The sequence below is a fragment of the Populus trichocarpa genome, chromosome 15 (assembly GCF_000002775.5).
Source record: "Populus trichocarpa isolate Nisqually-1 chromosome 15, P.trichocarpa_v4.1, whole genome shotgun sequence".
Taxonomy (NCBI): Eukaryota; Viridiplantae; Streptophyta; class Magnoliopsida; order Malpighiales; family Salicaceae; genus Populus; species Populus trichocarpa.
The window spans coordinates 2,838,763-2,910,851 of NC_037299.2; the positions used below are offsets into that span (position 1 = coordinate 2,838,763).

At 31.8% G+C, this 72,089-nt stretch overlaps 4 protein-coding genes and 1 non-coding gene across 7 annotated transcripts; 3 read left to right on the forward strand and 2 right to left on the reverse strand.

The window, feature by feature from the left end:
- Positions 1 to 10,625: 10,625 nt before the first annotated feature.
- On the reverse strand, positions 10,626 to 14,631 carry LOC7453755 (NF-X1-type zinc finger protein NFXL1). 2 transcript variants are annotated; one of them, XM_024586901.2, is made up of 2 exons: positions 14,475 to 14,631; positions 10,626 to 14,379 (listed from the first exon to the last, which is right to left on the reverse strand). In XM_024586901.2, the coding sequence occupies exon 2, from the start codon at positions 14,317 to 14,319 to the stop codon at positions 10,996 to 10,998; it is 3,324 nt and encodes a 1,107-aa protein (XP_024442669.1). In that variant the 5' UTR covers positions 14,320 to 14,379; positions 14,475 to 14,631; the 3' UTR covers positions 10,626 to 10,995. The 2 variants fall into 2 exon arrangements, with proteins under 2 accessions (XP_024442669.1, XP_002321572.3); XM_002321536.4 differs by having other exon boundaries at positions 10,626 to 14,376; positions 14,475 to 14,611.
- A 97-nt stretch (positions 14,632 to 14,728) lies between these two features.
- On the forward strand, positions 14,729 to 21,018 carry LOC18105569 (long chain base biosynthesis protein 1). Of its 2 annotated transcripts, XM_052447497.1 has the most exons (14): positions 14,729 to 14,931; positions 15,183 to 15,409; positions 15,507 to 15,601; positions 16,311 to 16,402; positions 16,651 to 16,744; positions 16,855 to 16,927; positions 17,031 to 17,163; positions 17,672 to 17,846; positions 18,509 to 18,649; positions 18,722 to 18,817; positions 18,986 to 19,127; positions 20,160 to 20,287; positions 20,383 to 20,592; positions 20,693 to 21,018. In XM_052447497.1, exons 2-13 carry the CDS (start codon positions 15,295 to 15,297, stop codon positions 20,554 to 20,556), a joined length of 1,458 nt encoding a protein of 485 aa, XP_052303457.1. In that variant the 5' UTR covers positions 14,729 to 14,931; positions 15,183 to 15,294; the 3' UTR covers positions 20,557 to 20,592; positions 20,693 to 21,018. The 2 variants fall into 2 exon arrangements, with proteins under 2 accessions (XP_052303457.1, XP_006374209.2); XM_006374147.3 differs by having other exon boundaries at positions 20,383 to 21,018.
- Positions 21,019 to 25,177: 4,159 nt separating this feature from the next.
- LOC18105568 (glutamine synthetase nodule isozyme) lies at positions 25,178 to 27,993 on the forward strand. The gene is made up of 12 exons (XM_024586944.2): positions 25,178 to 25,377; positions 25,589 to 25,628; positions 25,714 to 25,817; positions 25,926 to 25,974; positions 26,070 to 26,176; positions 26,339 to 26,426; positions 26,670 to 26,798; positions 26,907 to 26,981; positions 27,097 to 27,150; positions 27,267 to 27,304; positions 27,398 to 27,557; positions 27,638 to 27,993. The coding sequence occupies exons 1-12, from the start codon at positions 25,304 to 25,306 to the stop codon at positions 27,788 to 27,790; spliced, it is 1,071 nt and encodes a 356-aa protein (XP_024442712.1). The 5' UTR covers positions 25,178 to 25,303; the 3' UTR covers positions 27,791 to 27,993.
- Positions 27,994 to 43,605: 15,612 nt separating this feature from the next.
- On the forward strand, positions 43,606 to 43,679 carry TRNAN-GUU (transfer RNA asparagine (anticodon GUU)). The gene has a single exon. It is a non-coding gene; the product is annotated as a tRNA-Asn (tRNA).
- Positions 43,680 to 52,255: 8,576 nt separating this feature from the next.
- LOC7462519 (pentatricopeptide repeat-containing protein At4g21065) lies at positions 52,256 to 53,853 on the reverse strand. The gene is made up of 2 exons (XM_024586799.1): positions 52,388 to 53,853; positions 52,256 to 52,298 (listed from the first exon to the last, which is right to left on the reverse strand). The coding sequence occupies exons 1-2, from the start codon at positions 53,851 to 53,853 to the stop codon at positions 52,256 to 52,258; spliced, it is 1,509 nt and encodes a 502-aa protein (XP_024442567.1).
- Positions 53,854 to 72,089: the final 18,236 nt, after the last annotated feature.

A 72,089-nucleotide genomic window follows, 5' to 3' on the forward strand; every position in this document is an offset into this window, starting at 1 on the left:
GAAGAAAAACTATTAGCTGTAGAAGAATTTTCTCTAAAGAAGAGTCAATCCTTAAAAAAAAAATCTAGTCAAAAAAAGATTTTGGGCCAAAACAATGAAAAGTGGGATTGTGAAGGCATTTTTTGCATGGATGCATGCAACAACTATGAAGCCTGTTCTCAAGAAGGGAGACGAGCAAATATAGAATCTCATATCCATTTTATTAGACTTGTATACGTGTTGTTCCATGTAATGATGTTGGTGAATGAGTTGATAAATGAAAATAACTAAGGTGCAATTGTTTCCATATGTTGCGGGTCATTGCAGGGTGTAAGCTGCTGTTTCTACAAGAACTATTTCTGCAAAAAATGAGCACAACTCCTTTTGACTTAATCTACACTAATGTATAGGCAGGGGCGGAAGTAGGGGGGATCAAGAGCCCAGCCCCCCTCAAGACATTTTAATTTTTTTCATTGCTTATTACAGTAATTAAGTGTTGAATTTACTCTTGATCTACGTGAAAAGAAAAAAAATATAAATGCATTACTTTGTGAAATAAAAAACAGAATGACCAATTTACCTTAATATAAATCCTACAGCCGATCAAACAGAGAAATAAAAACACCAATCACAAGCAAAATTTTTCTACCAAAACGATTGAAACAGAGTCACCAATTAATTTATCTTTCATCAAACAAAACAAGGTAATTTAAATTTAAAATCTATTTTTGTTTTGTTTTGAGAAGTTTGTTAATAATTTGATGAGCTTTTTTTATAATTCTACCATTATTGCTCCTTTTTTTTTTAGATCTGCTAGTTCTACCAATTGTTTTTTGAACTCTTGTTATATTGATTTTTTTTTCTAATTAATTAGATATATTTTATTGATTTGTTTTGATTATGCTTGAATTTTTTTTTATGTTTTGTTTTTAGCAGAGCCACCAAAATTATCAATTTTTTCTTACAATATATGTTTTGATTTTAGGTTGAACCATGAACAAAATAAGAAGAATTGATTCTTTTTTTGAAAAAAAATATTGATAACTCATAGCCTAGTGAACCAACTCCAATGTATAATGTTGAAGTTATGGTTGAGCAGCCCCAATGTGCTTCAGTTTACAAAGAACTTGCGTTGATTAGTGAGCAACCTCTTACTAGAATCGACATTGCTTATCAATTAGAGATCCAAGTAATCGTCCTCAAATTTGGGAATACTCGGTTAATCAACAAGATGAAATTCGAAAGGCATACATTAATCTGGGGCCATATCAACCTTTGATGTCTGAATATCCGATGACTGGTAAAAAACATCCTCGTCGATTTCAGTCTCATTGGTTCAAAAGTTATCCGTGGCTTGAATATTCAGGGAAAAATACTGTATTTTGTTTCCCTTGCTATTTATTTCCAAGTAAACCATTTGGAATGCCAGGATCAAACACGTTTACTGTTAAAGGATTTAATTGTTGGAAGAAAGTTAATGATGGGGAACAATGTGCTTTTTTTACTCATATGGGAAAAGTTCCAAATTCAGCTCATAGATTTACTACCAGGTGCTTGGAAAATTTGAAAAAACAGTCATGTCATATTGAGAAGGTAGTTAAGAGGCAAACTACTCCAGAAATTCTAAATAATCGATTGTGTATTAAAGCTTCAATGAGGATTGTTAAAACAAGACTTCGTAATCGGATGGAGGATGATTTTCTTGCAAATTATTTGATTGTCTATATAGAAAAAAATTGTTGAAAGATTCACAATTGATATGATAATCGATGATTTCTATTCTATGAAAGAATGATGAGCACAATTAAAATAAATATGTAAGAATCATTCTTTATTATTTTTTGTTTTATTTCAAAGTTTATCAAACATAAATAATGCTTCGCTTTAGCTAATGTTTCTTATATACTTTGTATGTTTATATTTGATAGGTATAAAGACCAACAACATTAAAGTGATAGAGGCGAAGAACCACTTTAAGCCTATTGGTTCCGTTCAGACAGAGCTCAACCAGAAATCTTTACATTATGAAGATGAAATTAACTTCATTGCTTTGACTCAATTTGGTATTGCTCCAAACCTTTTACCTTATACAAAGGTCATTATATGTTTGTAGTAAGTTATTTGAATAAAACTAAATTATGCAGGTTTTGTTTTACAACTCATGTACAATAAATTAAAATAAATATTATATCTTGTTATATTAATTTTGGCCCCCTCTAACATATAATTCTAGCTTCGTCCCTGTGTATAAGAACCTTCGCCCACTCCTAGCCTCAATGGTCACATATATATTATGTTATCTTTGTTGATCATTTTACTAAATATGTGTCGCTTTTTCCATTGCATCAAAAGTCAAATGTCAAAATAATATTTCATCATTTTTAGAAAATGATTGAAAATTGATTTGATGCAAAAATTAGAGGAGTATATACTATATTCTAACAATGGTGGCGAATTTCTTGTGCTTCGATCTTTCTTCGTCGATCATAGTATTAGTCACTATACTACAACACCTTTTTAGAAATGTTAGCTTTGATGAGTTTATCTATCCATTCCAACGAATCATGCAAGAGTCCTCCCCGAACTCTTTAACTTCAGAGACTCCTTGTCCTAGTCCATTGCTGCAAGTTGTTCCCAAGAACCATTCAGCATTCACACGGCCTTAAAGATACTCTTCACCCCTGCTTCTTCCACTCCTAGTGAAGATCGATCTCTTGCCTATACTCTAGGTGCTCACCCATTACAGTTACACCAGGTAACAGCTCCTCCCTCAGAACTTGAGACCCAACCAGCAGACTCTATTCCAAGACCTCAACTAGCTCCGCCTAGGACCATTATCACACGATCCATGCATAATCTTTTCAAGCCAAAATAAATTCACAATACCACCAAATACCCTTTATTTGAACCATCAGAGCCATCCTCTATCACTCAGGCACTTAAAGATCATTGATGACACAAAGCCATGTCAGAAGAGGTCACAACCCTACTTAATCATGGGACATGGGAGCTTGTTCCACAGCTCCAGGGCAAAACCTTGTAGGCTGCAAATTTGTGTTTCAAAATAAATAAAATCTAGATGGTTCCATTACTCGATATAAAGTTCGTCTTGTCGCAAAGGGATTTCATCAGCGCTAGGGAATTGAATATTCTTAAATGTTCAGTTGGATGGCAAAACCATCCACGATCAAACTCATTTTAACCATTGTGGTTATGCATGGCTGGTTTCTTCGTCAACTCAACATCATTAATGCGTTCCTGCATAGAACACTTGAGGGAACAATATCCATGCATCAACCCCCAAGATTTGTGGATCCTGTTAAACCATGGCATGTTTGCAGATTGAACAAAAGTATTTATGGCTTTAAGCAAGCGTCAAGGCAGTGGTACAAGGCTCTATGAGATACACTACTTGGCTTTGGTTTTATTCACCCTGGAACTGACAACTCATTGTTTATTTACAAATCTGATGATATATTATGCTACTGCCTAGTGTATATTGATGACATAATTGTTATAGGGAACTCAGATAGCTTTGTCGATGGCATTATCCAACAACTTAGATCCATATTCTTAATCAAAAACATGGGATCTTTGTATTTTTTGTGTGAATAGAAGTGATCCCAACACCACAAGGTTTGTTCTTGTCACAACACAAATACATTAGGGAGTTGTTCTCGCGAACTTCTATGGACAATGCTAAAGATAGTCACTCTCATGTCCACTATGACTAAGCTTCACATTCGTGATAACTCTACTCCTGCTGATAGAACTGTTGGGGTTTCCGGCTGCTGCCATTGCAGCTCTCTCTTTTTCTCCACTCTCTTGCACACACTCACGTTCTCTCTCTTTTTTTCTCTCAAATATAAGCCTCCTTTATAAGCATTTCATGGTCAACATGGAGGGGCCAATAGCCTTAAAGCATGCCACCATTTGTGGCATTAATGGAGCAACCACTTGCTTAGTGGTGGGGTATTGCCACTAAATGGCAATATCCTAACAATCACCCCATTTGCCATTTATGTGGGCAATTGTCCTCTTACTTCTTCAGCACAAGCTTGCATTCTGCAGGTCTTCCAAGCTTACCATTCTGAGAGCGTCTTCAACACAACATTCCTTCGAGCGTATCAACCATGCTCTGTCCGGAATGATTTTGCAAGCCTTACACCAAGGCTTATGACACCCCCTCAAACGAATATTCCCAAGTGCGACAGTCATTGAGTATTTCAATGTGATCACAAGCTCACCACTCTTCCAGGAGTCTACTCATCCAGGAGTTGCGCCTGCCCTCTGTTCCACCCTAGGAACCACGTCTTACTTCTCCGTGAGTCTCTCGCTCTTAGTCGTAAGAGTCCAGGTAGCTCTCCACCTTTCACCATGGGGGGCAGCCCATAAAGGTTGATCCATATCTATCTTCATACTCTAAGTATTACAATGCCATTACCGAGCTCACCACCTTGACAAGAGTCAACTCGTTCCCGGAACCTGCGCATGCCCTCTGCTTCTTCATAGCAGCCGCGTCTTAGTGCTCCACAAGTCATCCACTTATTGTCCAAGGCAAATGTCTTCTAGCTCATTGATCTTTAGCATGGGGGCAATATCCATGAAAGTCAATCCTGCATTTGTCTTCATACTCATCATAGCCACTTCATTGGCTATACACCTGTCCACTCATATCTAGCCATTACATTGGCTCTGGGGTTGTTCTGAACTGGGCTCATATCGTGGCCCACACACCTTCTCCTTAGGTGTCTCCGCTCGTCACCATACGGCGGTCTGAACTGGGGCTTCTATCAAAGCCCTCACACCTTCTCTAAGGTGTCTTCGCCCATTGTCATGGGGCGATCTGATCCGGGCTCCTATCATGGCCATCACACACCTTCCATCTAAGGTGTCTTCGCCCGTTGTCATGGGGCGGTCGCATCCTCCTTCAACTGAGATGCTTTAAAGTGGCTCCAAAATTCTCTACCACCATGTGCACTATGGGAGAGATTACTGCCACTGATTACATAGAAAGAGAAAGTTGCGGTATACTCCTCGCAATCCTCCACCTCGATTTCTATGTTTGGAGCTTCTGTGCCTTTCTGCTTGACAGCTCCACCTACGCCAACTCTCTTTGGTGTCTTCGCCTTTCATCATAGGCGGTCGTCTTTTATCACAGGCGTTTGCACCCCCTCAATTAGGTGCCTCTGCAACAGCTCTCTTTCCTTCCTTGCATGCGTTGGAAAGGTCTTCGCCTGTTGTCTTCATCAAGAGCATAAGAGACTTCTTGTTGTACAAACTTTAACAGTCTCTCCTCTGAGCTTCATCTGGGAACACTTCTTCTCCTTGCACCTGTTCTCTCATTACAGTACCTCGTTGGATCCTACGGGTACTCTGCACAATCTCCGTGTGCCCTCGTGCAATTTTTGTTCTCCAGATTTTTCCCTATTCCTTGCTTATGTTTGACAGCAGCTCATCTTGTCACAACACCTGTCCAAGTCAAAAATAGGGTGCCAATCTTTATCCCCTTGCTGTATTCCTCTTCCATTATCAGGGTCTTCATCAATTCTCCCATCGAGAAATCACAGTCACCGAATCTAACTTCTTTGGAGAAATCACCACTCCATCAGATCCTTGAACATACGGAACCCAACTGTTCCCTTGTGCCGTCGTCTTGCTAGTCTTCAACTGTTTCATTACAAACTGCTATATATACGAAAATAGTACCGTATGGATAATCCTTCCACTAAGCAAGTTCCCAGGAAAGATTGGAGGGGTCACACAGGTCCCGCTTAAAATCCAATCTCCTAGATAGAACTTCTCAGGCCATATCTATCCATCGTACTGTCTTTCCGTATATACAACCATTTGCTAGCTTTGTTGCGGCTTTCCTTTACAAGTGATCTGGAATATACTGGTTTAATACATCATTTCTCAACATCTGACGAGACTACCAGTGCTTAGATTCGTCAAGATTGGTCTTGGTCAATTTTCACTCTACACCTCTAATTGTCCACATAACCGGGTGTCTAGAGTGTCCCAATTTTGCCTTCCTTCAAGGCAGTTAAAATTCTCTCCACTTAGCAGTTCAGCACATATAATTGGGTAAACATGTGTGACATGCTCTTCTTCATCTCCATCGACCACCATGAAGACCATCAGATGCCTCCTGATCGGGCAATCTCTTTTGTTAATTCACCACCGCCATTTTTGGTCTCAAATCTCAATGATCGGACCATACCATTACATCCGGAACGATCAAATTAGCTCGAAACAAGTCTGAAATCGTCCAAATCGCACTTCAGACGGCTAAGATTTGATCAAAACAATTCTGACCTGATCAACGGCTCAGATTCAATCTCAGATCCGGTTGCACGTAGACTTTTCTGCACAGAATCTTCTCCCTCGGCTCGAGGCTCGGCTCAGCTCCAATTTGGCTCGGCTCACTCGGCTCGGCTCGCGATGACGTGGCAGGTGGGTCCCACTGGGCTGACGTGTCAGATGACTGGAAGATGACATGGCATGCCAGCTATGCATGCTGACGCCATGCTTACGTCATGATGATGTCATACTCATACGGGTTTGGCACGTGGGTCGGGTCAGCCCATCCGGGCGAAGAAGACGCGTGGCGCGCGTCTGTGCGCGTGGCCAGCCATCTTGTCGGAGAGTGACGGCGCGTACGGCCGTTTCCGACGTTCGATTTCGACACGGTTTTCAACAGTGGCTTCGTCTCTTCCTCCTCTACACATTGGTACGATGAAAACACAATTTTGACAACTTTCATTTTTGAGCAAAATCAAACACCCCTTTAAACCATGTGCTCTGATACCAATTGTTGGGGTTTCCGGCTGCTGCAATGGCAGCAAGGCTGCTGCCATTGCAGCTCTCTCTTTCTCTCCACTCTCTTGCACACACTCACGTTCTCTCTCTTTTTTTCTCTCAAATATAAGCCTCCTTTATAAGCATTTCATGGTCAACATGGAGGGGCCAATAGCCTTAAAGCATGCCACCATTTGTGGCATTAATGGAGCAACCACTTGCTTAGTGGTGGGGTATTGCCACTAAATGGCAATATCCTAACAAGAACTACATATCGAAAAACCATTGGCACGCTTCAATATCTAGGTCTCACCCATCCCGACATTGCCTTTGTAGTCATCAGACTATCCTAGTTTATACAACAGCCGACCATAATTCATTGGGCTGCAGCAAAGAAACTATTTAGGTATCTCAAGCACACAATGTTTCATGGCATTTTGCTGCAAAAGCATGATCAATTCCACCTCAAAACTTACAATGATGCAGATTGGGCATCCAATGCAAACACTCGGGTCTCCACAACTACCTTCATCACTTTCCTTGATCCTAATCCCATCTCATTATCTACTCGCAAGCAAAGGGATGTATCAAAATCATCTACAGAGGCTGAATTCTGCGCATTAGCAGCTTCAGAGACCATATAGCTATGCTCTCTTTTCAGCAAGCTTGGTTTGCATCTCAAACAACCACCACAATTGTTCATCATTTCAGTTTAAACCCTGTACAACACACGCGAATGAAGCACATTGAAATTAATCTCCTCTTTGTTCGGGATCTTGTCAAGAAGGGTACGATTTCTCTACATCACATTCATATCATTAATCAGCTAGTTAATCTTCTAGCCAAATCCCTACCGCAATAACGATTCCACTTGTTGTGGTCCAAGATTAGTGTTGCCGATGGCACCTCTATCTTTCTGGGGGCATGTAAGGGAAGCTGCTATTTTGGCAAGAAATCAGACAGGAAAGTTGTCATCACCAGCTATCAAGATGTAACGACATCCTTGATTATTAGTCTTTAATTAGGAAATTTATACAACTAGAATACATATGTATAGCTTAAGTTTAGCAGCAAATTAAGCTCCTCAAATCTATATTTATACACCTACTGTTTCAACAGTAAAGATTAGAATAACACAATCAAATTTTTTTTATTGAATTCCCTATACAAGGTACTCATGCCTAACAACTAGGAAAAGGTGGGGAGGTTAGACTTCTATTTGAAAGTTAATACCCAACAACTAGGCCGCCAATTATAGCTTCAAATCAAACCATTCCTAGCCCTTCAAGAACCGATCTCCCTTCACCCACAAAAACTGATCTCCCTTTACCTACAAAAAACCAATCTCCCTCTCTCTTTTAGCCATAATAATAGGCACAGTCCTCTTTCAATTTTAACTCAAAGCTAACTCGAAAATTCAAATACAAACTCACCCAAAACTAACCCAAAAGTTAACCCAAAGCCAACCCGAGAATTACAACATCATCGTGTGAATATATATATATATGTGTGTGTGTGTGTGTGTGTGTGTGTGCGGGGGGGGGGTACGGTCTCCAAATTAATAAAATAAAGTGTTTTTTCAACACTATATATGTACATTGATGGGTATATATAAAGAAAGTGTCATTGTTATATAGAGAGAGACTTTTTTTTTTGGAAGTAACTATACACTCTTTTAATCCTATCATAATTTCAAGTTAGAAGAGATAAATTTACTTGTTGTACCTAAATTGCAAAAGTAAATTAATTATGAGAGGATATTTATAGAAACTAAAATTTCAATAAGTTTGACCTGCGATCCAAAGATTTCTATGACTAAATAAACTAAATTTATTGGATTTAGATTCAAATTAAATTAAAAACTCAGTTCAAATGCATTTCATGATTCTTACTTTAATATCCTAATAACTAAAGGTATTTTAAGTAATCTTCATATCAATTTTTTTAAAATGTTCTATAGATGAATGACATTTGAGATAAATTGCATCTGGTCTGTCTATAAATAGACAATAAAACTACCAAATAAAAAACAAACATAAAAGACAAGTAGAGAAAAGACAATGAATAGAAGAAAAAAATAGAAACTAAAAACCAAGTACAAATACTTAAAAGTTCTCTCAAATAAATTCAAGTCCATTAAAGAAGCAAAGAATCAAAGTTTTTATCTTCATCAAATCAAATCATGGAAACAAAGGATCAATATCTTTTTTTTAATCAAATCAAATTAAGTTAAGATTTCATATGGTTAAGATGTCACATGGTTAAGAATTCACATGGTTAAAGTTTTTGAACTCATGTAAATACTTTTTATCTTTATCAAATCAAGTTAAAATCTCATAAGGTTAAAGCTTTCAAGCTCATGTGAATAACTTTTATTTTTATCAAATTAAATCAAGTTAAGACTTCACATAGTTAAAACTTTCAAGTTCGTGAGAATATCTTCTCATCCAAAATAAGATTTAGATCTGACGATTAATCAGAGGATTCATGCACGCAAAGAGCCCATGAGAGTTTCAACTTTTTCTTGTAATCAAATTTATTATTGTAATGTTAAATTATTTTTAATGTATTTTTTATACATGAAATTTTGTGTGTACATACGGAACTAAAGCTATTAGGCTTCGCTGCCTTGTTCTTAGCTTGCAAATATGAAGAGGAAACACCCCTTGAGGTTCGTATACCCATGGCATGTTTTGTTTTGTTGTTCCTACCATGTTCTTGTAAGAAGACAAGTCAGGTTCTGAGGCTAACTACTGGATGGAATTGATTTGCCGGTCGGTAGTGATATTTGGAAAGCATGGAGGAAGTTGCAGCTATATGACAGGACAAGCTAGAACGGAATTTGACAATCACCAACACCTTGTCATTTCATCCACCACTACCTCAAAACTTGTACTAAAGCTGACGCAAAGGTATCATGTGATTTAATCTTATTCAAGCTATGTTATTACAATGTTGTTAAACCTAATTGAATGATCTATCATTGTTTACTTTTCTGCATTAACAGATGAAAAACATGGTGTGTTTTCTCATTGAACTTGCTCTAATGCATCATGACACAATCAAGCACTCTCCATCAATGGTTGCTACCTCAACAGTTTATGTTGCACTCTGGACCTGACACCGGAAGCCTGATTGGAGCAAAACTTGGAACTTTACACAGGCTGTTCAAAGGAACAGCTAATGTGTGTAAAGGGCTAAGCAACATTTTCTATCTGTGAACAATTGATGGGTGATAACTTTTTTTGACTTCCATTCCTCTTTGACCAGGGATTGTGTTTGGCTAGTTGAGAAACTGCATAAGATGCCATGGAAAGACAAGCTGAAGGTAGTTCATGGGAAGTATTCGGTTCCCACTAGAGATAGAGTTTCCTTGCTTCTTCCTGTTGGTTCTGGGTACCAGCATTTTCATTTCAAATTGAATTTTTGCCTAAGGAAATAGTAGTGGTAACAAAATCTAAATTTCATTCTCATTTTTAAGTTATCTGTGTCTTTTTGGACCTCAGATGTATAGTGAAGAACATGTTTCCTAGTTGTTTTAGTAAGGCTAGAGTTCTTGAGAAAATTACTTTCCAGTTCTTGACAGGAAGTAGAATTTTATGATTAACCCCAACAATTTATGCGTAAATTGCCGTTCTTATGTATAGTGCAGCAACTTCACTTGTCACTCCTAGAATTAAATGATGATAAATACAAAGAGTATCATCATAAATAATGAGTTATTCAAGATTTGAATCCCAAACAAACAGAACAGAACCAAAGCATTAGCTGAATCTCAGGCATTGTTTTTGGGATCAAAACATTGAGAAGGAGAAGGCAGAGAAAGAAACGAAGAAACACTAATCTTGCCAAAACAGAGCAAATATCTCATTGGAATCAAAATTAGGGAGATGTCACTTCTGCTCTGTACACATAGTATGCCTTCCTCAAAAATCTGAAAAAACCCACCGACGAAGCAGCAATGATTCTTTCCCAGAATTTTCTTAGACAAAGTTCTATACTGCAAGTACTCTTACATGCAGTAGAGATGTATGCTCTTTCCCCAAATTAATGGGATTTTAAGTCACTCACCATCAAGTATCAATACTGATGGAAGATATAACTATTCATAACAGGGAAAAAAAAAACTCCTGCAAAAAATATAAAGTGAGGTGTAGACCAAAAGGTACTCGTCTCCTGTCAAAATTCAAAAAATCAATTACCCTAGAAGCATTCTCAATCATAAGCCTTCTCCCAATCATCCACCACCACAGATAAATCTTCTTCTCTTGAAACTCCTCCAGATTGCATTGCAGGCTGCCTTGATGCACTGGAAGTGCTTGCATTTGATTCCAAACCTGAACTGGAAAGGCTTCCTGCAACTTGTTTTGCGGGATCTTCCATCTTGACAGAGGCAGCAGATGAACTGTCAGCCTTCTCAGAGTCTAGGACACTCCATCGGTTAATCGAAGCCACAATTGGAGCTTCTTTCCCTTTCCATGCAGAAGCCTGAACATCTGCAGAACCACCATCAGACCACTCTTCACCACTCCATGAATATTTCTTACAACCAGTCTCCTGCACTACAGCTTTCTTCCACGAAGTTCCCTTCAAAGCTGCAACTGTTCCTTCCATTGCAGTCCCTGCCACTGCCCAGGCATTATTAGCTGGTGATGCCACAGATGCACCAGTATTTTGAGGAACCACAGATGCTCCATGATATAATGATCCATGATCCAGCCTTCTCATAGCAGTAGCTGCTCGAGCAGGATCATTGAATACAGCCAGTGCATTCTTATCATTCAACCAAACTAATTCACATTCCCCACCAAACCTAAGGACCAGTGAACTTATATCTGCCTCCCTCGGCAAATCTAGAAAAGATACAACAAGCCTGGGATCCATGTCTACAAGAACATCAAAAACTGGTGGATGGGAACTTAAAGTTGTCGTACCCTTAATCCCAATCACACGAGGTGGAGGTTTGGATTTGGATGTAGCATGAACTACAAAAAAACGCTTTGGTTCCCAACCAGCAGAATAAATTGCAAGCTTCCACCTCTCAGCAATCAGACTAACTGCATCCCTTTTATCCTTCAGCATAGGGCAAAAAACATGAATCTTAAGACCACTAGTGGTTCCTCTGCTCTTGCCAAGAACCAAATATTTGCACCTTTCCTCCACAGCAAGCACCCACTTTGGATCACGCCTGTACAGATCACCAATCAACTCTGTCACTGCAGAATTCTCACCAAAATGAAGAGCTTCCAGATTAGGAGGGGTGATATCAAAAGCATCAGCAAGAACCCTTTTCCTCTCCAACTTGGCACATTCATCATCACACATAAGCTTTCTTTGGCCAAGAGGAATCTTCTTTCCAGTTGATTCCACTGGTTGAAGAGATGCTGGCAACTTGTGGAGAATGGAAGCTTCTAAAACAGTGTCATTATAAGCACCATTGCTCCCCCCAGCATCACAAGGAACAGATGCTGTCATCCTGCCACAAGAGCAACTAATTGTGACAAGGAACTCACATCTGACATCAGGACAAGGAGCATGAGGATGACAAAGTGCAGTGCAAGTATGCCTGCAATCTCTCTTAGGGGCACCACATGTCTGCCCACAAGAAGCTCTCGTGCCAGTTTCGTTTCCAGATGAGGTATCACAAGGCAGTGAATGACAAGTTCTTCCACATGCATGCAGACCACATTGCCTTGTCTTACCACATAGTTTGTTGCATCTGATATCCCTTGACCCACAGGGTATGTTCCCGAGAATCACATGCCCACCAACACACTCCTTAGCTACAGGCACCAAACAAGATGGGCAGTCTCCGAAGTGACAGCTATGAGAAGCTGGATGGCCACAAGGCTGAGGGACTGAGCATGGGAGCTGACATGAAGGGGGAGGTGTACCACAAGGCAATGGAGGAGGGATGGAAGTTCTCCTACACGCACATGTCAAATCAGTGAAAATTGTTTCAAGACAAGGAGGACAATGGCCACTGTGACAAAGATCATCACAAGAATGCTGTCCACACCTTAACTTCTTCCCACAGGCCATTTGACAAAAGTGCGGATCCCAATCACCAGAGAACTGATTGTTAATGTTGGAAAGAGGGCAGCATCGCTCGCTACACCTGTGCCTTCCACAGTTCTTCTTTCGACCACAAGGCTTCTCACACAAGAATTTTTCATTCTCTGAAGTAATTTTGTAACACTCCACAATTTGAGAGGTTGATCCACAACGGCATTTTTGGGTTACAGAAACCAAACAAGGTGCGCAATCCCCAGAATGGCACACCCCTTTACATTGGTGCATCCCGCAAGGAAGTGATTTGCCGCATATTTGTGTACATGTTGGAATTGGATCCAAACAACTCTTTCTTTCCTCCTGCAAACTTGTTTTTCCACAATAGCAAGACCTGACCCTGGCAGGCATTAACTCACAATCGCCACAAAGACCTGGATGACAAGTTTCATCACACATATGGTTTCCACAACCCAGCATCTTTCCACATGTAGAATTGCAAGAAAAAACACCATCTTCAGCTTTCACTTCTCCCTTCACTGCCATGTCACCACACAGAACAACCTCCGTCTTTTTCTTGCAGAAACATGAAGCATTGACCAACACCTGACAAGAATCGCAGGGACCAACATGGCAAATCCGCTCACATCGATGACGCCAACATTCAAGAAGCTTATCACATGGGTGTCCACAGGTAACAACAGACATCCGATCAGCACATCTTGTTGTGATTATTTTCTTCCCACAAGGACACAGGCGTGGTGGAGCAAAGGCCTTGCAAGGAGGACATGGCCCAGGGTGACACTGCAAGACACAATTATGAGGGCAAAGATCCTCCTTACTCCCATCAGCACCAGGAGCCTCCTTCTCAAGTGGCTTTCCACAAGGTTCTCCACACGAATGAGGAGTCAAATACAAATCCGAAGGTGGATCCCTCCTCTTCCCACAAAAGCAAACATACCGAATATCATTCAACGTCGTAAGCTGCACAGATTGACATCCCGGACACCGCCAATTAAAACCTTGATTCTTCTCCGCAATCAAATCAACAGAAGTCGGGGCACGAGCCCATTTCTTGATACAATTCAAATGAAAAATCGAGAAACAACTCGAACAAGACCAAATAGGCACAGACCTCCGAACCATATCATAACAAATCATACACTCAACCGTACTCTTCACAAGCTTCTCCTGAATATCTTGTGCAAGCTGCGGCAAATTCGGGTCATTCAATTCCCGAGTCTTCTCACTCCTCTCTATCCCCTTCCTAGGCCGACCCACAAGACCTCTAGGTGCATTCACAGCCATACCACCTTTATTATACCTATGATGTGCTGTTCCTGACCACCCATGAGCAGCACCACCCCCACCATTTCCATTGCATCTAGAGTTGGAACTCGAAGGCGGTTTGGTGTTTGCATCAACCGCAGGACTAGAATTAGCTCCTCTCGGAACCCACTTCTGGGTGGGAAATCTAGACGACCTGTTGTTGTTGTTGTCTCTTCGATCATTTCGGGGTTGAAAGCTCATATTCTCTGACAACAACAACAACAACACTCCTCCTCCTCTGCTACTTCTACAATACTACTGCTATACCCACCACCAAGAAATAAAAAAAAAAATTGAAAATTAACGACCTGATCTTAATATATAATTAACTACAGATGATGAAGAGGAATACGTACCTGATGATGAAGAAAGATTGTTGAAAGGAAAGGAAATGGAGGATGGGTTTTCTACTTTTCTTGCTTCCGGTTAGTACTTAGGCATCATCAAACAGGGCATGTATGGGCCTAATTATTACGAAGTAATTGAGAGAGAGAGAGAGAGCTGAACCATCCTTCCATTGAAGGTTCTGAGCATTGGAACTGTCCACTCGTTGGCCCAATATTACTACATCATGGGCCAAATATTTTTCGGGGTTCTGATCTAAACATAATTGATGCTCATTGTCTTGAGAAAACTGCTCTTTCCTTCCTTCATTCTCTAACCAAGACAAGAGGACATGAATGATTTGCTTGAATACTGACTGAATCTCATCCAGCAAAATCCACACACATACATCTTCACAAAAAATAAAAAATAAAAGAACATAGAATTCACTCTCGTCTTGTCTTCTCATTACAACCTCAATCAATCAAGGTATGTTTTGTATAATAATTAGAACAGATCAAGAAAAAAACATCGTTTTCTCTCCACTTTTCTCCATTCTTTTTTCCATCTTTTGTTCTTGTTTATTTGGTATTTCTAAAATATAAACAAAACCCAGAATCTAAATTACCTAAAGATTTGTTCTTTTGAAGCTTTACTTCTAGAAGGCTTGAATCTTTTCCATGTAGGTATTGCTTAATTCTGCTCTTTTTTTGCTTCTGTCTTTCCATTGAAACCAACAGGGGATAGCAGCTATGCGTGTGTTGCATTGCATGATTGTTTTATACGAGTAATCATCAATATTGTGTATCTGGTTGATTGTTGAAAAGTATATGCAATCTGGGATTTGATGCAATGGATACAATGGCATCAAATGTTTTGCAATTAGTGAATGGTACTTTGGAGAGGGTGACATCTGCTTTGAATTTTCCATCTGCAAGAGCTGTTGTTTTTGGTGTTCAAATTGGAGGTAGATTTTGATCTCTTTTAAAACTGGTGATTGGTGATGGTTTGATTGTGTATCTCTGTAATTAACTTTTTATGTTTGCTTTTTTTTTTTGTTAAAGGGCATCTCTTTGTGGAGGTTCTTCTTTTAGTGGTCATTCTTTTTCTACTTTCCCAGAAAAGTTATAAACATCCTAAGCGACCGTTAACAAAGAAGGTTAGTGTGGCTTGACACTTTTTTGTTCTCTTTTCCTTTTTGTCTCTTTTTATACGTTAGTTGAAAGAAACTGCCTTCTTGCATTATGTGTTTTGTATTGTTTAGAAGTTTTCTAACTTGTCAGGATGATAAATCATGCATGTACTTAAAGATAGATGAATACATTTGAATGTTTGTACTGATGTTTTCTGACCTAGGGCATTGAGCATTGAGAGTTAGCTATATTTTAGTTGTTTTTCCTCTTCTTTTGGAGCCACGTGAAAATGCATGAGGATGGAATTTAAAAGAATTCTGGAAATCAAGTTTCGAAGTTTTTGTCCAAGTTTTAAAGAAAAGAGTTCCATCATCCTTTTATAATGCTGAAGACTTTTGTCTCTGCTATAATGTGGAGTATGAAAGTGTTATTAGATATCGATTCACCAATATACCTGTCCACAGTATCCTTGAGCATTGCTTGATAGCCCACTGGAACTTCTAAGTTCTATGTATCCTTTTAAACTTCTACATGTGGTGCTTCCATATGAATTTCTGTTATTTTTCCTTATGACTGATTCTTAGATTTATTGGTACATGGTATTTCATTTCAGATTAGATTTGTGCTTTTCACTGGTTTAGCTTGTGGATATGTGAATTATAGTTTGTTTGAGAACTCATTCTGAAGTGTGAAGCTGTTCCAGCATAATATTACCAAAAAGTGTGTTGTCTGTAGGAAATAGATGAGCTATGTGATGAATGGATTCCAGAATCCCTTATTCCTCGAATTACAGAGGAGATGCGATATGAGCCACCAGCATTGGAAAGGTGAACATACTTATCGTCTCAACACATTTGTTTGGCTCTTGTCAAAAGTATCCTTGTGCTTGCATGTATAAACCTACCCTCCTATTGTTGTATGGAAAAGCCATTAATTGCAGTTATTGAATTGATGATCCCTCGCATCCCCTCAAAGAAGTTGCTATTTTGATACTCCAACAATGACTTTGCTCAGAAGACATATCTGGATGATTCTTCTGAAGTAATCACAATTCATGAGCTACTTTTTATTGCAGTGCTGCAGGGCCACATGCCATAATCAATGGAAAAGATGTTGTAAACTTTGCTTCAGCGAATTATCTTGGTCTAACAGCGCATGAGAAGCTACTTGTGAGAAAATCTGTTCTGCTTAATTTTATTTTTCCATTTATGATAATGATTTTCCTTAGATTAGAAAATGAATGACCAAGTTTTTTATTAAAAAAAAAAAAATTCCTCAGGAGTCAAGTACCTCGGCCTTGGAAAAATATGGTGTTGGTTCCTGTGGTCCTCGTGGGTTCTATGGAACAATTGGTGAGACTCAATTTCAACTGTAATTTAAATGAAGCAGGATGAAGATTTGTTTCCAATTTTTTACCTTAAATGCTTACCTTCTGACAACTTTTCTTTTTCTTAGATGTTCACCTTGATTGTGAGGCCAGAATAGCCAAGTTTTTGGGAACTTCAGATTCAATTCTCTATTCATATGGACTTTCCACTATGTTCAGCACAATTCCATGTTTTTGCAAAAAGGGAGACATAATTGTTGTGTGAGTATGGTAATCCTAAGTGTTAAAGATTTGTTTTACCTGTGTGGCTATATGATAGAAATCAGCTAAAAGTGTTTTAAAAAATACATAAATCCTTCATTTTTTATTTCATTCAATATGTTCAGTCCCTTCCCTTGAAATTTAGTGATGTTAGTTTGATTATCATTTTAAAATGATTATAACACACCTTTGACTATTGCTTGGTATCCCATATAAATCTAAGATTTTATCAACGTATGCTGAGCCTAAATTATGCTCACCAATGGTACCTATATGATAATAGATGACCAAATAAGATTTCCCAGTCTTCTCATCCTTGACTGTGTATTTTTCACTGATTTGTAATATGCATATCTGGTCACTCAAGTTGTCTGTGGCATAGTTATCCAGATATTTTACAATTTTCAGTTCATTTGTGAAACCTTTTATTTTAAAATTGTTCTGGGGAAGTGTAATATATCACTAAATAAAACTGGTACTTATTGTCTTTATTATCATTTTCCCTTAGGGATGAGGGAGTCCATTGGGGAATACAGAATGGCCTTTATCTTTCAAGAAGCACCATTGTGTATTTCAAGCACAATGACATGGAATCTTTGCGAAATACTTTGGAGAAAATCACTGCTGGGAATAAGCGGGCCAAGGAATTGCGACGCTACATTGTAGTTGAAGCTGTGTACCAGGTATGAGGTATCTTGTTTCTGTTTTGCATGCATATCAAATACATATATATTTGATAAGCTAGAATAAAAGAAAAACTTTTAAATGCTTGCAACAAAAGGGTATTGGCTGCAATCAGCACAGGAAAACCGAATCATGATATTGGATTACTTGTTTTTACCCAACTCAGGCTTAACCATTGTGTTTTTTAGGCTAACTGTTATTCCATAGCGGTAACTCCTAAGTTGATGTGCAATTTTTTCTGAAGTTAAAATATGTGGCATAGTAATCAAGCAACCTCGGATCACACCACCACCCTCCCCCCCCCACCCGCCCCTCCTCCTCTCTGTTTTGTTTGCATTTGCTTTAAATTTTATTTCTTTTAGGAGTTTGTACTTTGAAACTGACAAAGCTAGTAGACTATAGAGGCCCCTGGTCTTGTGGGGAAATCTAGTGTTTTCCTCGCTTTTCTGACTTTATTGATTCAGTGGAATTGATTGCTGATGCATGTAGTTTCTGAAAAATGATTGATATATGAGTGTGTTAATTCAGTAACTGCATTTATTTCTTAGTGGTACTGCTAGTCATCTATTTGCTCTAACAATTAGTTATTTTACCCCATAACTGTAATGAATGTTGAACTTGCTTGACTGGGATATTTATTTTTTTGCTCTGAAATCTGTAGAATTCTGGACAAATAGCCCCTTTAAACGAGATCATCAGATTGAAGGAGAAATATCTCTTCCGTGTTTTGTTGGACGAAAGCAACTCATTTGGTGTTCTTGGCAGGTTTGGAAGAGGTCTTACTGAATACCATGGGGTGCCGGTATGTTTTAAAGATTCATTTATATCTTGTTACTGGCTCAAACTCTCTGATTTATGATTGTATGGGTTGCAGATTGAGAAGGTAGATATTGTTACTGCAGCTATGGGCCATGCATTAGCCACTGAAGGAGGATTCTGCACTGGTAGTTCCAGAGTCATTGATCATCAAGTATGAAAATATACATGCCTAATAACTTCATTTTATTGAAATTTGGATGAGTAGTCAGGTCCTTCATCATCATTCTATTAGCATATGGTAGTGCTGCAGTGGTAATGATAATTATTATTTCTTCCAATTCTATAGTGCTAATGCTTATTATTTGCTTATATTTGGCAGCGGCTTAGCAGTTCTGGATATGTGTTTTCTGCTTCTTTGCCACCATATCTTGCAAGTGCTGCAATTACTGCTATCAATGTTCTGGAAGATAATCCTGCTTTAATAACAAAGTTGAAAGAAAACATTTCTGTCTTGTGGAAAGGTTGTTGCATTACTCAGTTGTCATTCTTATGTTTTTCTTTTTAACATTCTCTCCCTTATATACAAAGTTAGACTCATGATACATGTGTATTGATGTGTTACTATTCTTTCTTTTTTGGAAAATGGCCACCATGGTCTTGTTAATTTCACCAGCACCTTTGTCTTCCTTTGTATTTACTTTCTAGTAATGTTTTGTGTTCTCAGAATCTTTTCTTCATGAGCACTTGAGAGTCAATCCTTATGTAACACACGTCAATTATTCAACCACAGAAACTGAGGCCAACTATCATATCATCATTTGATCATAATATTTCCTTGAGAACATTTGAATTGTATGAATTGTCATTGGAATGTGATTAGTTGGACCTCTTTTGGTCGTTAGTAAATTGAACCGAAGTTTGAGAAAAAGCATCATATATTTTGGTCCTGTTTGTTTATTATAATCTCTTTCTTTTCCTATGGTTGAGTGAGTTAGAGGTAATGTCCGGTATAGATTTGTACAATTGCAGCATATTTCTTTATGGTGAATATAAATCATTTGTCACATGAAGTTTTATAGAAATAAAAGCTAGAAGCTCGTGCTTACAAAGTAGGCAGCATATAGGCAATCTCCTGGGGAAACCATCATGTTTTGTCTAGAGAAATTATCCAGCTATGGTTTTTGGTTCAAAAATGCCAGGTTTTATTTGGAGCTAGAGGCCCTGTTGCCAGAATAACTTTTTAGGTAATGATAGGGATGCTAAACTTTTTTTTTCTAAGCTGTGCATACTAAATGATCTAGCATTTATTACAAGAAAAAAATTTCAAGGCATGGAATGTAGATCTTATCATATTTAGTGGGATAATTATAATTATGAAATTGAGTAATTGATAAAATACAAATTGCATGATGTCACGTCAATTAGTAAAGAGTTTTAGTAAAAAATATTAAGTATTTCTAGCATTATCCTCACTTTTTTTGTCTTTATATCTTTTTTATTTTTGCATGGTTTGCACAGATTTTCCTATTTCTAAATTTATTTGGTGATTGCAGGATTGTCCAACATACAGGGTCTCTCTATAGCCAGCAATCCAGAATCACCTATTGTTTTTCTCAAACTAGAAATGTCCACAGGTTCCATGAAAGATGACCTTCAACTACTCGAAGCTATCGCTGATCGGGTAAGGAATGAATTAGTCGTTTGGTTTATTATAATTACACTTTGGTTGTTCTACCTTGCACTTACTCTGTTGCTTTGTAATTATGAATTTTTCAGGCATTGAAGGAAGACTCTGTATTTTTTGTAACCTCAAAGAGATCAACCATTGATAAATGTCGTTTGCCTGTGGGGATCAGATTGTTCGTATCTGCTGCCCATTCAGATTCTGATCTGCTCAAGGCAAGTGAATCCTTGAAGAGGGTTTCAGCGTCGGTGCTGACGAAACAATAATTGAATGCTGTGCATCTGGTTGGTCTCGTTTCTTGCCTCTGAGCTGCATTAGATTTTATCCTTGAAGAGGGTTTCAGCGTCGGTGCTGACGAAACAATAATTGAATGCTGTGCATCTGGTTGGTCTCGTTTCTTGCCTCTGAGCTGCATTAGATTTTTCTCGTGGCACTCATCCATCATATCCTCTTCAGATCCAAGTCAAGGAAGAATTTTTGTGTGAGAAGCCAGTGGATGTTGATAGTTTATAAAATTATATTGGGATTATTTGAGTTTCAACAGATCAGCATATTTAATTTTGTTTTCAGTCATAGAATTGATTCCATCACTGAGGTTGACAACAAGCAGTTGATTAGAACATTTATCAGATTGTATTGATTGGTCCAAGCAAGGTTTATAGAATATTTGTGACATATACTCCACTTTTGGTTCCATATTTTTTTTTAAGCTGTTTAAAGAGAGAACATCTCTGGTGTTGCCACTGTTTATATTCACGGTTTGGATCCTCATTTGATGCAGTGTAATTGAAAATATTTTAAAATGATTTTTTATATTTATTTTTTCAGTGTTTTTGAGTAATTTTGATATGTTAATGTAAAATAAAATAAAAAATCATGTAACAGCCAGATTCAGATAGTGAGTCCTTGAATCCCTGGATTTGGCATATCAAGCCTGTTCTTGCATGGGCCATTATAACCAGCTTCTTCTGGATTGAAGACAATAACGAGACTATTTCTTTCAATAACCTTGTGTTTTAGAATTTATTTGTTATTAAATTAAACAATTATAAAAATAAATATTTACATTAAAGATAACAAATAAAATTATCTAGAGCAAATATATTTCGTAAATCTAAATTTTTTTCAACTCAAAACACTCATGGATTGGTTTAAAAACACAAAATAAAAATAAAAACTTTTCTCAATCTCAATCTACTTTTTCTAGTAATATAGAAACTCAAAAACATCTCAATGACACTCCTCTTGTTAAGAAAAACATATTGACATCAAATTTGACTTTTTTATTCATAGAATTTAGCCAATTAATCTCTTTCTCTCCTTTATTGTTTTTTCACTAGTCTCTCTCCTCTCTCAAGCCCATTAACTGAAATATAAAAATAAAATAAAATTTTAGATTAAAATATATAATTATTAAACTAAATGGACTAAAAACAATTTAAAAAAAATATGAAAGTAAAGTTTTTCAAAAAGGCATTGAATGGAAAATGTAAAAACAAAAACAAAAAGCTTGCACTTCTGCCTCACTATCAATTTTGATCCTCTCATTTTTATTTTTTCGCAAACAATATAACCGAGTTTTTTTTATCTAAAATTGACTATAAATTAAATGTTGGGATTTTTTTTTGATACCGTGATAAATTCATAGAAAAAAAATAAAATAAATTATCAAGCTCAATTCCCAATCAATGAAATATGAAATGATAATATTGAAAAAAAAATCAATGACAAGAGAAAAAAAAACTTAAGGGATAAAAAAAATCCATAATATTGTATGAGGTTATGAATAGTAAAATCATTGTTTTTAAGATGTTTTTGAGAATGACATTTAAAGACAATAGTGACGTCTAAAAGTGAGTTAAAAAAAACTATAATTTAATCTCACTTTCAATTTTAACCTTTTTATTTTATATTTTTTTTGTAAATAATAAAACTAAATATTTTTAAAAACAAATTAAACATCAATCTAATATTAAATTTCTTTTTGACATTGTAATAATCCCATAAAAAAATATATTAATACAAATTAACAAACTCAGTTTACAATAAAAACAACGTGAAAGAATAAAATGGGAAAAAGGGATGAAAGAAAACAATTATTATCCATGGTATTTTTACTCAACACTCATGTAGAGTTAAAAGACAGAAGCGGCTTTTAAAGACAAGATACTTTGCAGGCATTTTTATGCAGAAACATAATGATGGGACAAACATGTTAAGTAGAAATATAGTTTTATAACCCGGCTCGGTTTACTGGGTCAACTTGGAACCCAGCCGACCTAGACCTAGAACCGGGCCGGGTTAAAGAAAAAACCCGGTGTGACCTGGCGGGTTGACCTAGCAAGACCCGATCAAAAACTCGGTTGCAACTCGTTGACTTTTGTTTTTTTATTAAAATAACGTCGTTTTGATTTAAAAAAAAACAAATTGACTCGGGCGACCTAGTGACCTGGTTAAAACCTGAAACCCAGGTCTTTGACCGAGCCGAGTCTAAAAACTATGTGCAAAACCATACATATTCCTTTGGAAACTACGAAAAGTTTTTCAATTGTTTTTTTTAGTTTCCAAAGTTATTCATAGCGATGTAAGAATAGAAAATAGTAATTTTATGATCCTGATGGAAGTCGTCCTGATAAGCATCAATATCACCATATTGGAGAACGCAAATTTAAGCAAAAGATACTACCAATGCATCTACATACAAAATTAAACACCTTGTTGGAATGCGAAGTCCCCAAAGAAATTGCTTCACAATATTACTACACGAATTCTACTCTTTATCATTTTGGTCTCTCTCTTTCTTAAAACGTCCACACCGGCTTCAATTTTTTATATAAAATTTATATAAGTTCATGTTATTTTATGTTTGATTTTTATCAAATAAATAAAGATAGTGAGATTTGAACTCGTGACTGCTTGGTTATCAAGGCTCTGATACCATATTAAAGAACCATCTCAACTCAATAGCTTAAGTTGTTAAGTAAAATCTCAAGATATAATTTATATTATTCTCTAACATTACTTTCTTTCGTTCTATTGTTTTTGACTTTTTGTGATCCACAAGATTATTTTCTTGGAACAAGGACATGTCTTGATAGCTATTTTTCGTTTCTTTTTCTTCAGCAGTTTAATGGTAATCTGTATTAAGACTAAAGTAATCCACTTATATCATATGATTAAAGGGTTATTAAAAAAAATTAATGGGTTGTTGAAGAGTTCATAGGAAAGTAAAGGTGAGAACATAAATCAAGAAAAAAGAAAGGATCCATGAGCATCAATGAAGACTTTAACTTGCTCATGGTCCAAGATACTGAAAACTAAAATATCTTGGAACATGAACATGTACGGACAGCAGATTTAACATGAAATCATAAAAAATATATTTTTCTTTCTCATATTTCTGATCTTCAATGATGCTTTGTTAGGTTCCAAGTCAATTTTCATAAGTGTCTTTATGTATTGCTTTTGATTAAAGATATCCTTGTATGGAAGACGAGGTAGAGGAGATAGAGGTAGGTATAGTTTGGCATTATAATTTAACTGTTTATTTGGAATTTTTTGATTTTTTTAAATTTAAATTAATTTTTTAATATTTTTTAATCGTTTTAATGATGTTAAAAATAAAAAAAAAATTATATTATTTTAATAAATTTTCAAATAAAAAATAATTTTAAAAATAACATTTATAAATCAAGCTTGCATATCTCTTTGAGAACAATAAAATTTTTTTTTTTATTAATATGGGTGTCCAGACCATCTTGCGCGTACCTAGACTAATCCCACGAACCCTAAAGTTAACGACTATATAAGCCTCCAGTGGCCATCATTACTATGGATTTAGTAATAAAAACAACAACATTATTGAATTCCTGTTGGGTAATTTGCAAAGAAACAAAAAAATTTTAGCTGTCATTTTTTTATATAAAAAAACATATATTACACCAAGACAACTATTTTAAATATCTTTTGAAATAAATAAACAAAGCCTTAACTATAGGGAAGTCTTTTATTATTATTTTTTCTATAAGAATTCATGGATAATTATTTAAAACAGAAAGAGTAAAAGAAAATAAACACAATTAAAGAATAATAATGGATATTAGGAGGTTTGGTGTCAGTAAGACAACCCCACGTTCTAGTCATTACCTACCGCTCACAATTGACTGACCTAACCACACCTTCATTTTTTATATTTTATTTCGAAAATAATTAAGTTTAATTGAAACCGTTTACTATTCGATCGAGGGATAATGGTATTTAAATTATTATTATTTTCTTTTTATTTCAATATTGCACTTATTTTTTTTTCTATTTATTAATTGTACTGGTATCGAGATGATAACGTGACAATTAACTCTCCATTAAATAAGTTTGTGTTAATATTAATTTAATATTTTATATTTTCTTAAGAGATAATGACATATAAAGTACTTGTATTTTATAAATATTTTTATCTAAATACTTGCATGAATTTTTTTATTTAAATACTTGTACTATTTTGATCAATTAAGTAGGAGGTTAGTTTATGTTATAAATATAATTAGGCAAAATTCTTATATATCCTTATAATTCGAGTTGTTTCTATAATATTTTTGTATAATAACCTTTATTAAATAAATTTATTTAGATCATATCCCAATATTTAAATTCATGAAATTCATTATGAGTACTTAAAATTCCATTGATTAATGTGAAGTTGTGTAAATAGTTATTTTTTAAAATATTTTTATTTGAAATTATATTAAAATAATATTTTTTTATTTTTTAAAATTTATTTTTAATACCAGAATTTTATTTAAAATAAAAAAAATTAAATTTCCTTAAAACCGCTTTTCAAACATAAAAATATTATTATAGTTCCCAACACCAAAATCCTCGCTATAAATCCAAATTCATCTCCGGTCCATCTTAAACGGAGCAAACTCTCTCTCTCTCCATCTAAGATTCATTTGAGTCAGAAAGTAAAAGGCTTTCAACGTTGAGCTCTCTGCTTTTCCTTTCCTCGTTGTAAACATGTCTCTCTTAACTGATCTCATCAACTTGAACCTCTCGGATACCACTGACAAGATCATTGCAGAATACATATGGTATCAATCATTTCCGCTTTCACCCACGTTACAGTCTTTCTTCCCTTTTCTTGCTATGTTTCTTTCCATTTCTTTTTTACTGCAAATGGTGTTATACTGTTATTTCTCAGTTTTTATTGGATTCTTTCAGTTCCATCATTAATGATCTTTCTCGCTTCTTTTCCTCAATATCTTTCAAAGTCTTGATCTTGATCGGTCACTTATGTTGCAGGATCGGTGGTTCTGGTATGGACCTTAGAAGCAAAGCCAGGGTAATCAATATTTTCTCTGTTCATGCTTCTATTATGACCTTCTTAGTTGTTGTTTTCTGAAAGTTTGTTGATTTACATGAAACAGACACTCGATGGAGCGGTGAGTGATCCTCAAAAGCTTCCAAAATGGAACTATGACGGTTCAAGCACTGGCCAAGCTCCTGGAGAAGACAGTGAAGTCATCTTATAGTTCTCTCTCGCTCTCTGTCTCCCCTTACTGCGTGTGTGCGTGTGTGTTTTAATGGCACTTGTCTTTTTGGGCATGGATTTACTTTTGTTTTGGTGTCATGAAAATAGCCCACAAGCAATCTTCAAGGATCCATTTAGAAGGGGCAACAACATCCTAGTAAGTCCCTTTCACTTGTCAAATAAAATTTGTTCGATTCACTCATTGATATTTCTTCAGAATTTAATTTCTGTTTATTTATTGCAAATTTATAGGTGATGTGTGATGCTTACACCCCAGCTGGAGAGCCAATCCCAACTAACAAGAGACACAGCGCAGCAAAGATTTTCAGCCATCCTGATGTTGTTGCTGAGGTGCCCTGGTACATATCTACTCAATCCATGTCTTTGTTTTTCAAAGTTGTTCTTCAGATATTCTCTATTTAATTTTAACTCGTGAATATTCTTTTTTGTTTTAATTTTCTTAAGAGATTTTGGGGGATTCTATCATAATTCTTTTGAAATAATTTAATTTCAATATGTAGGTATGGTTTAGAGCAAGAATACACCTTGCTGCAAAAGGATTTAAAATGGCCACTTGGGTGGCCTGTTGGTGGCTATCCTGGACCTCAGGTGTTAATCTCTCCCTCTCTCTCTTTTTGTGGTTTGATGTGCCTTTCCTTTCCTTTAAATCTATTTTATTATCTTCTTTTTCTCTAAATTCTTGAACTCCCGATCTTAAATTATTGGCAATAATATCTTAACTAAAAAAAATTCAATTCCCATTTTTGAGGTCTCATGTTTTTATTCAACAGACTTCTTTAAATGGTCCTGTCTTCTATTAACGACAATTGAATTGTTTGTTTTTCAAAACAGGGCCCTTACTATTGTGGTGCTGGTGCTGATAAGGCTTTTGGCCGTGATATTGTTGACTCTCATTATAAGGCATGTCTTTATGCTGGGATCAACATTTCTGGCATTAATGGAGAAGTGATGCCTGGCCAGGTACTTAGCTTTTTATTTTGGGGGGCATTCTGCAAGCTATGCAAAGGGTTTTTTTGTGTTTGTGCCATGATTTATGTTTGAAGAATTTGACGTTGTGTAACTTAACAGTGGGAATTCCAAGTTGGCCCTTCTGTTGGCATCTCTGCTGGAGATGAGTTGTGGGTTGCCCGTTACATTCTTGAGGTGCTTTGAGCTTGTTATATATTTTTTCTTGTTCATGCTAATAAATACGAACTTTTTGAAACAAAATATGCTGATGCTGATGCTGATGCTTATGCTTGTGGTTTTATGACAACAGAGGATCACTGAAATTGCTGGAGTGGTCGTTTCCTTTGACCCAAAACCTATTCCGGTTAGATTTTGATATCTGAAACTAAATCTTTTATGATGCAAGAGTAGAGGCTTGAACATCTTATTTATGAAGCATTTGCACTGTTCTTAACTTTGTTGAGTGCCTTGTTTTGCCAGGGTGACTGGAATGGAGCTGGTGCTCACACAAACTACAGGTAACATATGATCTGTACACAGAGAGACATGGATTTTCTTTTTTACGCGTTTCAAACTGAGTGTGTAATAAAAGTTTGTGATGTTTGTTTCAGCACCAAGTCCATGAGAAATGATGGAGGGTTTGAAATTATCAAGAAGGCCATTGGAAAACTTCAACTGAGGCACAAGGAGCACATTGCTGCTTACGGAGAAGGCAATGAGCGTCGTCTGACTGGTCGTCATGAAACAGCTGACATCCACACCTTCTCATGGGTAAAATAATCTTTCTTCATTGTGGATTATTTGCAGCATTATCTTTCAAGATTCAAATGGTTGTGGCCTTCATTTGATAGGGAGTGGCGAATCGTGGCGCTTCAGTAAGAGTTGGCAGGGATACAGAGAAAGAAGGGAAAGGTTACTTCGAGGATAGAAGGCCTGCTTCCAATATGGATCCTTACATTGTGACCTCCATGATCGCAGAGACAACCATCCTCTGGAAACCATAAGAGATCACCACCATTCTTGCTCCCTGGTTGATTATCGTGATTGTGGGCTATTGTCTTTTCTTGATAAAGTTGGTGCCTGGTTAGAACTGGATTGCCATTGGATCATTATCTTGGTACAAGAATTGCCTCTTCATTTCGCAAATTATTATTGGGATTTCTGAATGCCCAATGAAATAACAAATGATTGTCCTCCGTTCCCTGAATTTAGTGGTATTTTGTCTTTTTTGCAATTAATGAATCAAGCCCTGCTGCCTCCATTATTTACTTACTGTTGGAAGATAGCTGGGAAGAACAGAAATTCATTATAAGGGTGGGTGTGTTTGGTAGTGCTCAAAAAGTATTTTTATTTTTTTAAAGGCATTGAATTAATGTTTATTTTAGTATTTTATTATTATTTTAATTTGTTAATATAAAAAATGAAGAATAAATATAAAAAAATTATTTTAATATATTTTCAATCATAATGCTATTTTAAAAACATAATAAAATTGTTTTGAAACTGATTTTTTTTATGTTTTCTTTTTTATTTTTCAACTTAGACATTAACTAAATATATTCAGTATATAATGTATGATTAAATGTGAATTGAGGAAGTTTTTACCCAATTGATAAACAAGAAAATCCCATCATATTCAAAATTCATTTTATGCAAAGTGCATCTAAAATTTTATGAAATTTTAAATATTTTTTTGAAGTTTTAAATTATTTTAATATAATAATATCAATAATAAATTTTTAAAAATAATAAAATATATTATTTTAATAAATTAAAAAAAAACATTTGAAAAGCTCTCTTTTAAGTTAAAGTTGTGAGCTAAGTTAAGTACTTGAGTTGTCGTTTGCTTATGAAAGTCTAAGACTTTTGTTTTCGTTACGTACTCTTTACTACTTTTTTGTCCTTTTCATTTTCAGTTATATCATAATATCACTGGTTCGATATTTTAGCTGTGATTATTTTTTAAAATAATATTTTTTTATTTTTTAAAATTATTTTTATATTAACGTATTAAAATAATTTGAAAATATAAAAAATTAATTAATTTAAATAAAATAAAATTCAAATTTTTTTAAACATATTTTTAAAACACAAAAACAAACAGGTATTGTATAAGATAAGCTCTCATCTCAAAAAATACCAGCTATTCTTTATCATCTCATAAACAAATGCAATCCTTTGATAAAAAAAATAAAACCCTAGTTTATATATATATATATATATATATATATATATATATATATATATATAAAAGTCAAGTGATAAATCAGAGTAAAACTAGGATATATCTATAATATGAATTAATTATAAGGGTTTTTTGGGGTACTTCCAAAGAAAATATTTTATAGAGTGAAAAATTAAAGATTTTTTTTGGGTATTTATTTTTTTCATTAGAATTCAGGGGATATTTTATAATTTTACCATTAAATTAAAGTGAAAAACTCAGCGCATTAGCCTGTTCGGTAAATATGGTCTTCCATATATTATTTATAATTGGGATTCTGAAAGACCTGCTCAAGAAATAATAATAATAATAATAATAATAATAATAATAAATCTTCATGCACAAAACCTGACGATAACTGGACCCGTTAAAGAAAAAAACTGTGGTGGTTTGGATAGAGGAGGACACCTGCTTTGACAGGAACACAAGGAAGCGTTTGGAAAACGCGTTCAATCCGTGTTACTAAAAAAATTGAAATTTTTTTTTTGTTAAAATTTAATATGATTTATACGTTTTGGATTGTTTTGACGTGTTGATGTCAAAAATAATTTTTAAAAAAATAAAAAAACATCATTGACATGCATTTTGACACGAAAAGTTATTTGAAAAATAACCGCAACCACACTGTCAAACACACTTGAAGAATACATGAAAACAAATCAAAGCCATGAATCATGATGGAGTTGGTAAAGTTGATGGGATTAAAGGTTAATTTCAAATTACCGTTATTATTGTTTTTTAAAATATTTTTTATTTTAAAAAATTATTTTGATATTAACACATTAAAATAATTCAAAAACATAAAAAATTAATTTTAAATAAAATCTTTTTTCTTAACTCTCATTTGAAATGCAATATTAATAGCTATATTTCAACTTTGTCTACTGACTAATATTAAAAGCCATAAACTATAACATATAAGTCTTATTTTGGAAATCTTGTTCCTTATATAAAACCTAATTCGGTTCATATAAGCTGACTTGAAATAAAAAAAAAAAAATTGCAAAGCCACGTGGTGCTTTAAAGAAACACAGCGATGTAGTCGAGAAATAAAGATATCTGTCTGCAAACCAGCTAATAGCGGTAGTGATAAGATTTTGAAATTAAAAAGTTTTTTTTTTTTTTAATTTTAAATTTAAGTTTCAAGATTGTTAATATTAATAACTACTGAAAATTTATATAATTATTAATTTCAGTACTCATAAAAAATACAAGTTGGCCGAACACTTGAATATATATATATATATATATCTGTCTGCAACTTTGTTTTTTGTTTTAACCCATCTTTTAAAGGTGGGTAAGGGACATCGCTGCCGTACAACTTTGGCCTTTGCTTTTAAGAGCCTTTTCTTGTCACTAAGAGCCACCGAGTCACCACCCACCCCAGAACGCACGCGCGCAAGTTTATTAGACTTTTTATACCTTCGAGTATAGTTTTTAAACTTGGTGGATGTGGTGGGTTGATTCTATTCCTCTGAATTCTATTTTTTTTTTAATAATTTTAATATTAAAAATAATTTTTAATATTAATAAATTAAAATAATTTGAAAATATAAAAATTTTAATTTTAAATAAAAAATTAAAATTTTTGAGAAATGTAATTTCAACTCTGCCAACAATTTTTTTGACTTTTTTAAGGTGTTTATTATAATGCTGTTATTTGAAAAATATATTTTTTTAAATCATTCTAATTTATTTTTAATTAAAATATATTTTAAAAAGTTATATATATGTTACCAAACACAAAACACTCCATTGACGAAAGGTTTTGTTTTTTTATTAAAATAAAAAAAAACAGTCATGCACTCATGCTATTGTTAGGGTTTTTTTCTTCCTTCTTCTCACAACTTCAATCAATTTTTTATAAAAAAACTAAATTAGTAAACTCTTTTATTGTTTTTGTTCTCTGTTTTCTATTGTTATTTTTTTAAAAAAGGAAAATAAAATATGAAAACTTATTTTTTTATTTTTTTTATTTTCAGTAAAGTAAAACCTGACAACAATATTTTAAAATGTTTTTTTTTCAACAACAGCCTGTTATCTAACAAAAACAAATTAAACAATGACTTATATTAGTCATGGTAGCAAAGTCCATATTTCAACTCAGGTTGGTCCGACATGGTTGGTGGAGTGCTGTGTCAGTGGAGGGATTTAAACATACATATCCGAATTTATATTGTTTTATTTTTGTCTTTATTCTTTATTTCTTTCCTTCCCCCCTTTATTCAATCAACTATAGTTTGTGATTTGACCCCTCTGCGAACTAAACTTGACATTCAGTAACAGTGTTTTTTTTTTTGGAAATCACTATTTTAGCCCTGTTTATTGCCGCCGGTGCCCGTGTTTTTTTAGAAATCTGAATTCTTTTTACAGATTATTATTTTTTGATATTTTTAAATTATTTTGATTTATTAATATCAAAATTAAATTTTAAAAAATAAAAAAATATTATTTTGTTAGAAGTAGCTTTGACAGCTATGAAAATTTTAGTTATAATTATGATTTTTTAATTATTTAATAATATTTTAAGAGTTAATATCATTGCGTTTTCATATGTTATTTTTAATAATTATAATTTATTATTATTTAAAAGTCACTTCCTTGTACAAAATGCTATGTAAAATCATGAAATTATAGCGTAGTATTACAACAAACTATTTGTATATTGTTGTGGACAATTTTATTTACAAGCAGTGTGATTAGAATACATGGCTGGGAACTGAGGGTGTAACTTAATTGGTCAGATTTTAGGTTTGTTTTCTAGAAATTACCAGTTTGAGTCTCATAAATCTCAGAGTCACTGGAGGCTTACATGGTCGTTAACTTCAGCACTCGTAGGATTAGTTAAGGTACGTACAAGTTAACCCGAACAGCTACTGACCCACATTAATCTAAAAAAAATTAGATTGCTAGGAAAACATTATTAATTTCCTTTTGTCATAGAATAAAGCTTCATCATTTGACCATAATTTGCCTACATTTCATGTAGGGACTACGTACCAAAGTTGCTAAGAAATTATTATCATTAATATTTTTTAGTATTTATTGGCGTATAAATTATATATTATTTTTAATTAAACACACATCAATTTCAAGAAATAGAAAAATGCTCCTGAGTCCTATGATTGACCGGTAGCTGGTGTTTGTTGGTGATGGTGTGATGGTCACCAATGAAGCTCCGGGAAGGCTCACATTAAAGTCATCAAAGCTTAAAAATAATTCACTTGAATGTAGGTCCAATGTTATTATCAAATAAAGTTTTATATTAATTTTATTATAAAGCAAGTATTTTATTTATAAAAAACAATGTCTTTTTGGAAGAAACTTAGAGACTATTTATTATGCTCTAATTTTTAAAAACATTAGAGTGGAAAAAAAAAGAAAATTGAAACTTCCTTTTCGAACGCAACAATATTTTTATATCCATAAGACTTAGTTTTCCAGTTTCTTTTTAAATTATATTGAATTTAGAAAATATATTTTAGATGTTCTTCACAGTTTTCAATTCAAGTTTTCCACTGTTTTCTAAGTAAAGAAAATATGAGCAATATAATTATTCTTTTTTTATATGCAAGCGATTTCTAGAAATGTAAAAATATTAAAAAAAATTATATATTTTCATATTTAGTTTGTATCATAAGCTTAATTTTTATTATAATATATAATATAGTTTTTAAATAATTATTTTTATGATATTTTTTAATTTAAATGATATAAAATTAATATTCTATAATTATATCATTAAAAATAAAAAATATTAAGATGGCTATTTAAAAATTATGGTTTTTATTTTGTGAAAAATAAATCATATATGATTCATTGACGCAATACGTGAATTGAGATCATATCGTCCATATTCCTAATGCAAGCATGACGAAGAAACCAATTTCATTCTCCTTTTCGAACAACATATTCTTCCACAATCCAAAGAGATATTTGGGCCACGCAAGAAAGCAACGCATCATCATCCCATGTGGGCAATTATTAATTAGGAATTTTTAATCATTGATAGATCATCAACTTTGGAAAAATAGTAGCTGAGATTGTCACAAGATGACCTAGCTTTTGCTATCTAACTTCGTGGTGGAAGGTGAAGTCAAAGAGTCTGTATTAAAGTGTGGTTGTAATTGTTTTTTAAAGTGTTTTTTACTTAGAAATTTATCAAAATAATATTTTTTTTATTTTAAAAATATTAATTTTGATATTAGAGCATTAAAATGATATAAAAATATTAAAAAATATTAATTTGAAGCAAAGAAAAAAAAAACTTAATTTTTTTTAAAAATATTTTTAAAACGCAAAACTAAACATGATGAAAGCATTGTTGTAATTGCATCGCACTCACATGCCATCTATCTTTTGTAGGGTTTAATGGGAGGGTGAATCATAGCACGCTGAAGATGGATAGTGTCTTGGATAAAATTATAAATGATTTTTAAAAAAGTATTAAAGAAATATATATATTTTTAGTTTTTATATTATATCTAACAAGTGAAGTCTTGGATAATATTCATTTCATATTTGAAACCTTTTATGAAGTGGAAGCCATCTTCATTTTATAAAGCATAATTTATAAATATATCTTATTTATTTTTAAGATTATTTTTTTGTTAAATGTGTTATAGAATAATATAAATTATATCCTAAAATCTCACCTAATAATTTAAGTTATTTGATTGAGATGAAATTTTTTTTTTTTTTGGTTAAATGGAGGTCTGTACCATTGCTGAAGCAATTGTCTCCATTTGCGACTTTGATTCTATTATGCTTAATTTTGCTTAAATTGATATATATATATATATATATATATATATATATATATATATATATATATATATATATATATATTTGATAAATATTATCAATCCTATAAAAGTAATTTGAGACCTAGACGTGACTATAAGACTCGATCCTTGATTTTTAAACACGTGCGTTGGGCTGAGAGGAAAACACAGTAACAGTAGTAAAAAAAAGTGTTTACAAATAAAAATATAATTTAATTTTGTTATATATAAAAAAATATTATTAATACGACAGCAACTATATCGGTAGAATAATGATTTATTGCATGTAAAGGGAATAAAAAAGAAACCTTTCAACTCACATATTGATTTTATATTTTAAAAGACATAATATATACATATAATTTTGAAAAAAAAATAATTTTTTTTAACTTGCAAAGGGCAGAACCCGTTGAGTGATTGTTTCACCCTCGAGCTGAACTTAAATCACAAAATAATCTCTTCTTATATAAAAAATAAAATAAAATCAAAATGTAACACGTTTAAGTGATCATAGTTCAATAGCCAACTCCTTGATAAAAATCATTAACATAAAAAAAATAATTACCCACATATGTACACATAAAATATTTCCCATCATCATTTTTTAATAAAAAAAATTAAAAATCTTAGCATTCAAAATAAGAAAATCCACACTTAAACATGAGATTCAAATAATTTCCCACGCATATAAATCAATCAAATCCACACAAAATCAATAAGAACATGCCCGAAAGATTATACAAAGTAAAATAAAAAATTTAGATCCGAAATTGACCTCGCAGAACTGTTGGAAATGACCTAGAACAAGGAAAAATAAATTAAAACAAAAACAAAAACAAAATGTGGGAGGAATTTTACTCTTGGTTTTTCTTCTGGCTCTATTTATCTAGGGTCTCTCACTCTCTCCTATATTATTTTTTTGGACCGTGTATTATCTCTAATTATCCTCGCGTAAAACAAATGTTTCTTTTTTCTTTTGTATATTTAGAGCATGTTTGAAAATTAATTTTTTTATATGTTTTGATGCGTTGATTTTAAAAATAATTTAAAAAAAAATAAAAAAATATATTATTTTAATGCATTTCAGTATAAAAATCACTTTAAAAAACAATTGCAATCACAATTCTAAAGAGTCCGGTAGTGTATTCACAACTTAGGCTTTGCTTTGCTTACCTTTTTATCTCAAAACTCTCTTCTTATCTTTATCTTTTGTTGTATTTTCTTCTAACCTCCAGCTCTCCTCTTTTATTTTTAAATTCACAATTTGTTTTGGAAATCAACTTAAACTCCTGTATTTTTTTTATGTTGTTCCCCATTTCTTCATTGGGTTGTCGTTTTGCTCCCCAATTTATATTTTATTTTTTCTTCTTTTAAATGTGAGGTAAAAAAAATATAATAATTAGTTTAAAATATGATAATTCTGAGTAGCTATGGAGTTTATGCTGTGTCCCCGTGTAGGTGGGCATGGGTCAAGGAAAACCACTAAAATAAGTGAAGAACTAAAAGCCCAGACCATAAAAAGGCATAACTGCAGCCTGTCCAAAAAAAAGGTTTATTATAAATCTTTATTTATTTATAGCTAGAAATTATTTTTTGAACTTTTTAATTTATGTTGGAATTTATTACTTTATTTTAGACAAAAAAATTAATTTTTTAATTTTTTTTAATAGTGTTTTAATCAATTTTTTTTAATTTATAAAATTGAAATCAATAAGAAACCGACACTTGTTAGTATAACTTAGAAGATATAGATAGTTGGCTTGATTTTGAGGTTGGTAATGTGAATGTATATTATGGAATGTTGAGAAAAATAAGGTGGGTTGTTGTAGTGATAAGTTTGGTTTGGAATCATGTTCTTAGACATGAAAAAAAAACTAATGAGTCATGTGTGAATTGTGAAAAAATAACAAGGAAACATAACATGTCTTTTCTTAGTATGAGAATTTCAGCTCGGTAATATTAGGGAGAATGATCTTTGTTGATTTGATTGCTATAAAATTTGTGTTTAATGGTGTTATAAGAGATAATTAAAGAATGGTTATCAACTAAATTTTCATAGAAATGGAAGAAAACTCATGCTTCTATTTAGAGTAAGTTTTAGTTAAAGAAGGTGATGGGAGAGAGAGACATAGATATTTCTTTTAAGAAATTTAGAATAAATGTTTATTTCCATGTTCAAAGATAAATTGAAATGGAAATTTAAAGAAAAATCATATAGGAACACATGTTTCCTTTGATAGGAGGTGTTTGGCTTGATGAAAAAAGAGAGAGGAAAGTAATAGGTTATAAGGTTATAGTAATCCATAATGTAAGGGAAAAATTACCAATTATAGGTAGTATGATGAACTTGAATGGGATAGAACTTTTATGGTGAATTTGTTTTGTTATGACCAAAAGTTTCCATTTATTATAAATGCATTGTGTGATGTGTTAAGTGGTTAGAAGTGGTAGAATAAATTGGGAAAAAGGTATTTATTTCATGTATGTGAAATGTATGATGTTGAAATAATGAAGATTGTTACCTTGAAATCTAGATACCATTTCTAACTTAACGGAAATGATATTAATGAAATTAGCCTTATAATGACATGGAATACCACAACAGCTAGGCCTCAAATTGAAAGAGGTGTAAGATCGTCACGCACGACAAGTAGGTGTATAACACCTGTATTAAATAGATTTCAAAAATATTATATTTAAGTTACGTTTAATGTTTTTCTTTTGTTCATGGCCTATTATGTAAAGATTGGAATTAATAAAGGAATTATTATGGTCTTGATTAGTCATCCATGTTATGGAGGCTAATGATATTAGTTGGTCTGATATCGGCATTAAATAAGAAAGAAGTGTAAATGTAAAGTACTTGATTAATCGTTCAGGCGATAAAGACTAATGATATTAGGTTTGATTGGTATCGAAGGAGTCTTGATTAGTCTGTCATGTGGTGAAGGTTAATGTTATCGATTGGATCAATATCGGTATTGATTAGTCGTCCAGAAATATAGAGACTAATGATACTAGAGTGATAGGTATCAATAAAAATCTTGATTAGTCATCATGTAGTGAAGATTAATGATATCGGTTGGACGCTATTAATATTGATTAGTCATCCTAGAGTAAAGGAGGTTAATGATATCATTGTAATTGTTATTGACTAGTGTGAATAAAAGAGATTGGATACATGAGAAAGATTAATACAAAAAAATAAGTTTTAAAAAAGAGAGGAAAAAGAAGAAGAAGAGAAGATTGAAATAGAACTTATTGAATTCTCTTCGTATCATATGAATATAAGTTAAATTAGTTTATTGATTGTTAAAATAAACTAACAAATTTTGATTGCATTGAAATAAAAACTATAAACATAAAATAGTTAGTAATAAGTGGAGATATTTGTGTCTATTGCATGCATACTGTTTATAATTAAATCTTTTGAAAATAATAATCATTAAAAATATTTTCACCAATTCATTTACCTATATAGGTAGAAATTGAAATGTATTTCTTATATCATATATTGTATAAAAACATTCCGTGTCTTTCTAACAAAAATAAAAAATATAAAAAAGATAAAAAGTGTTTCTTTGTTTATTATAATATTTTATTTATACTTCTATACGAAAAGTTAGGAGGACCCTAAATAAAATCTTATGAACCCTTAATCTAATAATTGTTTTTATAAATTAGCAGAATTTTTCAAGATGAATAATACAAATCTTATGGATAATTTTTTCCAAATGAATAAAAAGTAATATATGAAAATAATAATAAAACTTATATAAAAATAAAGATCCAATTTAATATTTTGATAAACTTTGATGTAGTTTCATTATTTTTTGATTTTAATATCATTATTTTTGGGTTTTTTTAAAGCACTTTTTTAGTTTCTATAAAAATAATTAAAGTGCTAACACATACTATATAGATTAAAAGTGATTTAAGAAGATCATAATATGTTATTTAGGATTTTATATGGATAATAAATAGAAAATTAATGAAAACACGGGATCATCTTTTTTTAATTTTTTTTTAATAATTTCTTCAATCATGTTTTTGTTTTTACCCCTCCTATAATTAGAGGTGCTGTAAAACTTATATATTAGTATTGAAGATCTATAATATTAACTAATTTTATATTTATCACACTAGATATTGCAATAAAATTTAAAAATATGGATATAAAAATAGATAAGGAGTTGTTATCTAATTTATAATAACTAGAAACTCTAACCAGTTTTTGAAAATTTTTAAATAAAAAGTTGATTATGCTAAGAGGAAGGCACATAACCCTATAGTATATTAACTATGTTATGTTAAGCTATATTGTGTTTGTATCTAATGATAAAATTACTAATGTGTTTTTACTTAAATTGACCTAAACTAGTAAATATATATTTAGTCAAGACTATTATTCTATGAATATAATTTGAGATTGGGATTGACTATAAGATTCAATCTTCATTTTTAAAACACGAGAGTTGGATCTAAAAGGAAGATAAATTATAAATTGGGCCTTGAACCCTTTTCTTAAGTTATGTTTAAAATAAATATGAATGTCATTACTCACACTCAATAAGATTTTTGTGATCAAGTTAACTTATCCTAAATTTTCTTGTCATGATGGATAACATTCCAGTTCACATAAAAAAAAATCTAAAAAAATAAACATAATGGCTTTAGTAAAAAGAAAAATCCTAAATTACCCACGTATATACAAATAAAATATTTCCCACCATCCTTTTTTAATAAAAAGAATATTAAAGATCTCGACATTCAAAATAAGAAAATCCATACTTAAACGCAACGTGAGATTCAAATGTTATTTTCCCACACGTATAAATCATTCAAATCCACACAAAATCAATAACATGCCAAAAAGATTATGCAAAGTAAAATAAAAAAAAAATTAGATCCGAAATTGACCTTGTAGAACTGTTGCAAATGACCTGGAACAAGGCAAAAAATAAATAAATAAATAAATAAATTGTGGGAGAAATTTTACTCTTCGGTTTTTCTTTTGGCTTTGTTTGTCTAGGGTCTCTCCTATATATATATATATATATATTGTTTGTACATCCATGGCTCAATAACTACTCGTGTGAAAGGTATCTGAGTAGCTATGGAGTTTATGTTACGGGTCAAGGAAAACCAATAAAATAAGTGAAGAACTAAAAGCCCAGACCATAAAAAGGCATAACTGCAGCCTATATATATATATATATAAAAAGGTTTATTATATAATTAAATATGTACTTAATTCAAAAAGTAGGCAGCAATCGTGTTATTTTCTTAAATAAAAAAAGATTAGTAGTTGTTTTTCTATATAATTGAGTTTTATAAGTAGTTATCTTATCGGGTCTCATTGAGGATAAACTAAAAAAAAACAGGAGAATCATCTAGGTGGTGGCTCAGTGGTAAGAGCTTGGGATCAAGAGGTTTGCTCCCTCTGTGGTCTCAGGTTCGAGCCCTGTGGTTGCTCATATGATGGCCACTGGAGGCTTACATGGTCGTTAACTTCAGGGCCCGTGGGATTAGTTGAAGTGCACGCAAGCTGGCCCGGACACTTACGTTAAACTAAAAAAAAAAAACAGGAGGCCTAAATAAATATTTTATTTTTTAATAGTGTTTTAATCAATTTTTCTTCTTTTATTTATAAAATTGAAATTAATAAGAAACCGACACATTTTAGTATGACTTGGAAGATTTAGATAGTTTGCGTGTCGCATAAAAAACCATTACAGCACCAAACTTAGGACCTAGAAATTGCTAGCCCAATCCAGTAAGAGCCTAAAGCATAGTCTAACTTATTCATACTCCAAACAAACCTTTAGATTTTATGCTTGTGTATGAATATTTGAATGCCGGCTAATAAGAGAAAGGGCATCCTGCTACTTGACATGGCTTTTATTTTGTCAGTGCATTTCATGCTTCAAAGATTAAGTTTTTTTTTAAAAAAAATTAATGGGATATCCGGATCTACTCATGTATATTTTAATTAATTTTACGAATCTTAAAAATGCATATTTTAATTAATTTTATGAATTTTAAAATTAACGAAAGTGTAAAACTGAATTTTTAATCTAACTGGTTATGGTTAAGGAAATGTGTTGTGGACTTTTATGCATTGAGCAAATGTTTTGTGGACTATTATGCATTGAGATATTTTGAGAATCAGTCGTGATTAACGTGAAATTAAAAACAAAAAAAAGAGAGTATATTCTCAATATGCTATAGAATAATAACCCCGTCAAGATCACAGACTTGAGCATCTGCTGAAAGTTCTGATTTTTTTTTTGGGTTTCGAAAGACTTAGGGTTTTCTTTTCTTCAACCACTCTGATACAAGTTTCATTGGATAAAATTGCAAAAATTGTCAGAGATTACCATAAAATTATTGTTGGAACTTACTTAATGACTTAGATTTCTAGGTGAAGATTTTTTATATATAATATTAGAGTTTTAATGACTAAACGATCATGATTTCAAATTTTACCATCATGTTTTTTTTAAGTAAATATATTTGAGGGTAATATAAAAATATTATTCAAATCTCACTTTTTTTGGATATTAACAGTAAATTCATTCAAGCGCGGTTGTTAAATTCCTGGATTAATTTTCTATTATAAAACTAGGTCTTATTTTTTTGAAATCATGCATTTTGATGCGTAATTACAATAGGACTATTCACACCCACGAAGATGATGGGCTTGTTAAGGTAATCGGTTTGAAAAATAATACTATTTTAATTATAATTTTACGTTAAACATCCAAATTAAGACACTGATTGTAATCGGAGATAAGCGTAATAAGCTCCTTATTTATAAAAATAAAATAAAATAAAATCTCCATTCCTTCCATGAATATGTTCTAATGAAGATATAAATCTTAATTTCTTCATTCCTTCCTTATTTATCAAAAAGATATATAATTTTAAATATGTTCTGATTAGCTTTATGATGAACGAAATGAAGCAAGAAACCAAGAAATGTCTCTGAATTCATCAAAACTGAGAATTAATTATAAAAAAACTACCATGAAATATTTACAGAAAAAGAAAAAGAAAAACAGGGGAGATACCATGGTAGAAGCGAAAAACTAAAGCAAAACCCTGTTGAATTCCTACTCGTCACTACTAAAAGAAGGCCTAAACCACCATGATCATCAATATTACTCCAAGAATTCCTTTCTATGAATCACCAACAGAGATGGGTCTGCCAGCTAATCCCAGAGGCGAACGAGAGAGTTGATGTGATGATCTGGTGGCGATCTCCTTAAGAACAGGTTTCATCTCAGGCAGCCCCCCTGGTGGCCAATCCAAGATTTTGTAGCAAGATTCTTGCTTTATCTTCTTAACTTGATTATGAACTGGAAATCCCATCTGCTCCTCCTCAATCCCATCTTCCTTGTTGTCGCTGTCTCCTCTTCTATGCTCCATGTTTTGCCCTGTAAAAATCGAAGACAAAATCGTCTAACCTCTCTCTTTATCGTTCTCTGTTTTTGAATGGAATGAAGGCAACCAGTGTTACGTATATATATGTGTAAAAAGTAAAGGGAGAGCGGAAAAGGAAATGGATTTTAGACGTAAGGGAAGAATGGAGGGCTATGGCATGGAGAAGTTTGGTGGGAAAGATCAATCTTTATTTTTTTATTATTTTTAGACGATTTATTTGGACCCAGTTGAGAAAAAAATTAAAACTTTTATAATTTTCTTGGTATTATTTATTCATTGGGCATAGTTTTGAGCAAGTGGAGGCTGTGGAGTGTGATATCCCTCCCTCCCTGCTAGTGCTTTTGTTTTTTTGGTTTGTAATTAAATAATTGCTATATATATATATATATATATATATATATATATATATATATATATATATATATATATCGATGTGAGGTTATGAACCGTTTGATTTACCTTTTAGATGTTAATTTTAAATTACAAAATAACCATAGTCGTCTCACTCATTCCAAGGGCCAATGAAAGTTAATTTTATGCATAAAATAGAAATCTTCCTTGAAAGATGCTTGTGAATTAGGTTTATTTTGTTTGAATTAATTTTTTATTATATGTTTTAAATTATTTTAATGTGTTGATGTCAAAAATAAATTTTAAAAAATAAAAAATATATATTTTTCAATATATTTTTAAATAAAAATTAACCACGGATCCAAACATTCTTTTAATCTTAGTGGCTAATTAAATATTAAGGAATGAACATTAATGCATGGGAATACGTTAGCATCAAAATTGATAAGAAAATTCTGCCCTTTGACTATGTCCACTTCTTCTCTGTTTTCAGATAACTATGACATACCCGACACGTCGTTGTCAACCAAATAGTAATGGTAATCCAGCTTCTGGAACAATAGATGGAATTACATCTTTACCCTTGTTAAGAATGATTTGTTTATTATAACCATGTTTAATAGTATTTATTGGTAGAAAAAAATCATTCAATAACTTTTCTAAGTTCCCCTCTCTTCCAAAGCAAGCAATTCCTTGTCTAATCCTATGGTTTAGTAATATTCTCTTCGTAAAAATATAAACTTATTTTTTAAAAAGCAAAAGCTATCTAGAAACATATTAATTATTTGAAAATAATATTTTGAATGAAATTCAAAATTAAAATTTACAATCTTAGATTAAAAGTGAAATTTCTTCCAAGGTAATAAAAAAAATCAAATTCATCAACATTCAAAAGCTGATGTAAAATATCTTAATTATTTGAAAAAAATATTTTGAATAAAATTTAAAATCAACTTATGTCTGTTTGAAATGTGGTTACAGTTGCTTTTCAAAGTTATTTTACTTAGAAATGTATTAAAATAATATTTTTTTTAATTTTAAAAAAATATTTTAAATATCAGACTATCAAAATAATTTGAAAACACAAAAAAAATATTAAATTGAAATAAATCAAAAAATAAAAATTTTCAAATTTTTTCAAAAACGCTTTTGAAACACAAAATTAAACAGGATTTTAGCTTCGATTAAAAATGAACAAGCATCGATAAAAAAGGAAATATTTTCTAAGAATTGAATTCAAAATGGATGACTAATCCACATAATATGACTAAATTATGAGTCATTTGGTAGATTTCACGACGAATAATTATTAAAGAAGAATAATTATTCAAGGACTCGAAATAAGGTCATAAAAAAAACTACTATAGAATTCAGATTCGCATCAACGTTCAAAAGCAGCCACAAAAGTAACAGAATTCGAGGTGGCGTCAATTTATTGGGGCGCTGAAGCATGGTGGCAATCACGTTATTTCGAACAACTTAAGGAACCTTTTTTGTAGTCTTAACTAGAATGACGAGACGCTTGACGTGGCGTTGACGTTATAGGGTCTTAAGGCGGTTTTAGACCTGAGAGTTTGTTAATTAAGGAGACGGCAGTCATTAGCGTGAAGCTGAAATATCTAGCCACGTGGCGTGGCGTGCTATTTCTAAAAGCAATCACCACCGTCCATTATGATAAAAGTAAAAACAAATTAATGTCTGATTTTGGGAGGAATTCTAACTTCCCAAACCTACAAATATTCTCCAACTGTGGCATCTTATGTTGACAATTCTATTTATTGGATTCTGTTTATTTATTGTATCGTAGTATCTATTTTTTTTATAATATTTTTTTATTTGAAAATCTATTAAAATAATATTTAATATTGTGGTTTAAGTAGATGATTACAATTTTAGAGGTATTATTTGATATTATGGTTTAATTTTTGAAATTTTTTAAATATTTATACTATTTTAGAGGTATTATTCGACATTCATATAGTTTATATAATTTAATCATGCTAAAGTGATCACAGCTGGAATAGCTCAGTTGGCTAGAGCGTGTGGCTGTTAACCACAAGGTCGGAGGTTCAAGCCCTCCTTCTAGCGCTTGCTTGTTTTTCCCCCCTTAAATATGTATTTTGATGAGCCAAATACTTGTACGGCTCCACTTTTATTAAAGTTTTTGTTATGAGTTTGTTCATACTCTCACTTCATCTATATTAATCAATCATGTTAATTTGTTTAAAAAATGCCAATTTTCGAGTAATTAAGCTATCTCCATGTTAAGTATACTATTTTATTTATCGATTTTGAAACATATATGAAGTTTCCTAGAAAAAATTAAAATATAGAATTTTAATATATTATTTTATTCGATGATAAAAGTATTCTTCTTGATTGCATGGAAATGATTTTAAAAGCACATATTTTTGGAGAAATTAATACTCGCAATTAAGTTATACTCAACAACAATCAAGTTAAAATTACTAGCAATCAAGTAAGTATCAACTGCTTTATCATATAACAGTTCCTTGAGCAGATTTAATTACAAATCTTTTACTATCTTTTTGATACATTAAAAAAAATTTTAATTTTTTTAATTACCAAGTAAATCCTTTAAGAAATTAATAAATTTTTCTAATAACAAACACTGTATTAATTCTTCACAAATAAATACATTAATTTGGATATAGATGGTACGTTTAACTTTGGAGATTCAATTGGAAAAAAAGGATTTTTTTAATATTTATGCATGAAAATTAGTTAAAAGACATCTCGTAAAAGAAGGATTGTCTCAAGGGACAATTAGAATAATCTCATTAGCTTGAATATTTCTCCAATTCATTTGGGTAGTCCAATTCATATTTAAGACTTTTGACTTTAGTCTCACCAAATATGATAGACAAGTTAGAACGGTTCAATTGCTGTCCTTTTTTCATTAGGTAGAAGTAGAAACTTACATATTTTTTACATATTCAGCACTCTTTAACATTGGTTTAATCATGTTTTTGAATTTTTTTTCTTAACTTCAAATTAATGTTTTTAGATATTTTTTAATTGTTTTAATGTGTTGATGTTAAAAACAATTTTTTTAAAAAAATATATTATTTTAATATATTTTTAAATAAAAAATATTTAGCAAAACAATCTCTACTACTAGTTGATCATTTGAGTTAATTTAATTTATTGAGATGCAAATTCATCACACTAAAAGGTATTAATTAATATACATATGAAATAGTAGTACCGAGTTTTGTCTTTTACCAAAAAAAATAAATAAAAAAAATTACAGATTCAAATCTTTCTTTCAGAGAATTTCAATTTTTAAAAATATATTATCATAGTTTAGTAGTCCTCAAATTTATAGTGATGATCAATTGAATACCAAATACAATTTTATAGTCAAAAGGCAAGACTTCTGGTTTATGTCAAGAAACACATCAAGGTGTGTTATTAGGTGACCTAACCATCATTCATATGGTTTTTTTAAAAAACCTTATCTATTTAGGGGCAGAGGATATCATATTCCTGGTTGCTTAAGAACATGGTTAAAATCGTTTTTTTTTTAATTTAATTTTTTTTAATTTAAAATTTAATTTTTTATGTTTTAAAATCATTTTGATGTGATGATATCAAAAATAATTTTTTAAAAATTATAAAAATATTATTTTGATACATTTTGAACGAAAAACACTTTGAACCGCAACCGCTATCACACTTCCGAATACCCTTAAATAATTATAAATTTGAACTTTTAGTTCTCCTGTAAGGTTTTTCTTTTCTTTTTTTAATTTAGTTCTCTAAACCTGATATCCTGACTCCGTCCTTACTTGTATCTATTCATCGTGTTGAACAAGAATACTTTATAAAGATGGAGAGTTTTCCTGTAAAAACATTATAATATACAATTAAATCAATCATCAAATTGACCTAACTTAGGTCGGCCCTTAGCAAACATGAATAGGAAGCTCAACTAACATAGAAAAGGTTGCAAAGGACCATCAAAGTAATCACTTGGTACGCATCTTGCACTTATGTCACTCAATCTCTCATCATCACAGTATTTAACTAACAATTTAGCTGGGAAATAGTTCATGTGGATAGAAAGAATCAAATGGCACCCGAAAGTGGGGATTGATTTTGATTCTTGATGAAAATGATGCTGACCTAAAATATTTTCCCCTCTTTTCTTTTTCCATTTTGGGTTCGTAAAGCAAGCAAAAGATATAAATGTTGGTTTCTTTTGTAGCTTTAGATGGAGGGTTTTTTTTTTCTTCTAAAAAAACATGAATTGATTCTTTTGATCTATTAATACAAGATTATGGAACTTGTTAACTATGCTTCATGTGGTTGCTTTTAGTATTTCTTAATGACTATGATAATTATTTTTTTACGAGGGCTAATCAAAGGTTGATAATGAGAGAATTAGTTCTGATTATTACCAGCATTAATTATTTAACTTTTTAGCTTTCAAATTTCACTATAAAAATTAGGAGATGGTTTGAAGGAAAAGTATCCTACAATGTTTTTTAGATTTTTATACACTCATATTTTATTGTCTTCTTCTTTTTTTATTTTTTCCTCCCAAATATTGAGTTTAGATTCATCTTTTTTAGAGATGTTTTAATTACATACTCTTTAGTTTAAAGACCTTGTTTAAAAGTGCATTTAAATCAAGATGATGTTGTTGAGATATTGGGAGATATATTGCAGACATCTTAGTTGCATAAGTGATGAGCAATAAAGTCTCAAGAACAAATAATTAATAATAATAACAATAACAATAATAATTAATTATGAAAGAGGTTTTTAGTATCTTAAAAATTTAAGTTATAATGTAACTTCCTTTTAAGTTACTATATTCTCACATGTAGATTTAATATTAATTATTTATGCTTTAATCTATAATCTTTTGATTTGTTATGATTTTATCCTTTTTGTTTCATTTTAGAAGATTGCTATATATTTTATTGATTTATATTTTTTATTAGGTGAATTATTGATTGGTTTATGACAATTTATGATATCTTACTGGTACAATCATGCTTTTAGCTTATCTTGCTTATACTCTCTAAGATTTGCATCAAAGTTATCTGGTCGGTTTTGTTTATGTATATAACACTATTCATGTATATGTTACTATTCACATACACGTTATTCTTCATATGTATAGAAAGTTAATGCTATGAATAGATACGGTTTATGAAATTCTGTCTAAGAAAATTGGATTTTAAGCGATGCCGTTTGCAATCCATCCAATCTTTTCTGAGAACTTAATTAGTAAAAGTATTATTCATACTATATTAGTTTTGTATACAGTATATAGTTCATAAGTTAAATGGTGATAATTGAACAAATCACAATGAAAAAAAATAGAGCTTAACAAAGTAAACCAAGAAAGGAAATGACTATTGATTTTATCTTACACAACTTAAATATTTTTATTTATTAAGTTGCTTTTTACAAGTTTTTATTTTATTACTAGCTTATTTTTTAGATGAAGTATTTATTTATAAATATTATTGGATATTTTTTAAAACATATTATATCATGCCATCTACTCTTTCTATTCAAGATTTGGTTGTGCCAATCAATGTTGCTTCAACAAGTATTACTTTAATAGTGAGGATTTCATCATCACCTTTTATGGTGTACGGTGAAAAACCTGAAAAGTTCAATTAATTAAACTTTAGGATATGACAACAAAAGATATTGTTCTATTTAACCATCTTGAACTTTGCAAAGTTCTTGAATGAGAAAGCACCAAAATCATTAAAAATAAATAAATCTGACCCTACTATTGTGGCAGTTGTGAAGGTATGGAATCATATTGATTTCGTGTGCAAGAGCTACTTCTTGAATTGGTTGAAAAATACACTATATTATGTATATAGTTTAACCAAGAATTCAAAAGCTCTATAGGAAGCTTTAGAAAAAAAAGATAAAAAAAACTACAAAGTTGAAGATGTTAGTATAAAGAAATTAATAATCGATAAATTTCTAGATTTCAAGATGGTTCATTCAAGGACCGTAACAAGCTAAGTTTAAGAGTTTTAGCTAGTATTACATGATATACATACTGAAGGTATGTCTATAATAGACTCCTTTGAAGTGGATGTAATCATTGAAAAAGTACTATAATTTTGGAAAGACTTCAAGAATTATTATAAGCATAAATGCAATAAAATAATAATTGAAGATCTTATTTTGAGGTTGAGGATATAAGAAAACAATAAGTTGTTTGAAAGAATAGCTAACTTTTTTGGAGCCCTAAAAGAAAATGTTATGAAACAAACAGTAAAGTTTAATAATAAAAAAAAAAGTTTGTTGTGAAAGGGAAATGAATTACCAAGAAGTTTAATGACAAATGCTTTATCCGCAACAAGATTGAGTATTTGACCAAATATTTCAAAAATAAAGGCCATCAAGGAAACCCTAAGAAAAGAATTGCTCAACCTAATGTCACTGAAATTGATCACCTTACTAGTGAAGTTTTAAAAATGAGTATGTCTTGTGTTGTTTTCAAAGTCAATCTAATTAAAAATCTTGAGCAGTGGTGGGTTGAAACTGGTGCTACAAGACATGTATGTGTTGAGAAGATGATGTTTTCCTCTTACAAAGAAATGGATGAAGAAAACCTATATATGAGAAACCCATCAACCTCTAAGGTACTAGTTGTTGGAAAGGTCATACTGAAGATGATCTTTGAAAAGCTTTTCACCCTCAGCAATGCACATTATATTGTTGATATTAGGAAGAACTTAGTGTTTGGCTCATTGTTGAGTAAAAATAGTATTAAGATGGTTCTTAAGAGTGATAAATATATATTCTCTAAAAGTGATATGTTTGTAGAAAAGATGTATCTATGTGATGAGCTTTTTAAAATGAATATCATGATCATTGTAACCAATGATGAGAACAATAACAAGAGTGTCTCTTCTTTTTATTTGTTTGAGTCTTATGGTGTGTGGCATAGCAAATTAAGTCATGTGAAACCCAAAACCCTTTAAAAAGACTTTATCTCACATAGAAAAGAAATAAAACTTTCTTAGTGTTTATAAAGTAGGTAGTTGAAAAGTCAAAATTAGATTCAAAGGGCATCCAAGCTTTTAGAGGAAGAGGTCCTTAGCAAAGTGGGCTTCGAGATTAAACCCACACACACGCACACCTTCGAGTCGAGCCTTGATTTTGGTCTATTGTAAAAAAAATATTTTGGACCACAAAAAATTATTTTTTTTTAACTAAAATTCTGGGTCTGGTCCATGAATAACTATTTCTTCCGGCCCATATTTTGTTCAGTCCAACTTGTGAATGTTAACATTCTCTTCCAGAAGCTTTTGTTGTAAATCTTAAAAGTTTTTTCTGCTAAAAAAATACTGATTTATAGCTACCATATCCAGATTTAATTCTTGTTTTACGGTGGGTAATTAAATGTTGATAATGAGAGAATTAATTTTGATAATTGATAAAATTAATTTTTCTACCTTATAGATTTTAAAATTCACTATAAAAATAATGGGTTGAACAAAAAGTGTTCTTCAATGGTTTTTACACACTCTTTCTCACCTTGTATTTCAAAGTTTTTTCTTTCTTTTTATACTTTGATTTTCCCTAGAATTTTGTCGGTATTATGTCTAGAACAAAGCTGGTTAAAGTGGGGGACCTTTTCTTTTTGGACTCAGAGAGATAGACATCTCTATATAAAAAGTAAAGTTTCTTTGTTTTTTTTTCCTTTCTATACATGAAAGATTTCATTCATCCATTAAAAAATCAGCTTAGAACAATAAAAGCTTACAGGCAACAAAAGCTTTACATGGAGAAATCATGAAAGCCAAATTTAAACTCTAAGTTCCATGTATTACTTAAAACCTAAAACCTATGACCTAAATAAGCCTTAATTGGACGTACCATTCGATCTCAATTGAACTGATACTCAACTTTACTGCCTTATTCTTTCCTAACAAAATAGATACAGGAGGACTAACCTCTTCTAAGCAAAGCAGGCTGGAAATATCATGTTTGAAGGCAAAAGTATTAATTAATGTGATAAAACCAAGTCAGAAATCTATCAAAAAAATAAAATAAGAAACATAAATTTTATCTTCTTTAAATATTCATGAATTTTTTTTTTGTGCATATTAGATAATAATAATTGAAAAAGAAATTGTTAACATTCTCATACCCATAATATTATTTAAGAACTATGCCAAAATTAAACAATAATTTAAATATCATGCTACGTATTTTATTTATAGGGTATTTCAATAAAAATAAAATAATAATAATAAAAAAAAGCTTGGCGAATTGGCCTAAAAGATTAGACCCGCACCCCTGGCCTAATAAAGAAAGGCCTGGCATGCACAGACTTGCAAGGCCAGACTCACACCCCTTACTTCTTTTATTTATTTATTTTATGTTCAAGGATAAACGATATTTTACTAAACAATTATAAAATTGATAAGACGACACGTCATTTGCTCGTTTTGTTTTCAACCACTAGAGAAGTGGCTGAAAAGTTGGGTTGAGGTATTTTGAGTTAAAAAAAATTATTTTTCAATAATTTTTCACCTAAGAACACCTAATAAATACTATAAGAAGCTTAAGAAACCAATTTTAACCCTAAAATACTAGTAAATCAATTCAAAAACACAAAATTAAACTTAGAAAAATTCTCCCTTGACCTTAATCTATATTTTTTGGTGTTATGAAAACTCAAAAATACCTCAATAATATTATTCTCGCTAGAAAAACCTATTAATACCAAAATTAAATCTTTTTTTTCCAATAAAAAGTGGTCAACCGACCACTTTCTCTCTTCTCCCTATCTTCCGGCAACATCCCCTCTCCTCTGAAATTCCAAGGATTCAACATGAAACAAATGGAGTTTAAAATTGAAAAGTTAAACCCTCAAATATAAGGACAAAAATGGAAAAAAGTTAAACAATTCAAGGACCAAGGTGTACTTTTCCACACCTCATCAACAATAAAAAAAAAAGAGAAGGGCAATTTTTTCCTATTTTAGATTTAATCCATATTGCTTTATTTTTAAAAATTATAGATCTAAGTAAAACCAAAACCGAGCATCAATCTAGGGCATTTCTTGACACCGCACACGCAATATAAAAAGAAATAATCAGGATTGAAACAAACTGCCAAGCACCTCTTGCAGAAAATTGTCCATCGAAACAAAGATTCCATCATCAAAGGTTAAGGATGAATTAAACCACATAATGCATTCTGCATGGCTTCCAATTTATTAGATCCAGTGCTGGCCAGCTCCAATTCTCACCTTGAATCACAGCTGGTAGCTTAGGGTAAACATTCTGTCCATTGCCACCGAGTCCACTATTTTGATCCCAAATCAGGATTGAAATCACTTGATCATAAGGAAGAAGGTTGAAATTGAAAAGGAAAAACTCGGTAACCGAATAATTGATAAAGAACCGGGAAAAAAAAGGGACAAACAAGGCAGACTTTAGCAGTCAGCAGTGCACTTGGATCTGCATGAACAGTGAAAGAAACAGCAAAACCCCTTCTTATTTTAGTTTATGGTGTAATGTAATGTAATAATTTATAGTGTATTATCTCTCCCCATTCCAATTTGTTTGCTGTTAGAAGTTATTCTGCTCAAAAACCGACTGATAAAACTGTTTCCAGAAAATATGTAAAGAACCCCGCAACAGTTTATACCAGCCTGCTCTTCTTTATTCAAACAAACTGCCAAGCACTTCTTGCAGAAAATTGTCCATCGGAGCCAAGATTCCAGGAAACACAATCCATCATCAAAGGTTCAGGATGAATTAAACTACATAAAGCATTCTGCATTGCTTTCAGTTTATTAGATCCAGCTGCTGGCCAGCTCCAATTCTCACCTTGAATCGCAGCTGGTAGCTTACTCTTACAGGGTAAACATTCTCTCCATTACCACTGAGTCCACTGTTTGATCCCAAATCAGACTCTGAGTTTAACAAGCTTCTCCAAGGAGCTGATAAGCACCAAAAGTTTCTACCTGTTAAGAGATGTGCATAACACCAAGCCACCCAACGAGAACCTGCCAACAAGATTATGTTCCAAATTCCTCATGAAGCATGGAATGTTCCCCTCTTCATTTTTCTGACACCAAAAATACTGTCCTATACAACTTTTGCCCCCTTAGCAGTGTCATCTCTTCAATTCCAAAAAAACACGTTGAACTTTTGCTCAATAGATATGATAACCAAAGCAGGAAGAATGAACTTAACGGGCCAGTAGTTTTGAATAATGAAAATGGCAGGTAACAAACTGTAATCTTCTGGCAAAAGATAATAATTTAAATGCCTACTACTGCAATCTGTTGGTGATCTAATCAATGAGGGCTTTAGAATCATCATGACTCAATTTATAGAGAAGAGGATCTTCGAAATACTTGTCTGGTAACCTTCCCATTACAAACCAGTAGATTTGGGGACTGAGAGAGAATAAAATTGTTGCATGGTGGAATTAACAGAGCTTCAATTGAACCTTCAGAACACCATGAGGTTATCAGCAAAGCAAAGATGTCTAACAGAGATTTTCTTACACAATGGGTGGTTGAGAAGACAACACCAGGTTCATAGAAAGCAAAACTTTACCACCAGACGTCCACATCCTCCCAGCAAAACTCAGGAGCTAAAGCAAGGCTACACTGTTTTCACTTATACGAACTATTTAGCAAGAGCATCAACAGTGCAATTAGCTGAATAGTATCTGACAGAATCAAATACCCGGTTGAACAGACTTAAGCTGCATAACAGTAAGTGATGCTTCACAAGAAACTTAAGAGAGGCTCATCTGACCTCAAACTGGGATGCCTGCCCACAACGCTATTACCAGGTTCAGGTTTCTGAACTCCCCTCTTGTGCATTGTTTTTCTCACTCTCATAGCTTCATTCCACCGTCCTGCACTTGCATACGTGTTTGCAAGAAGAACATAGTCACTGCTGTGATCTGGTTCCAATTCCAAAAGCTGTTTCCTAACCTGCTTCCCAAGTTCAACATTTCCGTGCAACCTACAAGCAGCCAACAATGTTCTCCACACAATGGCATTGCACTGCATTGGCATATTACTTATTAATCGATAAGCCTCCTCAACGAAACCAGCTCGACCCAAAATATCCACCATGCACCCATAGTGCTTTATTGTTGGTTGGATATGGTACTCTTTCTTCATAATATCAAAAAATCTCCATCCTTTATCAACCATCCCTCCATGGCTGCAAGCAGACAAAACCACCAAGAAAGTAATATCATCTGGTGCCCAGAGCTTTTGTTCTAGCATATTGGAAAAGAGAGCCAATGCCTCATTTGCATAGCCATGACTTGCTAGTCCCAAAATCATCGTATTCCATGTTACTGTATTCTTCTTGTTCATCCCATTGAATATCTCAAACGCTTCTTGAAGTGCTCCACACTTCGCATACATATCAAGGAGTGAATTATTAACCTCTGTAATACACCCATGACCAATATTGCTAATACAAGAATGAACCCATCTCCCAAAATCTAACGCACCCAATGCAGAACATGCGGAGAGGATCACAACGAATGTGGCCTCGTCAGGCTCTATGCCGAATTTCAACATCCTTGAGAACATTTCAAGTGCTTCATTGAACTTACCACAAGAGACATGGCAATCAATTATAATATTCCATGCCACTAATTCTGGGTTGGGAATTTCTTCAAACAGTTGGCGGGATGCTTCTATATCCTTAAACGTGCCATACATATGAACAAGAGTGTTCCTAACAAAGACATGTGAATTAAGCCCACGTTTCAATGTACTGCAATGCATTAGTCTCCCCAACAAAACCAACCCTAACTGGCCACAAACCTTAAGCAAGAATGAGAAAGTGAAGCTGTCTGACACTAAACCTCTCTCTTGCATCCTTTTATAGTAATCAAAAGCTTTTCGAGGGTCATTAGCCTTGCCAAAACCCCTAATCATCGTATTAAAAATAAAAGCATCCGGGTCACCAATCTTTTCAAAAACTGAAACAGCATAGTTCATATCTCCATGCTCTGCAGCAGCACAAAACACAATGACCTTGCCTACAACAAAACGGTTCTGCTCAAAGCCAAGTTGGATTACACGGGCATGAATTTGCTTCAAATCTTTCATACAAGAGCAGTTCTTCAAAAAGGATATGACAGTTTCTTCCTTTGATATGGAAACAGTATTTATGGTTGAAATACGTGAACGAAAGGAACCCAATTGCAGGGCCTTCAAGTTCGATTTTAAGCGGCAAAGGTAGTTAATGATCATGGTAAAACAGTTGAAATTTAAGAAGACATGAATAATGAATATTCTGATGAACCAAAAGTTAGCTTCCAATTCTTCAAATGCAAATAAATTTCTTATAAGGTTAGTTACGAATTGCAGGTAGCATGGAGGGCTTGCCTTTAACTGATCCAAAAGATGAACTCGAGTCTCACTCACCAACCCGAAAGTACCACTAGCTGTTAAACCATAACAGAGCTAGCTTTGGAGACCGAGTTCTGTATAAAAAGAAAGACTTGTTTGTCCAGCCAAATACTTCGGATACTGCAAGAACTTCAAAATTAAACATGCTTGTGCTATAATAATATTAGTATGGTAAATTTTCGGGAATTACTATGCATTCTAATTCAGATGCAAATCATTAGTCGAAATTTAAGTTGATAAACTTTCCCTCTCGTGATTCGATTCTTGAGAGTGACCATTCATCTTCTGAGAGCGACCTTAATGAATATATCAGAAATATATATTAAAAAAAAGAGAAAAACTTGTTTTTTTAAATGAATTTTTTATGATAAAAAATAAAAATATTGATGTTTGACGTGGAAGTTGGAACACCAATATTTCTATCCTTATTTGAGTACCGTGGGGAAATTTTGGCTTCCTTGCTCTGTCTCCTTTCTCTCTTTTTTTAATAGAGTTTTTAGCCTTTTGGTCATCTTGTGGGATGGATGGGCCCAATGAATTTTGAGATGAGTTTTTTCTGTATTTTCTTTGATGCTCAGACATCAGGATCGGCATCGGCATAGGATTCCTTGTTGGCCTGTGTTGTATAGTTTTGCAGAAAACTTTTTTTTATATATATAAGTTATTTCCTATGGTAATGGTAGAATGATGATAGTTGTTAAAATAGTGATAAAATAATGGTTGTAATTGTAATTACTTTGGCAAAAAAGTAGTGGTAGTAGCTATGATTGTTGTGATAATAATAATAATGATAGTAGCGGTGGTAATTGTTGTGGTGGTAATAATAGTGTAGGAGTAATGATAATAATGGTGAAAATAGTAATAAAGTGGTGGTTATATTGATAACCAAGTGATGGTGGTGTTAGATAATAATTTGGAGGACATGTTACATATATTAACAAAGATGAAAACACAAATTGATAGAAGGTGTAGCGTAAGACCACATATCAGTTTGGCATCTTCTTCATCAGCTTAGAGGTCGAATCTGAAGAGAGAGAGAGAGGGCTACCTAGTCAAGGTTCTTTTGCATGCTAAGGCCGAACCACATAAGGCCAAGAAGGAGACGTCTACTGATGGGGAAGGTATAATCGATTCACAACCTATGCGTAATCATGATATAAAATGTTTCGGGTGTTTGGGGTGTGAACTCTTTTCTTCTCAGTGTCTAAATAAAAGAACAATGATTATGAAGCATGGTGAAATTGAATCTGAAAGTAACAAATTTGATGTTGATGAGATGCTACTTTTAAAGGATTATGGTGATGTGGAGATTACATATCCAGTTGAGGGGGGAGGCCTTGGTTATAAGACGGGTTCTGAATGCACAAGTTAAAGAGGATGATGTAGATCAGTAAAAGGAGAACATCTTCCACACTAGATGTTACATCTAAAACAATGTATGTAATATGATAATTGATGGAGGTAGTTGTGATAATTTAGCTAGTACTACTCTTGTTAGAAAATTAAATTTGAATATTGTGAAGCATCTTAAGCCTTATAGATTGCAGTGGTTGAATGAATGTGGTGAGGTGAAAGCCAGTAAACAAGTGCTGATTTCTTTTGCTATTGGTAGATATTCTGATGAGGTTATGTGTGATGTGGTTCCAATGCATGCTAGTCATTTACTTTTGTGGCGCCCATGGTAGTTTGACAGGAGGGCTATTCATAATGGATTTAGAAATAGATACACTATTGTAGAAGATGATAAAACCATCACTCTTATACCTCTATTTCTAAAACAAGTGTATGATGATCAATTAAAGTTGAAAAGAGAATGTGAGGTTAGGGAGAGAGAAAATTCATGCGAGGATAATGGTGAAAGAAAACCATCAAATTTGACTAATTCTAATCAATAACTAAACCGGTTGAGAGTGGAGATAATACCCAATGAGTAAAGAAAGAAAGTGTGAATGATAATCATTGTATGGAAAAATTAAGGAAACAACTAAATTTTTATGCAAGAGAAGGTGAGATCAAATTTGTGTTTTGTACTAATAAGCCAATAATTTTCAGTTTCGCAAGAGCAAAAAAAAGTGAGTCAAAAGCTAATAACGCCTATTATAGATAATTTTCAAGTTATTCCCAGCATCAAACAGAGAAATAGATTTTTTAGTATGCATATTTTGTAAAATTAAACCAATGTAATTTGGAAAGACTAATTTTATTATGATTTTTAAACACAGTGGAATTTTGTCATTACCAGATTAACTAGGGGTAGAATTGTCTTTCTAATTTTTAAACACAATGGAATGATCCATTTATCGTTAGAAGAAAAATTCTTAGAACTTACATCTAGGGACTTTTTAGTCATTGCGCTTTTTATATAGAGTAATATGACTCAATTACCCTTAAAGTAAAAATTTTAAAATCTTATGTTCAGGGGCTTTTTAATCTTTTTATTATGATTTTTCTTGTTATTATGAACTTCATTGAGAGAAAATTACTTTTAATTAATATAAAATAACATTTTAATAGAAAAGTTGTTGGCATGTGCTACGTATATGCCAATATGTGAGAGATACTCACACCATTTTGGCGGCGTGTTCGGTGACTCTCGAAGACCAAAAACTTTCTTCTACCGTGTTTTTGGAATCTTAACGGCATTCTCATCATATTGGGGCGGCACATGGCGGTGAAGGTATCAAGGTTTGTTGTTGACGGTGCTTTTTTCTTGTCCTTATTTTCTCTCTCGTCCCCTCAAAATTTTCCCTAGGTATTCAAAATTTCAGATTTGTTCTCTTAGTTATTGATATTTCAACTTCGGTCTTTATTCTTTTTATTTCTAGTTTTTCTTATTGATCATTTTTAAAAAAATCTTATTTGTTTTCAATTTTATTTTTCAAACCTAATTTGTTATATATTATTATTTTTCAATTTGGTCCTTATTCTTTTGATTTCTATTTTAATTTGGTCTTTATTATTTTGATTCCTATTTTTTATTCTTGACTCTTTTATAAAATTTTTATTTATTTTCAATTTCATCATTCAAACCCAATTTGTGATATTTTTTTCAATTTGGTCCTTAATCTTTTGATTTCTATTTTTTTGTTCTTGATCCTTTTCTAAATTTTTTATTTGTTTTCAATTTCATCATTCAAACCCAATTTGTGATATTTTTTTTTCAATTTGGTCCTTATTCTTTTGATTTCTATTTTTTTGTTCTTGACCCTTTTGTAAATTTTTTTTTTATTTTTAATTTCATCCTCCAATCCTAATTTGTAATATATTGTTGTTTTTTCAAATTTAGTGCTTATTATTTTGATTTTTAATTTTTTTTTTGTTTGTGTTTCTATAGAATTTTTATTTGTTTTCAATTTCACCTTTCAATTCCAATTTCATGACTTGAATCGTGAGTTTGACAGGTTAACCCGAGTTAGCTCCTCCTTGTTGTCCAGGTTACATATTTGTTGTGCTAACTTAGATTGACTAAGGTCAATTTTTTAAATTTATTTCCCAACCATATTTTTCTATATTTTATTTTTTAAAATTACTTGTGGCCCATGAGCACTATTTTTTATAAAATAAAAGGTAATAATAATAATTCAGGCCACCCACGTAGCGTGGAGGTACGTCTAGTAGACGCACTATGTAGGAATGCTATTTAAGAAGCAGTAAATAATAAATTGATAGGGCCTATCGCAATCCGTTTAAGGGATCAAATAAAAAGACAAGATGGCCGGACGACGTTATTCGATGCCCCACCGGAAACGTTATGGAAGTCGGTCAAGTTGTCGGTAGCAGATGCTGGAAAGGGACTTTGTAAAGAGGCAAAATCCTCGAATACACGCCATTCGCCAAAAAGATTATCATCCACCAGCGGAGCACATCTTTTTTCCTTCTTTTTTTTTTTTTGAAAAAAAAAGCATATCGCTACTTTAATTTCCACTACTTTGCGTATGAACAAGTAGCTCAACTATCAATAGAGTTTCTTTTCCCGTAGAAAAATCTAGGTTTCGAGTTTTAGTCAAAAACAAAATAAAATCTACTACTTGTTTCATACTTTCATGGATATAGTTGAGCAGTGGCGGAGGCAGGGGAGGCTGGCAGGGACCTGGGCCCCTGCAAGAAAATTTTTCACAACCTCTTCCTTTGTAAAATATTTAAAATTTTAATTTTTTAAAATATTATTTTTTAATTTGGTCTCCTTTCTTTTTTTTTCTTGCTCCGCCTCTGTAGTTGAGGTTAATGACTTACATGGAGGGCGATCTAATCAGAGATTTGCTAAAATTTAATATTTTTTATTATTTTTAATGTGTAGATATTAAAAATAAATTTTAAAAAATAAAAAAATTACTTTAATATATCTCTAAATAAAAATTATTTTAAAAAATAACTATAACTATAATTCCAAATATCCAATCTTCAAATCTTATTCCTATGTTCCAGCTACCTAGTTGCGTGGGTTAGCTATGGCTTGTCTTTCCTCTTTAACATATATATTTTGTCTTTTGATTCTCCTTCAATTTAGTCGAGAGAGAGAGAACTTAATTAAGCTTAAATTGATTTTTAAACTTAATATTTTACCAATTAAACTCTTAATTAAATTAATTTGATCCATTTAAAATATAATTAAATTTTTATATTTAATTAAATCCTTCAATTGGACTTAAATTAATCCTTAAATATAATTAAAATTGAATTTTACCCATGATAAAATCAAATTAACCTATTAAAAATCTAATTATATCCTTAGGCTTAATTTTTATGCCAATAATCATTTAATTTGACATTAAATCTGTATTATCTTTTTAGTCTTGGGTAAAATAAGGTTCGTACAATTATTCTCCAAAATTACAGTTTAAATTTTCTCAGCTTCTGTTAAAATACCATTTTTTATTTTATTTTATTTTTTAAAAAATGAATTTAAGGAATAACTTGAAATAATGTATGACGTTAACAAGCAAGTAAACCAGGAAATAGTGTTAATCGGAAAAAGGTAAACTACCTATTTTAGGTGAAACTCTTAATCAGGCATTCTCCTCCAAACAAATGTCCCATACACGTAGACTTGGCATTAAAAGCCATAATCAACACTGTCGTTATTCCTCCTTCCCATATCATCCTGGCAAAGTGGGTTCTATTCTATCTCATCACTTTACTAGAAGAATGGGATATCATGTCCAAAGCAGCAATTGCATCAACTTTATGCCCGAGGTTGGGTGGTTGTTTTTATTTTTTAAAGTATTTTTTAATTTTATATATATTAAAATAATATTTTTTTATTTTTAAAAGATTATTTTTTATATTAGCGTATCAAAATAATCTAAAAATATAAAAAAAATATTAATTTGAAGCGAAAAAATAAAAAATAAAAAATAAAAAATTTTCAAATTTCTTCAAAAGTATTTTTGAAAAGCAAAAATAAACAAGATCTTATAGCTAGTTCTCTTTAATCTTTTTGAAAAATATTCAAAAACGAGAGCGAAAAATACTTTTAAAAAAACCTTTAACTACACTTTCAAACACCCAATCTGGTATCTTATTCATGTGTTCCAGCTAGCTAGTTGCGTAGGTTAGATTATCACTTCACTAGTTTCCAGTCACATTCCATATATTTAAAGAAAAAGAAATTGAACCTTTCAATTATTTTCTAACAAGCTTTTATTTAGGTTTTGCATGGAGAGGTAAAATTCCACGTCCAACTGCTCTCGGGATTTGCACGTCAATAGCTTTCCTACCTCGAAGGAAATTGCAACTACTTTTTTGGATGGCTTTTTCTGTAAATGGGACCTAATTAAAAATGTCTTGTCTTTCCTCTTGACATATATATTTTGTCTTTTGATTCTCCTCCAATTTAGTCTAGAGAGAGAGAGAGAGAGAATCTGAGAATCTTGGAAACAGAATTATTCCACATCTATGAAAAAAAAAATTCTGGAGGCGTTACGTAAACGCGCGGGAAGAACCGGATGATAGAAAAAATAAACATAAAAAACATAGAAGTTAAATATATAATACTTTGTTATTGTTCGGTATATTAAATTAAAAGGAATTAGTGTTTCAATGTACACAAAGACTCAGTTTACTGTAAATTAAAACAATAAAATTACCTTTATATATATATAAAAAAAATTCAAAGAACCTGGTGGTCTTAGAGGTAGAACAATCTTTTCATACTTGGTTCTTTCATTAATTTCAAATTTACCATGATGGTTTTCTCTTAACTTTTAAATATAATAAAATGATATAATTACTCTTGAAAATAAAAATAATTAAACTTGCATGCATTGATTTTTCTATCTTTTTAATTTTTTAACATAGACTCAATGTTAGGGTTTTTTTTCATTATGTTTTTTTTTTATTATGATAAGTTAGAATGAGGGGTTGTTTGGTAATTTTTCAAGTTCGAACCATCGAATCAAATTTAATGACATGCTCATGATTTTTTTTTAATTGACGCTTTTTTTATATAGTTTTTTTATCATCACATCCTTTAATTTAAAACACATCCTTTAATTTAAAACTCAGGTCAAACAAAGAATCGGGTTAAGTTTTTTCAAATCTAAATCAATATAGCAAGTTTAATAACCATGCTTAAAAGTTTTCAATAATTTAAATATTTTTTATATTAAAAATAATTATAAGCCAAGCCAAAGTGATTTAAACTAGGATACACTATATATATGCATATACAGAAGCAAGGAAACCACGAATTACTGTTAATTGGAAAAGGTAAACTACCTATTTGAGGTGAAATACTTTTCAAATAACTTTTCGTGTCAAAATACATGTTAATGATTTTTTTTATTTTTTAAAAATTATTTTTGACATCAGCATATCAAAACGATTCAAAACATACAAATCATATTAAATTTTAGTAAAAAATACAAAAAATTTAATTTTTTTGGGAACGCAGCCGCAGCCGCGTTCCCAAACGAGCCCTAATTTAATCATGTATTCTCCTCCAAACAACTGTCCCATACACCAAGACGTGGCAATAAAAGCCATGCTCCACACGAATCATGCACTGTTGTTAATCCTCCTTCCCACATCATGCTGGCAAAGTGGGTTCTATTCTATCTCATCACTCTACCAGAAGGATGGGGTATCGTGTCCAAAGCAGCAATTTGAGCAACTTTAAGAGCTAGCTCTCTTTAATCTTTTTGAAAAAATACTCCGTGTATTCGAAGTTGTGTGCTCGAAAATTATTCATAAATTCCACTTTTACGTAAAAGATAGAGGAGTGGCCTCAATTTTTCCTTGATTCCTGTTTTGTTGTTAGGTCGTTTCTCTCTGTGTGCTAACCCTAGTTCTAACAGTGGAGAAAGAGAACCATAAATGCAATGTCAATTATTTCCGCTGCTTCTCTAATCATTCAGAAAATGACATCAGAAAAAACGGAAATAAAAATCAATTTAATTACTCACATGAAAAATTCGTCATCTACCATCAGGACAAAACGGAGCATTCGTTTACCAAACTACACTCGAAAGTCATCTTAATTTATATACTCTTTAATTTGTTGTTTTTTTTCACTAAGTAATTGCTATTATGAGCCAACCTTTTACTATTTGCATTAAGTAATAGTTGTGGTCACCATCGTATCAACTACATGTTTGATCAGCAACAATAATCAAAGACAACGGTTTGGTAATGTGATGCGTACAAGGTAGGAGGAAGTGTACGCTGTTCTATATATATTTATCTGAAATTTCGGTTGATATATATAAGAATCTATTAAAATGCTGACAAAAGATACCATTATAAAAAAAAGGAGACGAAAGAGTATCGGTTTGCCATTGCTTGACGAATGTAGAAACAAACATAAACAAATACCTCGCAAACGGTGGAGATATCAGCAAGCAGATGAAGATCATGAAGCTGTTGGTCTTTTTTATTCGAGGGAGTTTTATCGGATGAGCTTGTGTATCAACTGTTAGTTTGATTTATAATTGTTAAAATAATTTTTCTAGGGTTGTTTTTATAAGTTAGGAATGTTAGAAGACATTGGAGAAGGGAAACATTGATCAAGAACCAATGAATTTTGACGGAATGTCCTCCGGTTTTTTGTTTGGTTTTTTTTTTTATATCAAATTAACATAGTTAACTTAAAAATTTAATGGAATAACACCGTTGAAAAAAGATTTGATGAACTAATATAATTTAATCTTGTTACGTTTTAAAAATACAACGTCAACTAAATATCACGCTTATTAAACGCGACAACTTTAGATGTTGCGCTTCACAAGTGCGGCATCATTTAAAATTTAAACCATATCAAAGAACAACAATAGTACACAAACATTGTCTCTCTTTTTCTCTCTCATAAAAAACCATTGACCACTACCAGAAAATCGATAAATACAAACGAAAATACCGAGGAAATTACCGTGGGAAACAAAATTAAAACAAAGCAAAAAAAATGATGACGTATCATTTTTACCAACGAAATTACTGACGAAATTTATTCTATCGGTACAATCCATCGGTTTGTTGGTAAACTGTGAACATTGTTCATCATGTCAATTACAAAGGGAATTACCGACAGAATTTTCCGTCGGTATTTTTCAGAGAGCTCCAGAATTGTTCACTTTCCAATTGCACTGTTAATCATTGTTCTTTACGGACAAAATCACCGACGGATTGAAAAGTCGCCGGTGTTATTTGACGGTTTTCTGAAAAAATTCAATTAATTTAAAATTTTCATTTAAATATTACAGACGGAATCACCGACGGATTGAAAAATCATCGGTAATTGTTGGCAATTTCTGAAAACTTTTTATGAAATTGAAAATTTAAATTAAATATTACCGATGGAATTACCGACGGAATAATTAAAAAATATTAATATTCAATTATCCGTCGGTAAATCCGTCGCTAACACGCCCCAATAAAAAGCCTGAATCTTCTTCTTCACTATATGTAAAAAACATCAATATCTATTTCTTTCTCTTCTTTTCTCTCCTCATCTCCTTCTCTTTTCCTCCATGCTTGGGTATGTCTTCTTCTTCTTTCTTCTTTTATCCTTTTAGTTTTTTTTTAATTAATATGCTTTACAAAAATTTTGTTCTCTCCTTAGCTTCACTTGCAACTACATTAAGGTAAGATTTTTTTTTTCTTCTTTTTTCATGATTTTTTTCACTATATTTGTTTTTTTTCTTCTTTTTAATTGTTTTTGTTCTTAATAATTGTATAAATGTTGTTGTGAGATTTTTTTTTCATATGAGATCAATTTTTAGTTGATTTATTTATAGGATTTTTAAATTTTTAGCAATTGCAACTTCATTTTTTTCATATGAATTTTTTTAGTTGAATTTATTTTTTCATTTTATTTATTTGTTGCAAATTTGTTTGATTTGATTTTCTTATTCTTTTTCCAAGCATTTTGAGTATATATTATAGAGTGTTGATTTATGTTAATTTAATTATTTTATAATTTTATAAAATGAATTTTTTAAAAATGTTTTTAAATAATTACCGACAGAATTACCGATGGAATTTCCTTCGGTAAATCCATTGATAATAAAAAATATTATTACCGACACGTCTGTTCCGTCAGTAGATCCGTCGATAATAATATTTTTTTATTACCGACGGATTTACCGACGGACAAAAAATTACCGATAAAAGATTCACTGACGGAGTATTTCCATCGGTGATTTCGTTGGTAAATTAATTACCGATGGAATATGTGTCTTACGCCGACGGAAAAATTCCGTCGGTTAAACTGTTAAATGTTGTAGTGGACGCTCTCACTTCTCTATAAAAAATAATCCATTAATCACTTAAATGTTTCCCATAAAACAACCAACAATCAAACCCTTCCTAGTCTCTAAGCATCCTTTGATATTTTTATGTTGAAAATTCATCGTTTCCCTTTGCTTCCACCGCTATTGTCATCGTTGCCGCCACCCTCCCTAACCTTTCTTCTAGTCCTATAAGTAAGGTAAACATACTACATTGCTATTAATTTGTGTTCGGTTTGGTTGAAATCGAATAATTCTTTTGGTTGAATTTAGAGTTTGTTAAATCAATGATAAATTATGTAAGAATATAAGGGTTTATTTGATATAGTTGAACATGAAAATATATTAGATTAATTATGTGTTGCATTAAATTTAGGTTAAGTTGTCAAATCATGAATTTTATATATATTGTTGGAATCGACTAATTATATGGTTAAATATGCTTGATGATTTCATGCAATAGAGCATAAATGCGGTTGGATTATGACAAATTACGTATTCCATTGAATTATTGATAAGTTTATGAATTTAATATTTTCTTTGAATTATATTAATTTGCTATGAATTTGGGTTTGATTTAATACAATTGAGTATAAAAATATCAATTCAACTTTGTATCATGAATTATGTTAAAGTTTTGGTTAAGTTTTCTTTAACATTAAATTTTAGGAATTTGATTGAATTTGCTATGAATTTTGTCAATTAGGGCTAGGGTAATGCAATTTAGTTAAAATTACGTTAAATTGACTAGAGTCTGATTTCTTTTATAGAATGTCTGATAACATATATACATTATGTCATTACAGTGGTAATATTGTTCCTGAAGTCAGTAGTAGTATTACATACAATAACGAGATCAGTTTGTTGTTAACTGGTAATTTAGGCATGTTATATGCAGAATTGAAAGAAACCATTTGTTATGGCTTGGGTGGAATTATAATGATATTGATGTTAAAATAACTTGGAGGTGTCAGATTGGTGAACAATAGTATTATCTTGTATTGATTGTGTGTGATGGTAGTTTTAAGACAATGATTGATTTTTTCATTCAAAGTGGTTTGAACATGATGATATTGTATGTGAGTAGTCAACCAAAATATGTGTGTGTCTCAACTTCTATTGGTCCTTCAAATTCAGATGGTAGAGGTAAAATTAGTTTATTGTCAAATGATATGTTGTAAATGATAGATGATACTATTTTTTTACAATCTTTTTGTTGATCAATACAGATTTGAATATTCTAAGCCTAGTGGCAATGAAGATGATGTTGATAATGATAATGGTGTTGGTGATGAAATTATTCCTCTTGTTCCTGAATTTGGAGATGCTTCTAGGTCTAGTTTTGTTGTTTTATATAATTGGGTACTTAGTCATAGGTGTATGTTAGGAGGATTTGATTTGAGGGTTGGTCAAATATTTAGTAGTAAAAATGAATTGGTTAATGTCATTAAATGATAGCACATTGCACACTCGATTGAATACCGAGTCCAACAGTCAAACTTTGTATTTGTTCAATTGCAATGTGTGCAAGCACCAAAATGTAAGTCGTATTTTCATGGAGGGTATCATAAAAGATCAGATTTATTTAAAAGGGCTGCACATATATGTTTCAACTTTTGTCTAAAAAGACTATCATCAATTTAATGCAAATTTTATTGATATTGCTATATCAACCTTTTTAATGATCAATCTTTCAATGATGGTTGCAAGCATACAGGATGAAATAAAATTGCATTACAAGTATAAAATATCATATGACAAAACACAAATTGCAAAACAGAAGGTGATTGAACATCTTTTTGGTTCACATGAGAAGACTTTTGAGAAATTAATTTGCTTACAATGATACGTTACTGGTGGTAGAACCAATATATGTATAATATTACATACATATGCATGCATCAAAAATAAAGTAGCAGAAATTTAGCATTAACCTTTAGGATACCATTAGTATTGTGTTAGATATTTTGCTAGCAACTTCAACCATAAATTCAAAGACTTGGCTACCAAAAACATTTAATGAGGATGTGTTATGAACCTTTCAGATGCAAATTTAATTTGTGTTACGAAAAAATATGTAACCTAAACTTAGGATATAAAGAATGGCTTGAAATGGAGCCAAAATAAAAATAAACTTTATATTATGATAGTGGTCACTGGTAGGATAATATGACAACTAATTTTTCAAAACCATTCAATCATGCTATGAAAAATGCTTATGCAATGCCTATTTCTGCTCTTGAGCAATTAACATATTACAGATGTAATAGTTATTGGGTCAAGCAGAGATGTGAAGCTGGTGATGTCATTCAAAGTGGAGTAATTTAGCCTCCTACAATTCAAATCGAATCGACAATGAGCAGGGACAAACCAAAAGATCATACTGCAATGTTATTTGACTATGAGAAATAGATTTTCTAGGTCAGCACCTTTATTAAACTGCGTGTTGTGAAAGAAGTCAGAAAAGCAGTAATGTTGAATGATAGAGCATGTACATATGGTAAATGACAGACATTACATCATCCATGTTCTTACATGTTGTATTGAGAATCACTTGGACTTCATACAGTTTATTGATGATTATTACAGAGTTCAAAGCTACATATCAGTATATAGACTGTCATTTCATCAATTACCAAACTAGTTAGAATAGACTAATTGCACCAGACCTTGAGTTGAAGTAGACTCATTTATGGGGGTTACACTTTATCTCCCATGAGGATGCAGGTATTGTGATGTTATTTTTGCAATTATATATATATATATATATATATATATATATATATATATATATTGTGTTCATGAAACTTTAAAAATGCAATTAAACTGACATGATTTTAATGTTAGGTGGTATATTGGATGAGCTTTTGAAAATAATCCAACACATGTACTTGCATTTTATCGGAGCGAGCTCGATAGACAACATGCTATCTAGGTATTTATTGAACTATTTGTTAAATAAAAAAATTAACTGCACCAAATTATTTTTGTTTGATATTTATGTAACTTATAATCTGCAGGCCATATGGACGTCTTACTCAGAAGAAAGATTGGTTATTGCTTCAGTTGTCTGCACTAGTGAGATGAATATATGGACATCAGTGGTCCCACTAATATGTTTTGATATGGTCGAGCTACATTGCCCAGATCGGGTAATGCAATAGTTCAGCTACAAGTAGAATATTCTAGTCAATATCAATACGAGTGATGCTTCACACGCCATTATTTATAGGAGTAAAAATGATTATTACGATTAGTTAGGCCAATATAGAGCTTATGTATCACAGTAGGATGCATGGAGGAATGGGATATTTATATAGATACATCATATGATTAGTGACGAGGAGTATATGATTTGGTACATGGGTATAACACGGTGAATCATTACTCCGAATCCTGAGTAGGTTCTTCCACTTGGATACATACAGTAAAAGCAACATGCCCAGCAGATTCAACATCATATAAGTAATCAAGTCTTTTTATGATTAATATATGTTAATCGTTGAGTTTTATGTATTTATCTTTTAATTTAACATTAATATTTTATTAATATTAGGTTGACTTTTTGCTATGAGAGGGTCGAGAGGTGCATATTGACAAAATAAAGTAAAGTTTACATCGTAGCGTCCTGGTGGAAAGATGCTAACTCTTAATGATGTCATGACAGAGAACAATGTCACTTAGGCAGATGTAGGAGTTGGATCCAATCATGCTACTGATGAGCCTGGATCATCCAGTAGACAGCGTAAACGTATATAAATAGATGGTTTATGTTTATGTAATTTGGGATTACTTAAATATTGTATTATTAAAACCTTTGAAGAGAGACTAACTCTTAATGATATTGTGACGGAGAATGACACCACTTAGGTTGGTGTAGGAGCTGGATTCAGTCATGCTATTGATGAGTCCAGATCATCAAGCAGACAATATAGACATAGATAGATATATGCTTTATGTTTATGTATTTTAGGATTACTAGAATATTTAACTTAATTCATTTTACATGTATATAGGTTTTGTTTTTACATTCCAGGGCTACTTATGATTATGGAATATGAGAATATATTGAGTTTAGTTAGAATTTATTTATTAGGGTTATTAAGGTCTTTTGTAGGCTTTTTTAAGTGAGATAAAATTTTAGGTATAGTTTTTATATAGAGAAAACTTTGTCCAAATTTTGATAAAATTGTTAAATTTTTAACTCTATAAATTCATAAAGTAAATAAAATTTCATATTAATAAAAACTATGATTTTATGAACTTTTTCAGGCTTAAAACATGAAAATTATCCAAAACTAGACAGTAGTCAAAACGGTCTAACTATTTTGAAAAACAATCGAACTGTTTTTTACTACTATCTGATTGTTTAATCTAATGTCTAGTTGTTTTTCAAAATAGTCTCTTTAAGGATGTCGTGGTTCAGAACCACAACATTTGATGAAATGTCACATTTTTTAAATGCGACATTTCAATAATGTCACAGTTCATAACCATGATGTGTAGTTAAATGTCATATTTTGGAACCACGACATCTTTAAACTGTGTTATTTTTTCAAAATATTTTTAGTATTTTTGAATTTTAGCACTTTAAAAAAATGGATAATATATATAAAAACTATTTAGGAAATAGAACAACTTAGAGAGTTGCAAATGACATCTACGAATTGCGAGTCACAAGTGTCATCTACGAAGCTCTCCAAAGTTAAAAAGATCCTAGAGGCACACCGAAGCTTTGATAATGACACCACCGATATTGTTGGAAAGATCTCGACAAGGAAAATCCAACAACATCAAGGAAAGTCACCAATGGTGAACGAAGTGTATCACACGAGCTATCCAAATGCAAATGAACCCCGACATATTTAGACAGCTCGTTTAGCCCTCTCTAGTCACCGTTCATGACCTTCCTTGGTGTCGTTAGATTCATCTCGTTGATATCTTTCCAACGGTACCGGTGGTGTCGTTATCAGAGTTTCATTGTATTTATATGGTTTTTTTTTTCTTTCCTTGTTTTTCTCTCTCTCTCTTCTCTTTTTATTGTAAATTGTGTCAGTCTACTTTTAATTTTAGAAAGAATAGCATATAATACTTCCAACTCATGAGTTCTAAACTATATGTGACTTTATAAACTATGTTATTTTTTAAAATATTTTATGCACTATGTAATTTTGTTCAATTTTTTTAAAGGGCTAAAAAAACAAAAACTCAAACTTTTCCATGTTGTGATATTTTACTATTTATTTATATTTTGAGTGTTAATTGTCCAATTTAACCTTTTATATATATATATATATAAAAATCAGGGGCCTGTAGAACACAGGAAAAGAAAAAGGGAACCTGAGAAAAACCAGAAGCATGACATCTGCAGAAATTGCAGAAACAGTTTAGGAAATGGAAATTTTGCAGGATAAGCATGTGAACCAGCAGTGAAATGGTTGTCGTGTAATGTCCAAAAGCTCTCAATAAACTAGGATTTCAGATAAGGACAGGCCCCATGCCGAGTAGCCATCTAGTCATATATAAAAGCTACTTTAAACACGAGATCAGCAAAAGTTTTGATGATATTTTTGCTATTTAAAAATGTTCTTAAAAAAATTAATTTTTTTATTTTAAATTTTATGTTTTTTGTATTTTTAAATTATTTTGATATAAAAATACATTGAAAAAAATAAAATATATATTATTTTAATTTATTTAAAAACAAATCTTTAAAAAATAATTTATATCATAATATTGAACTGACTTCAAGTGATATTTTTTTTTTTTTAAATATAATATTGGGGTCCGTATTAGGACAGGAACCTTAACACTAACTTTTTTGATGCCATGTTTGAATTCCTTAATTTTGAATCTACTGCTTAACTTTCCAAACCTTAACTGTCTTCGTGCTTCTTTTTGTGTTTTTTTAACTGTCTTCGTGCTTCTTCTTGTGTTTTATTGAAAATTATATTGATAATTTTTTAAAAAAAAATTATAAATTTAAAAGAAAAAATTATTAAATTTAATTAAATTTATGTTACAAGTTCACCTTAAATAAACTAAAGTGAAACTAAAATGTATATATGAAGTAAATATTATGCAGACACACTATTTACCCCCTCAAGTTTTACTATAAACAACATTGTTCATTATTTTTTTAAGGTTTTGTTATAAATTTAAGAGGAAAATATATGAGGTGAACACTAGCAGCTGCACTGTTCATCCCATTATGTTTTATTGTAGATAATATTTTTTTTTCAGGTTTGCTATATATTTAAGAAGAAAAAAATATTAAATCAAGTTGAGTTCATGATCCAGGTTCACCCCACAAGTTTTATTGTTGACATCACTGTTCAATTTTTTTTTGTTTAAGATTTGCTATAAATTTAAAGGGAAACAATATTAAACTCGGTTAAGTTCATAGTCCAGGTTACATGTTTTTTTTTTTAAGATTGAATATAAATTTAAGGGAAAAAAATATTGAATCTGATTAAGTTCATAATCATGTCATGGGTTTAATGAGTTAAAGTCACAACAACTGGGCAATTATTTTCTTTTTATATTGCTTTTTTTTACTGATATTTTTTTTATATAAACCTTTTCTTAAAATAGTTTTTAAATTTATATTTCAATTAATATCTCCTATTTGTAATTTTTTTTCGCTTATTTAACATTTTTCTGGATAGAGATTGTCTTTTAATGGTGTTGTGCGTATGTAATTTTTTAATTTTTTTTAAAGGTTAAATATAAATTGAAGAGAAAAACATTATTGAACCTAGTTGAGTTCATGGTCCGAGTCATAAGTTTAATTTTTTTTTAAGGTTGAATGTAAATTTAAGGGAAAAAAATATTGAACTTGGATGAGTTCAAGGTCTGGGTCACTGGTTTAATGTTTTTTTTTTAAAGGTTGAATTTAAATTTAAAAGGAAAAAATATTAAACCTAGTTGAGTTCATAGTTCGGATCACGGGTTTAACGACTTAAGCCACAACAACCGAGCAATTTTTTTTTTTTCTAATGTTTCCTTTTTATACATCTGGTGTGCATATTTAATCCTTATTTTAATTCATCAATAATTTTTTTGATGCTGCTGTGCATATTTAATTTTTGAAAAACTTATTTTAATTCATCAATAATTTTTTTAATCCTTTTGTATACTATAACTTTAATTTAAAAAATAAAAAATATTCATTTTCATATAATAATTTTAATATGTGCAGCCATATATAACATTTTTTCCACTTTTATTTTATTTAGTTAATTTAATATGTGTGTCTATTTTTAATATCATTTGATTGAATAAAAAAATTAGTTTTAATTAACAAATTCAAAAAACACAACCAGGTAAATGTTTTGTTTATTAACACCTTCAATTTTTTTAATTTTATTTTTAGTTATTATTAATACTATTTTTTTCGTTTATTAATTCATATAATTCTCAATTTATTTGATTATATATATGCATGATCTTTTCAATTTACAATTTAATTTTTTTATTTTTTTATGTACAAAAATACATCAAAAACATTTGCATATAAAATTTTTATAGAAAAAAGAAAAATATATAACCTACAGACAACTCGTCATCATATTTTTTTTTCACAAGTAATTTACAAAAAAATAAAATAAAGATAAGTCAGGCACTCTCTAACAAAATAAACCAAGCAGGATGGCCTGACAGCTCTTGGATATATATATATATATATATATATATATATATATATATATTTCCAAAATCGAGGAAGGTTCACGAGGATGGTGGTAGTTTCTTTAATTTATTGGGATGTTGAAATGCGTTGAGGGTTGTTGTGTCGTCTCCTGTGTCAGACTGTCAGTGTCCATAGTTTGTGTCTTGTCAACTTGGTCCCTCTTCTTTACTAGAAAACAAAAACTAGTGCAATCATAAATGTTATAGCTGATTCTGACTGCTTTATCAAATTTAATATAATTTATATTTAAACCCAGCGAACGGTCCAATACCTAATTGCCGACCAAACCAAGGCCAATGTCAAATTAATTCCAGCCACATTTTTATGAGTATTCTTTACGTTCTTTCAGTGAAGGATATTTTTAAGTGATTTTCTTAATTATTATTTGGAAATGCTCATTTGAATAAATTATGAACCAAACTTATTCATTCTACACAAAAAGAAAAGTAAAGTTTTGTCAAATCAAATCAAGTCAATTGAGATTAATAGAGAAGCAAAATCATGAGAAGATTGCTCCTTTCAAATCAAGATCAGCATCCCTCTATTTAAAATTTGATTTTTAATAAAAAAGATTCATGCAAATGAAAGATACTTTTGTTTTATTTGTTCATTTTTTTTTACTGTAATTCAATAAAAAATAATATTTAATAAAAAATTAAAACACA

Coding starts and splice junctions, on each gene's coding strand:
- LOC18105568 (XM_024586944.2), top strand. CDS start 25,304: ATGTCTCTCTTAACTGATCTCATCAACTTGAACCTCTCGGATACCACT. Junction 26,427..26,669: donor GTGGCTATCCTGGACCTCAG/GTGTTAATCTCT, acceptor TTTTCAAAACAG/GGCCCTTACTATTGTGGTGC. Junction 27,305..27,397: donor GGTGCTCACACAAACTACAG/GTAACATATGAT, acceptor TGTTTGTTTCAG/CACCAAGTCCATGAGAAATG.
- LOC7462519 (XM_024586799.1), bottom strand. CDS start 53,853: ATGATCATTAACTACCTTTGCCGCTTAAAATCGAACTTGAAGGCCCTG. Junction 52,299..52,387: donor GGCAGGCATCCCAGTTTGAG/GTCAGATGAGCC, acceptor TGATTCTGTCAG/ATACTATTCAGCTAATTGCA.
- LOC18105569 (XM_006374147.3), top strand. CDS start 15,295: ATGGATACAATGGCATCAAATGTTTTGCAATTAGTGAATGGTACTTTG. Junction 15,410..15,506: donor TTTTGGTGTTCAAATTGGAG/GTAGATTTTGAT, acceptor TTTTTGTTAAAG/GGCATCTCTTTGTGGAGGTT. Junction 17,164..17,671: donor AAGGGAGACATAATTGTTGT/GTGAGTATGGTA, acceptor ATTTTCCCTTAG/GGATGAGGGAGTCCATTGGG.
- LOC7453755 (XM_024586901.2), bottom strand. CDS start 14,319: ATGAGCTTTCAACCCCGAAATGATCGAAGAGACAACAACAACAACAGG.